Consider the following 69235-nt stretch of genomic DNA (forward strand, 5'->3'; position numbering starts at 1 on the left):
AAGGTACATTAATCGTTAACTGTTTATAGATTTTTCTACTTAGAATATATGTCCTGTGCTTTCATTTCACATGGGAATTCGAGTTCTGCTTCCATCTTGATGATGGCTTGGGAGACTTATTTCCTCTCCAGGATTTTCTTCTGTGGGCTTATTTATCAGATCCAGCATGCTAAGATCCCCATAGATCTTTGCCTCATTCAGGAGACATTTGGTGGGTGAAACCTTGGGCTTTTGGATAAGACAGAGCCGGACATCAATTCAGTCCCCAGACCTGCCACTCCACCCACGTGACCAAGCAAGTCACCAAACCTCCCTACACCATATTCTCTTCTGAAAATGAAGACCAGTGGAGTCATGTCTTACGCAGGGTTCTATGATCAGTACAACCCCATACACAGTCATAACTTTTTGAAAAGTTCTTAACTCTGCAACGACTCCTGTCTCCTCACCCCACCCCTCCATCCCTCACCCTTTTCCAATCTCCCCTCCTCTTCCAAGGGCACCTGCCTGCTCTTTCTCTGTCCACTAGGTCCGACTTTGAGGGCCACCTCCAACCCCTCCCCTCTACCCAGCACCTCTGATTAGCTCCATAAGAAGGCCCGGGGCAAAGTTCACAAAACCATGATCTTCCTTAAAAAGACAAGAAAGTGGGGAAAGTTGGGAATACACATAATTTATATGTTTTCAAATGTGTTATTACTGGACAGAAACACATTTAAGAATCTCATCAAAGTGAAAACACAAAATTGATAAAGCTTCTGTTGTCTCAAACCCTCAAGTCTCAAACACCAAGTACTCGGGCAATGATAAAAATTAAATAAATAGAAATATTGGCCACCTCTACCCAGGCACTCGCCCAATGGGTCTACTGAAAACCAAGCAAATCCCATGTGGGTTAAGAATCTGCCTACGCCTGTCTTCTATCTACAGCTTGGCAAAGGCTGCTCCTAGCTGCCCAGCTTCTCAGATAACCTGCCCTCACCTCCCACTTGAGTCCTTTTGTGGGCACGCCTCAGGGAAGGTACGCTGACGCAACCAGTAGGCAGCTAAATTATAGTGACCCTTTTCCCACCTTTGAGCAACTCTGGTATAACCTGCGAATGGCATCTCACTGAAAATTCCTTCAGTAGTTGCTTCTGACCAAAACACATTGCTGCATGGCTGTCCTGACAGGGCAAGGCGTGGAATCATGATATCTCCAGTCTTTCCATCTACCATATCTCCCGGAGTACGAAATGGCCATGGAAAGACTGAAATTAGACTGAAACTCAAAGATTGACTTCTTCGGATTTCCTACCAGCTATGCGACTATATAAGATGCTGCCTCTCAGCTGAACCAAAGCCCCGGGGGAATATACTGTGAGGTAGCTGTAACTTCACCAAAATTCCGCTGATCCCGTCATCTGGGTTGCTGGGCCTCCACTCCATAAGGTCATCAGTCTGGTACTGGACTGCCAGGTCAGGAGATGCCCAGCACAATCACCTCCCTGGCACAGCCGTGAATCTCATGTGTGGGCTTCCACCAACTAAAGGGCAATCCCCCACCCCAACGTCTGCCTGCCTCACAGAAATCACAGGATTCTGTAGGAGCCAGGCTTATTTTCCAGGACACTTTTTCCTTGCCAATAGATGTCTGTGCGGCCACAGGATTGGGAAGTTGGGACCCAAGTATCTTTGCAAAAGGATGTTAGAGAGGTGAGAGGTAGGCTAAGCTGGGGTAGATAAAGTAGGTGTTCCGTTCTTCACAGAACTGCCTGCCACGACTAACAACATCTCAGTGGGGGTCCTGGATCTGCCCACTGGCCATGTCTTCACTGTGGGCAAGATCCTTAATCCTCACCTTTTATATCACCCTTTCCAAGGTGCTCTAGCCATCCGGCAGCAACCAGGAGAGCCACCACACCACCCTGTGGCTGGAATAGCAGGAAGGCATATAAAAAAAATGACCCTCCTCCTAAAACTGGGCCCTGGCATGACTTAGTGGGAAACCCCTCAAGATGGTGCACCAATACGACTGCCCACGGGGCACCTCCCATCTTCCCAGACCCTGGGAGGCTCTGCTCTCCTTGGAGCCCTGAGCTTAGTAGCACGTTACATTGAACATTCATTCACATGAGGTAATATGTGGGATTAAGGACTGCAGATGGAGTTTATAAACACAATTTAATAAAATATACCCTGAAGTCATATCTGTGCCCAGCAGTTCCACCCCATTCTGATGGTCATTCACATGTACAGAGAGGATCGACTGGGGTTTTTGTAATCCTGGCTAAAGAAGAAAATGACTGCTCACTTCTTGATACAAAACCCTCCCTAAATGCAAAAGCAAACTACCCCAAGAAACCCTTTTCGCCTAGCAAAAATCTGACAATTTGACAACAAAATCTGTTAGCGTAGAAGCAAACACTATCATTCATTGCTTCTGGGGCGATCCTAGGGAGAGAAACGGAGCCATGTCTAGCAAAAGTTCAGTAAGTATTTGCCCTTTGACACACCAATTCCACCTCCAGGAATCCATCCACAAAATACACTCAGAAAAATATATAAAAAGACTTAACTTGTTAATTGCAAAACATTATTTGTTCCAGCAAAAGACAGGAAATAAGCCATGTGTCCATCAGGAAGGGACTGGTTCAGTAAACAATGGCACAGCCACACAATGGAGCTCTATGCCACTGTGAAGGGAAGGAAGGAGCTCTCCCTGGATCGCTGCGAGTGATCTCTAGCATGTTTTATTAAATTAAAAAGAAAAGGTATATAGTTTGCTACCATTTATCTAAGAAAGGAAAAGTATGACTATATAACACTTATATATATTTTTAATGAAAGGATAAATCCTAAAATAAAACAGACATATCCACCCATGGCAGTGTATGACACTTGTTTGGATCCTGATCCAAACAAAGTGAAAAATAAAAAGGATGAAATAAGTGAGCACTTTCTGGATATTTGATGATATTAAGGAATTAATATTATTGTTTTTTAGTTTTGACCATGGCGTTGTCTTATTTCCTTTTGGTGAGACTTTATCTTTCAGAGATACTTCTGGAAGTGTTTCCAGATGAAATGATATAATGTCTGTTATTTGCCTCAAATAATTTTGAAAGTGGGAGTGGGTAGGGATATAGAGGAAACAAGATTGGCCATGGATTAATAATTATTGAAGCTGGTGATGAATCCCTGGGACTTCAATATACAACTCTATGTTTCTCTAGGCTTAAAATTTTCTGTAATAAAATAGTTAAGGAAGAGAGAGAGAGAGAGAGAGAGAGAGAGAGAGAGGAGAGAGAAAAGGAAAAGGAAGAAAGGGAGAGAGGGAAGGAGGGAAGGAGGGTGGGGGAGCCATGGTGTGTCATTTGACATTTGCATCAAAAGAAGAGATTCCTCTGTTGGCCTTGGTACCCTCAGCCCCTGTGGCCTCGTGACAAGCCCTCTCATTCCCTGACATGGTAGACACAGGAAGGTCGCTTTATTGGGCCACTCTCGTTCTTTCAGACATTAACCTCACAGGTGGCATGGTGACAGCTCAGGAATTAGAGCAGGGTGTTTCCCCGTAACTCTAGAACATATTTGAACACTGGAAACGAGAAGATTTTACACGTTTCCAAAGGAAAATGAGCCCTTGAGAAGAGAAGCAAGGATGTGGTGTTAGGTGAGGAAGTTTTTCTTTATAAGCACAAGGCCAGAGTACAAGGCCACCTGTCCCCTGTTAGGAGACTGGAGTCTCTGGGTATGTGAGACGTCACGCAGAAGATGGGGATGAGGCTTGAAGGCACATTCCTGCCCCAGCAGCCTGTAAGGAGCATGTTGGGTGGGGGAGCCTCTGGGTTTGCACCAGGGCTCTCTGCTCCAACCCCATTGCCCTCAGGAAGCTCTGCTGGCCCAACCACTGGGGACCCTGGGCAAGGTGCTTAACCTCTCAGTGATAGAGATAGGACCGCCCACCTCAGGATGATGGGCAATTGAGAAATCATTTCATGGAGGTGGTTCCCTGAACTCTAATTTATACCCACGGAACACACTGATCCACTTAAGAATAAGCCAGCACATCTCATCAGTTCTTCTGAACTCAACCCTCGCCAGGAGCCCACCCTCGGGTCCTTGGCTGTCTCCTACCTCCCTACCCCCCAACCCAGGATTGCTCACTGTGCCTGTCGCCAGCCTCGGGGTGGTTCCCCACTAGGCTGGTTCCCCTTCTTCATAGTCTTGATGGTCCTTTGGGATTGGTTTGGGATTTCTGCTGCTTTTCTTTAAGGCTAATGAATGAAGCAAGCCCATTAGGATATACTAGAGTGTTTATCTCTCCTCCTCCTCCTCTTAATCATTAACAATCCTGCCCCCTTTTCCTCCTTTGTCTACCTATCTCTCCTCTCCTCTGGCCTATCCTCCTTCTTCCTAACCTCTCTGATCCTGGCTGTCCTCACCACCTCCAGCGAGCCCTCATTAATTGTCAACCCCACACAGATCCCCCTTTCTTCTTTACACACTCTCCTTAGTTGCTCTCTTTGCTTAACACATCCCAAATGATTACCCAGATGGACAGGAGAGGAGCTCCAAAAAAACACTGATTAATGGATTAAATCAAGCATGACAGAGTGGGCTGAGCTAGGATAATCGTGATGATACCTAATGCTTCCACAACACTTCCACAGAGAGCTTTCCACTTCAATTCATGAATTGACCTTACGGCTCCAGAAGGGGGGCAGAAGCCAGCACCCTTCTTTTCTTTGCCTTTACTCTAACTTCCAAGGCTCCTCAAACAGCAGTGTATCTAGAGCAGGACTCTGCCTGTTCTCCTTTGCTTCTCACCACCTTGAGAAGTAAGTAGTCGGAGTGTCCCCATTTTATAGATTTGGGAACTGAGGCACAGATTGAATCAACAACTTACCCAAGATCGCTCAGCTAGACAGTGACAATCGTCTTCCAACCAAGCATTCTGCCTCTAAAGCCTACCCTCACAACCAGCTCCCAGCTGCAAGTAACAGCACAGCCAGGATAGGCTACCTGGGAGAGCCCTACTGAGAGTAGGCTGAGCTGCTGGGGGACTAGACAAAGGCAGACAGGAGTGAGGCAAAACCAGGCTGAGATAAGTGCCATGTGCCCAGCTGGCCTGTTCAGCAGAAGCCGGGTCAGCAAGAGATGTCCAAAGTGGCCAGAGGAGGGAGGAGGGGCCAGATACTGGTTCTTTGGGATGGACGGGGAGAAGTGGAGGCGTGGGGAAAGGGGCAAACGTCTGCCAGAAGGCCAGAACCGACATGCTCAGGCCATCAGTTGTTCACACAGGCTCTGGCTCTGTGTCTCTCTCTAGCCAGCCCAGGGCTCATCTCAGGAGACAGCCTGTCCTGGCCCTGTCCAGCCTGGAGGTGCGAGAAGAAACCCCTGTAACTCAGGCAGGTGGCTGGGTGGGTCTTGGCCTGGTGTGGGTTCTCTAAGGCATCTGATGGAGGCCAGCACAGCGCCTGGGCTTCCCTTACTGGAATGGAGATGGAGCCACAGGCTAAAACAGTGAACTGGCCATTCCTTGGTCACCCCCAACTAGTCTAAATTCCTCTCCCTGCTCTCCTGCGCCATCCAGTGGTGATCCACTCACCAATCCTCCCAGGGCATTTCACAATGTCTGGAGACATCTTTGTGGGAGGTACCACTGGGATCCAGTGGGTCGAAGCCAGAGACAGGGCTACACATCCTACAATACATAGGACAGCTCCCCACACCCACAACAAAGAATTATGTGACCCAAGATGGCAACAGTGGCAAGGCTGAGAAACCTGGTGTAGGGCAAGGTGGGTAAGAGGGGCTGAAATCCAAGCCACTCCCTGGGATGAAGCTGCCCCGGCCCTTAGGAAGAGGCATCCTCTCCTAACTCAGCCAGGTGCAGAGTAAGGACTAACATGGTGGGGGTGGGGAGCCATGGTAGTGCTATAGGGAAAAGAGAATGTGCCTGCTGTCACCTGGGCTGTGTGATTTGTGCAAAAAAGCAATTTCAAAGAGATACTTAGTTTTTAATAGAGGGTCAAAAAGTCAACCCACACGATTGTGTCATCTCCTTGCTGGCGAAGACAGACGTTTTAAATCACTATGACTTACCCCCTAGGTGGGAAATGAGATGTGATCAAAGATTTTCATTGCAGTACTGTTTCTCATAGCAAAGGATCAGAAACAACACAAATGTCCATCAAAGGGAGAAAAGCTGGATAAACAATGGAATATCCTGCAAAAGAATGAGGATACTTTCTCTGTATGGATATGGAAAGGTCTCCAGAATATATTAAGTGGAAAAAAGCAAAACAGTGGAGTACCGCGCTGTCATTGGGTGACAGGGGAGGGGAAAAAATCAGCAGGATGTTAATAATTGCTTATATTTGCATGAAACAGTGGGTCTCGAACTTGACTGCATCAGAACTGCCCAGAGGGCCTTTTTGGCCATACTTTCAACAACATCAACCTTGCTTTTATTTGGAGAAGGGAAGTGGAGAGTGCCCAGATTTGACATGCCCAGCTTTCCCGACCCTGGGCGCCTACCAGCCTGGCCACCAGCGCAGGCTTTAGACAAAGACCTGTGAGGGCCTCTTTGCCTAATCGCTCCAGCAACCCGAGAGACTGTTTCCTCACCCTCGAGGGGCCGCTGACGGTGAGAAGTTCACGGCTTTGGAAGGAATCCGGCAGGAACAGAAGAGTTGGGGGCAACAAGGCAACGCCCACGCCTCCATCTCTTGAAAGCGAACTGAAGGTCTCAGTGCAGTGGCCGCGAGCCGGGGACAAACCTAGCCCTCGAGGTCCCCCGCCCCCGCCCCCGCCCCCCGCCCCGCCCCCGCCCCGCCCCCGCCCCCACCCCCCTGCCCCGCCCCCGCCCCGCCCCCGCCCCCGCCCCCGCCGCGGGGGGAGGGGCGATCGCTACAATGGATCCTCCCGCGGGCTTTGTGTGCGCTCGGAATCCAGCTGGCGCCGCCCGGGGGAGCCCCCTGCCCCTGGAGCGCCCACGTTTCCGGGCCGCCCACCAGCCGGGTCGCGTCAGTAGCCGCCGCCCCAGCGGAGCCAACAGCTGCTCCCTCCTGCTTCGTGGCCACCCGGCCCCATCGCCCCCCGAAATGCCGGTCGACTTCACCGGGTATTGGAAGATGCTGGCTAACGAGAATTTCGAGGAGTACCTGCGCGCGCTGGGTAAGCCGCTGCCCGCTGCTCTCGGCCGGGGGCACCGGCCGCACCCCCGAGGGCCCCTCCCCCGAGCCCGCCCGCTCAGCCCGGGCAGCAGAAGGAGCGTCCGCGGCCACACGGTTGTTAGGGTTCATTGGTGGTAAATGCCTGCTAGTTGGCTGTAGACGTGGATAATTTCATTAGGAAAGGGGGCTTTGGTTTGCTAGCCCTTGTTTATAAAGGGTTAGCATAAGAGCAGAAAACTTTGTTGCAAAATAAAAAAGAAGAAAGAAAGAAAGAAAAGAAAAAGGCACAGACTAGCTAAGCGCAGAGACAGCGCTACGTGAGAAGGGAACCCCAACTTGGGTCCAGATCGTGTTTAACAGGGAAGCAGACCCCTGAGGCCCCTCTACCTTGGGAACAGTTCTCTTGAGTTTTCTGGCCAACTGTCTGCCCCTCTCTGTCTGGGCACCTCTGCAGATGTCAATGTCGCCTTGCGCAAAATCGCCAACTTGCTGAAGCCAGACAAAGAGATCGTGCAGGAGGGCGACCATATGATCATACGCACGCTGAGCACTTTTAGGAACTACATCATGGACTTCCAGGTTGGGAAGGAGTTTGAGGAGGATCTGACCGGCATAGATGACCGCAAGTGCATGGTGAGGATTTGGGTACACCCTGGCATCGCCCACCCAGGGTGCCTAACCAAAGGCTGGGCTAGTTCGTTCATTTGAGAAGGGGATCGAGGACTGTTGTGTTCTCAGGGACCAGCGATTTGGGCACTCCCAGCCCCCAAGGTAGGCAGTACCCATTCATCAAGCATCCCTCTTTGTCGAAACCAGGTGGTAATAGTCATGAAAGCTGCGGTTTGTTGAGTCTCTACTGTGTCCTGACACTGAGCCAGGTGCTTTATACACTTGACTCCACCTAATCCCCTTACTAGCCTTTGAGGGAGGTATGAGTACGCCCATTTAACAGATGAGCAAACAGTCTCAAAGAGATGAAGGAACATGCCCAGAGTAGCACAGCTAGGGAGGGGCTGGGCTGGAATTCCAGGCATGTCTGTTGACTCTGCTGACTGCACTCTGGGCTGGTGAAGGCCAGCCTGAAGGTAGGAAGGAAGAAACCAGGGAGCTCTCTTTTGAAGTGTAAACTTCCTATCTGATCTAGCATGAAGCTACTCTAGGAAGCAAGGGACACCACAATCCCTGCCAGCAGCCTTCTGATCTGCCTCTCTTGGTCCCCAAACTGGGATTCGCTTCTGGCCACCCCTTCCCTACCCTATCCACCACTGCCAGCTGAGCTTCCTTTGAACCTTGGAGGCAGCACCTACTCAGGAGGGCAATTTCCCTGCAGCCCAAGCCAGAGGAAGTAGCAGTGGACAGGGGAGAGGAGCCAGCTCTCTCTTCCAAGGGTAGGAAGCTGATGACAGGGAGACCCCAATTAGTTCTGCAGGCCGACTCCAGAAGCTCAGCCCCAGGCCTCCATCAGCATTCTCAGGTCACGGGGAGGTCAGCATGCTCCTGCTCTCCCTTTCACTGTCTTGGGTCCAGGTCTAGTTTATGCTCATCAATGAGGCCCTTGCCCTCCCCTCCCTGTTCCGCCATTTACCAGGGGTCTGCTGTATGCCCTGCCAGTTATTTTACACCACAGCCCAGTGAGGAAGGGATTAGTCACCCCGTGTGGTGCAATAACAGGCTCCACCGGGGAAGGAACTTGCAAGAGATGGGATTTGAACCCTAGGTCTTTAGACTTTGACGCCTGTGCCCCTGCTCTCTGCTAGGCTTCTCTCTGCTGGTAGCCTTTGCAGAAGCCAGCTGGTTGAGGTTTGTTAGGACTGTGGTTGAGGAGTGCTGATGTCTGGGAATAAGAAGCCCCAGGCTCGGATGACTCATCCGTCTCTTATTGATTCATCTGAAGGCAGTCAGGAGTTAGTGTCTGAGCCTGCTCTTTGGAATGATGGCGAAAGAGGGGTAGCAGCAGGAAGTATCCTTTGAGAGGCCACTAGTGGGAGAAAACACTATTGTTGTTGGGAAATGTCAGGTTGTGACTTTAAAAGGCCCCAGGTCTCTTAATCTGCCCAGAGGCTCAGAGTGGAAAAGGTCTGCCTTGGTGAGGTGGGGACCCTGCCTTTCGGATCACTGTCCAAGATCTGCTCCCTGGCCTGCTGCATGGAATTGCCCTGTAAGAATAGACATCCCCAGCTTACTTTTGGGGTACTCACACAACACATCACACATCTCTGTTTATTTTGGGTCACCCACAACCTCTGGAATGTATTGGCTTGTACTTGACTAGTTATCTTTGCTCTTTCATTCCCTCCCTCATGCATTAATGCATAAAACATTTATTGATCACCTAGTAATACTAGCTAATAACTCATCAAGTGCTTACTATGCACCAGGTACCATTCACATTTTATTTAACTCACTTCATCTTCACAACACCATTTTCAGCCCCATGTTACAGATAAATGCAAGGTAGGACTTCATGCCCTTGGGGAAGTGCAGTAAATGGCAGAGAAAGGATTTGAATTTGGTCCATCAGCTCCAGACTACCTGCTGTAAGCATTGCACAGTACCTACCACTTTCCTCACAAGCTAGTCACTGCACCAGCGGCAGGAAAATAGTCAAGCACATCACAATCCCTGGTGTTCAGGAAGTCACAGTCTCTGGTAGAGACAGACACACAGACAGCCTGAATGCAGTGAGATCAGTGGAGACAAAGGGAAGTGCCCAGAAGAGGGGAATCCAGAAGTTCTCAAGGAGGACACTTCTGTACTTGATTATAAAAGAAAAGGGGATGGAAGGGAGCAGGTGGCCACCTTCAATTATCAACCCAGTGTTAGGACAGTGGTAGGTTAATCAGGTGTGGGAACCCAGCATCTGGCAAACTAGATGAAATCAGGCCGGACTCATGGTCACCCTTAATGTCCCACGATTCAGTACATGGCCACTCACTTACCTTGCTGTTGCTTATTGTGGGAGAGACGGCCCCTCTGCTCGGGCCTTCCCTTGACCCCCTGCCTTGCCTTTCTCTCCTGGCTGCCCATAGTGAAGAGCATGGCTGTAGGGGTGTTAGGATAACAGAATTATAGCAACTGTCCAGCCTGCAGCTTGAGTGGAGGGAGCTGCATGCCAAAATGCCATGCTGGCTGAGGTCTCTAGGCCTTCAGGGGACCTGAGCAAGTGGCTGCCAAAGACAACTTCCCCACCACCCCTTCTCTGTACGCTCTGCACCCGCCAGCCCCTGGGAGGAAGCCCGTTTGTTCTCAGCATCAGGTTGTTTCATTTTAATGTGGTTTTCCCAACACATTCCAAGAGTCTCGTTTCTCACTGGAATCATTCATTCATCTGTTTTCTGTATTCCTCTCTTGCTCCTACAAGCATTTCAAGATGCTTGCTCTCTCTTTGCAGCCTCTGTGTGTTACTGAGATGAATAGCACGAGAGTCCTGCCTTCACAAAGTTCAGCATAGTGAGGGAGACAGAACAAAGCAGCCAATCATACGGTGACGGTATGATAGGGGAAGGACAGACAGAGATGGAACCACTCCTGGGTCTGGGAGGTCAGGGCGAGTTCCCACAGGAAGTGGAGTCTGAGCTGGGACTTGAAGGATAGACAGGAAGTAGCCAGGCAAACAGGAAGGGTACAGAAAGCAGGCCAAGGGCAAGAGAACAGCATGTGGTAAATGCTATTTCGGACATGTCCCAAACCAGGCCCCGGGCTCAGAGTGGGGACACAGAGGCAGCAAGGCCTCCTGGAGCACTCAGGCCAGTGGAGGAGACAGACACATCTTCAGGCCATTACTGCGCAGTGTTGTGATGGAAGCACAGTGGGCTGAGGAGCACAGGGCTAGGGGAACAGGTGGGGGAACAGTGGTCGTGGAAGCTTCCCCAGAGGAGGTGGCATCTGAGCAGTACAAATAAGAATTAGGGCAGATGTAGGGAAAGGATAAAAGCTTTCCAGGCAGAGGGAATTGTGTGCACAAAGGCCCCGCAGTCAGAAAAGGCCTGGTTGGGAGGAGGTTTCGAGAGGTGACAGGTGCTGTCTACAAGACTTCAATGGATGGGGGCAGCCGGTTAGCTCAGTTGGTTAGAGTGCAGTGCTCTTATCAACAAGGTTGCTATTTCGATCCCCCCATGGGCCACTGTGAGCTGCGCCCTCCACAACTAGATTAAAACAACTACTTGACTTGGAGCTGATGGGTCCTGGAAAAAAAACACTTAAACTTAAAAAAAAAAAAAAAAAGCCTTCAGTGGAGTAGAGTACAAAATGTGGCCAAGGGAGAGAGAGAGAGAGGAGAGTGAAGAGGACCTGGTAGTCAGCTCCAATGTGACCCTGGCAGGCCAAAGGGAGCCCTGGCTGGGAGAGGCTTCACCAAAGCTGACATTCCTCTCTGAGGCTTCCGGGCTCAGAGATCTCTGACCCTGCCTGTCTTCCACGGGAACACAGATAAGGTTCCCAGCCAGAGGGTGAAATCCGGCCTGCAGATGTGTTTTGTTTGGCCTGTGCAATGTTTGAAAAATTTCAGAGCCAGTTGCCAAACATTGTAAGATTTCATTAAAAAAAACAACAAGAAACATATTTCTGGCTGTTCTTAAAAAAAAAAAAAATCAAGATGCTAAAAATGCTGGTTGTCTGATTCTTCTTGTGCTATGTGGCTTCCTAGGACACTGTCACAGTTGCTGTGTTTAGATGGGACATTCCCCAGTTTAACTCAGTCTTCACCCCACCCTGTTACCTGAAGTCAAGGGTCAGCTGGCCCATCATCACTGTTTACGCTGTGGTTTCTTTAGAGCAGTGGTTCCCAAAGTGGAGGCCAGCGGCAGCGGCATCGTAAGAACATATTAGAAGCACAGATCCTCCGGCCACACCCCCGCCCACTGAATCAGAAACTCTGGGAGTGAGGCCAGCAGTCTGGGTTTCAGTATGCCCGCCATGAGGCTCTGATGCAACTGAAGTTTGCGAACCACTGCTCTAGAGTAAAGAAACATCTCTCTGTACGTGCATCTCTGTAAAACCAGGTGTAGAGAGCCACATGCCACTGGCCCGTTTAGTCCATCGTCCTACCCCTCTGGACAGACATTGCATTCCGTGCCCAGAACCACCTGAAATGGGTCTGCGGTCTCTCTCCAGGCTGAGGCGTGGAGGGATTCAGGTCTGTGTAGCCCAGGATCACTCAGCTCACATTTCCAGTCTGTTCTATTCAGATTTTACATGACCCTCAAGCAGCAGGGGCTGTCATGTTGGTGGAAATGTATAGACTGGACTTGGCTTTTCTCCACTGCCTCCTGCATGCCTTTATCCGTTCAGATGAAATCTCTGGCCCCGTTTGAAACCAATATCCTTTATTGAATCTAGCAGGTGTAGATTTTGGCAGGGTGGGGGACCTAGAAAAAGGAAGGTGCTCCTCAACTTCAAAACCTGTTCCCCACTCCTGGGCCAGCGAATGCCCCGGAATGAGAAATGACTGGGTTCTTTGTTCCCAACTCCCCCTAGCATGAGCAGCTTTTGTGGGAGAAGACAGCCTCAGCTAGGAATCATAGCCGTGAGCCTGACTCTGCGTGGAGGTGGCAGAGGGGCCATTTGTCACCCCACCATGGACTCTGGGTCAGGTTTGCCCTGGAGGAGGCAGCTTTGTTCACTCAGGAGCCTGGCGTCTCCCGTCCTGGCTGAGGCCTCAGCTCTGAACTTAGGATGACCCCTTCCACAGAGCCTGCCTTCTGCTTCCAGTCCTCCGCCCCTCTGTGGAGTTCTTTGTTTTTATTGTAAAAGGGAAAAAAATTCAAATAGCAAAGGAGAGAGTGGACTAAAAAGGAAAGGACCCCTTCCCTCTCTTGGCCTGATTCCCACTTCCCAGAGGTTATTACTCTTAGTGTTTCTGGAGGATCTGTCTGAAATCTACCTCAAATATATACAAAAGCTATCGATCTATTATTGATCAGTTAACTAGTCAATATCTCTAAAGCCAGAAAGGGAGGAAGGGAAGGGAATGGGAGGGGAGGGAAGGGAAGGGAAGGGAAGGGAAGGGAAGGGAAAGGAAGGGAAGGGAAGAAGATCGACTCCTCTACATAATTTTTTTTTTTTTTTTTACTCAGTGGTATTTCTTAAGCATCTTTCCATATCAGCACTTACAGATTTTCTGAATTCTTTTTAAACCATCTATGTTTTCTTCCCTTCTCTCCCTGACTTCGTTACTCCTTCTGTCTATCCGTCCATCCATTCATATATGAAATCCATCAAACTGCTGCTAACACTTTGGTTTAAACTCTTCCCATCTTGTAGATCCCATTCTTGACTCATTAAAGATATTTTTTGGTTCTTATTTTAAAAAGTACAATGCCAATGGCAAAATTACCTCCCTGGGCTGCAGAGCTGAGAATGCCGTCAGATTTGGCAGCCTTCTGGGAGCTGTCCCTGCCCAGATCAGCCACTCAGCATTCGCCTGGGTCCTTTCCAGGATGGAAACACAGAGTCTCTTTCATGTCTTAGCTAAAGTTCTCCGACCTCTGAAATCTGTGTCAGCAGCATGCTTTTGAGGATTACTAAAAGAAGAATTAAAGCAACCCAAATACAATTCACAAAATAGCTTTCAAGAATCACACTGGTTTCTTAGATTTTGTTTTTGGTTTAGCCCGAACGAAGGAAAATAATGTACTAAATCCCTACTAAGTGCCATGTCTGCACCAAATGATTTTAGCACTTTTTCTCTTTTGGTCCCCACAACAACTGTTCTATAGGTATCGTTATACCCACTTTACAGATAAGAATCTGACGCTCAGAGAGGTTAAGAACCTTTGTAACCCAAGGTCACCCAGCCATCTGGTGACAGATTCTAGACAGTGGAGCCCACACCTTTGTATCTCCAGTGCCCAGCGGGGCTCCGGTGTGTTTATCAAATGAATCTTAGTAAAAATAAATAGCAGAACCTCAATATAAGTGGTAGCCATTCATCAAATCACTGCAAGATCTACTTGCCATTGCAATTGCCAAGTTTATTGGGTATTTCCCATGTGCTAGGAATTCTGAGCACTTTCCATGCATTCATTTTTTTATTCTTCACAATTCTATGATATCAATGCCAAAATTCTTCCTATATTATATATTAAGAAAATGAAAGGCAGAACAGATATCTCTTGTCTGAGATCAGGTAGATGGTGGAACCAGGATTTGGATCCTGGCAATCTGACTCTAGATCGTTACCAGAGAGAGATGGAATCCTTGTTAAGGTAAGGGGTTGAAGCTCTGGATTAATTTCTCTGTGAGGCTCTTGCAATCTCAAATGCAGAGTCCCGCAATGAAGTAGTGGTGTCATGGGATGGAATCGTCAAATGCAAGGGAGTGAAGTTGGTTTACGTTCCAGCTGCCCGACCTTGGAGGCTACTTTGCTGGCCAAGAACCCAGCTTTCAGGGCTGCAGACTCATTAGCCCATTTTGCAGATGAAGAAATGGAGACTCATTGCTCAGGGTCACCCAGCTAAAAAGAGGTGGGCATAGATTGGAGCTCAGGCCTGCCTCTAGGCAAGGCTGTCATTGGGTCTCTCCTGAATGCCCAGCTCAGGCAGGTGAACTGCCGTCCGGTGGCTGAACCAGACCCAGGCCCACAGCCTGCCAGGTGCTATGCCATGGTGATGGCGTCCGTGGCAGCAAGATGTTCTTGTGGGAACAGTAGGTAGACCGTGGGTTCAGAGTTAGGCAGAAGGGGGTTTAAACCATGAGTGATTTTCTCGCTGTGTGGCCCTGGGCGTGATGACTAAGCCTCCAGGCCTCAGAAAATAGGGCCAGCATCGCTCCAGTGGGTAATACAATTCAATAAGGCTAATCTATGGAAGAATAAACACCCACATTGCCTGGGATATTTTGTCTAAAAAAAAAAAAAAAAAAAGAAAAGAAAGAAAGAAAGAAAAGAAGAAATGGATGTTCATTCCCTGAAAAATTACAAGAAAATCCCTAGAATATTTTTTTGCCATTCATTCATTCACTCATTCATTCATTCAACAAATGGTAATGTGCATTTTCTCCCCATCGATTATAATGTGGGGGCTGGTATCCTGCGGTGACTAAAGGATCCCAGACCCCAAGGAGCTCTCTGTCAACAGCTCCTGACCTGCTCACTCTCCCCCGATGACTAAACTAACATCTCTTATCTCTTGGGAGTTCTCTATTTCTGTTCACCTTGAAAGATAAAAAAAACAGAGGCTAGTGGCTCCTCGGAAATGAGGAGGCCCCCAGTGGACTCTGCCTTTCAGAGCCCCCCCACCCCCAGCACTCTCTGGCAGGACAGCCACTCCCTTATCACCCCTCCCTGTGGACCTGATAATCCTTGCACTGGCCTCAGTAGCAGAGCCAGTTCTGCCTGCCAGATCAGCAAATATCTGGATTTTCCATCGCACCCGCGTTTAGCTGGTTGGAGCCACAAATTTGTGGCAAATTCCACCAGGATTCCTGGTGGAGATAATAGGATCACTGTCATCTTTAGCATCCTAACCACATGTACTGAATGCTCACTGTGTGCCAGGCAGGATAGTAAACAGAACATGGGTCATAGCACGGTGATTTCCTAAACCTCCTGGAGCAGTTACGCTTCTCCCACTTCTATAGATGTGAAGACTGAGGTCTTAAGGTCACCCAGCCATTGAGTGGGGAGATGAGATGTGACTCTAGAGCAGGGGTGTCCAAACTTCTTTCAACGTTTTTCACCAAGGGCCATATGCGGTAAAATACACAAACAGCCGGGCCACTCACTCGAGGTGATGTACGTATTGCCTCACCTGGTTTATTTAAGAAGAACTAAATATATCTTTGGAATTTGCTGCGGGCCAATAAAAAATGAATTGCGGCCTGCAGTTGGCCCGCGGGCCGCAGTTTGGACACCCCTGCTCTAGAGCCCATGTTCTTGTCTCCTGCGCTCTGCGGTTCCCTGATGTACGCTAACCCTTGAAGGAGCAGCAGGATTTTGCAGCATGGTTCTATGCAAGGAAACAATATTCAGCAATTGTGGGCTCCACACCTGCACACCGGCCTTGGGTGCTGAAAATAGGCAGGTAAGTTGAAGACCCTGCTCTCCAGAGCTCACTATGGGAAAAGACAAGGAGACAGAATTCCAGCACAACGGGGAGTGCTGGGTAGGGGGAGGTGATGGTAGTTATGCAGGTATGGGAAGGCACGTCATCAGGCTCTAAAGTGGGGACAGAGGTCCAGCGGGGCAGGCTTCCTGGAGGAGGTGATACTGGAAGTAATACTGAAATCGACACCCAAAACACCATGAGAGTGAGGTTAAGAGGTAGAAAGTGGAAAAGAGGCACGAGGGACTCCCATGCAGAGGGAACAGCCTGGAAAGATGCAGGGAGGTCAGGGCTTATGTGAGAGTGGCTTCTAAATGGGCTGAACTCTCCTGACATGATCCTGTCCATGGAGCCTGACCCTGCACCTCCAACCTCAGAATTTACTGGGGGGATCACTTTCACAGTCTTGCTTCTTCCTCAACTTCACATATTTGTGGCCCTCCGGCTGGGTGGGGTGCCCATCACACAGCCCAGCACAGAACAAGGTGGGGTGGATGCCAGTTTACATGTCCGCCTTCCCTCCAGGCTGAGTGGCAGGCAGAGCCTGGGTCCAGCCCAGCCTTGGGGCCACCATCAGTGCGGGGCCCCTCGAATGACGGGGTACAGTTCCACAGGATCCCTGGGGCCATTTCCAGCCCGTTCCCCTTTTCCCCATCCAGAACCGGGGTCTTATGGGGCCTTGAGCTCTCTGACAGTTTCTTGTTTTAAAATTGATTCTGGGCACTTTCTTAAATGTTTATGGAATTTTAAAAAATGACATGTCAAGTTGCGTCTTAGCATTTTGTCATTTTGTTTGTCTTAAGAATGTACCGTTCGCTGGCAGCCTCTTCGTGGTATTAGAGTTGCATTCTTCCATGCCCACAGAGGCCTCACTGTGGCTTTACTGGTTTGTAGTAGTTGCTTTTAACAGCTTTTATGTCCCTAATTACTCGTTCACATTTTAAGGCCTTATTAATTTAGTTTTAATCTGCTTTTAGAGTGACTTGGCTTTCGCCCCTGATTGTGCTGGTTTTAGATAATTGCCAGCCTCCTAGGAATGGATCAGAAGAAGAGGAGCCGGCCTATCCCATCACGCAGCAGCCTGGCCTTGTGGCTCGTGCACTTCTCAGCTAGAAAGAACTAGGTTTGTGTGGTGGCTCAGCTCCTAACCTCTAGGTGCCTTGGGCTAGTTACTTAACTCAGCCTCATTTTTATCAGCTCTAAAGCTTGAAGGTCAAGTGAAACATTAAGGAATCCTCCCAGCACAATACCAAGCATTTCCAGGTTCTCTGTTACCTTTCCTGCCCTTCCCATCCACTCATTTAATACAAGCACCAGAGGTTGAGGATCTCCTTATTGTCCCAGGAACCTTCCAAGGGTGAAACACACTTTAAAATCAAACTCCAGGAAGTTTGGCCAATTTGCATCATTTAGCGATTCATATCATGTTTAGAAAGTGTCCAGTCACTCTGGTTTTTCATCTCCCCCACCCCACTCCCGAGCCCCCACCCAGATGTAAAGAGCACAGGCTTTGGAGTCAGACCTGGGTCAATCCTGGCTCTGGCTTTTGCAGGCAGAATCACCATGGGCAAGACCTGCCTTCTTAAGACCTAGCTCTGGAACCACAGATGACAAGATTCAGTCCCAGCCCTCCAGGAGGTGGTCCATAAGCAGAGGGCCTCCTAGAACTGGGTGGGGCAAGGATGGAGGGATGAGTGACTGATCGGTCCCCTGCTCGCTGGAGTGGGTGTCTGGGCATGTGGGAGCTGTAACGAATGTCACAAATTTTTAGCAGCCAACTTGAATCCTACTAGTTGTAGTTTATGCCAGGTCACTGCCAAGAGATTGGTCTGTTTAGAGAGAATGGTCTATCACTCACAGTACAGGTCACCTGCCCAAAGTAGGGGGACCTTGAGATTTGCCTGGGACATACTTCCTCAGGCCATGTGCGGGAGCCAGGTTTTCTGTGTCACTGGTCCCCATACAGCAATGCCAGCTGGGCTATCTAAATGGTCAGGGGAGCTAGATAATGACTTTTATTTTATTTATTATTTTTTAACTTTTTAAGTTTACTTTAAGTGTGTTTTTCCAGGATCCATCAGCTCCAAGTCAAGCAGTTGTTTCAATCTAGTTGTGGAGGGCACAGCTCACAGTGGTCCATGGAGGGATCAAACCGGTGACCTTGTTGTTACGAGCACCACGCTCTAACCAACTGATTGTGTTTCCCCGAAAATAAGACCTAGCTGGACAGTCAGCTCTAATGCGTCTTTAGGAGCAAAAATTAATATAAGACGCAGTGTTATTCTACTATAATATACGACTGGGTCTTACATAATATAAGACTGAGTCATATAATATAATATAATATATAATATAATATAATATTATAATATAATATTATATTATATAATATACCGGGTCCTTATAGTAATTTTTGCTCCAAAAGACGCATTAGAGCTGATTGTACAAGTATTTTATGTGTCCTAGGTCTTATTTTTGGGGAAACACGGTGAGCTAACCGGTTCCCCCTAGGTAATGGCTTTTAGAATGACAGTCCCTTGTCAGAGTGACGCAAAGCTGTCTTCATCCATCTGGTGGTGCATGTTATTCTGGAAAAGCTGTCGACAAGGCCAAAGTGTTCGAGGTTATTAGTTTTTAATAGAAAAGTTAGACCGGCTTGGCTTTACAGCCAGTTGCTCTGGACTCCAGCACATTTGCAGCCTTTTAGGTGGTCTGTGTGGTAAGAATTACTGTCAGGAAGGGAGCTGAGTATGGCATATTTCCTCCTTGTCCTTGGATTTGTCTCAGCTTCATTTCCAAGGTGGAGTCCCGAGCCCACGGGGGTGGAGGCCTGGAGCAGCCCTGCCCATCCCTGTGGTGTGCAGTGTCCACTCAGCCCCCAGAACACCTGCCTCCCTGTGCCACTTGAAAAGCATCAGGAATATCCTCTTGGCTGAAATCCCTCTCTTACACACTGGTTAAATTGATTAAGCCATGGTGAGTGTCCAAGCTAGAAAACTGGATTGAATAAACTCTTAAAGACCCATTCAGATGCGACATTCACAGGACAAGCTGAACCCTGTCCAGCGGAGGTAGCTGGCTGCTGCGTAGCACAGAGAGGTCCCAGAATCACCTCTTCTTGGGGGAAGGTTGCACAGTAGGTACCGTTAATCCCTCAGATGAGGGTCCTGAGGCTCAGAGAGGTCCATTCTCTTGGCCGGGGAAGGTTGTTATCAGAAGTTGTGTTCTGTGTCACAAGAAAACAAGTGGCCGTTATTTGTTACTCATTCTCCTTGCAACGTGGTTCCTTTCCTTCTTTCCTCTCATTTGTTTTGGGTGATCATCCTGCTCCCTGACGGACTCCCTTTTCTGTGCTTAGGACAAATCTGATCCCCTGGGCAATGGCTGGTTTATTCCCACAGGGTACAAAGCTGAAAAAGGAAGTCCATACTCACCACAAATGAATGTGGGATAGCGAGGTGGGAGAACTAAATCATGTTTTCGGAGCCATAACAGCTATCAGTGGGGAGTCTCCAAATAGATCTTCTGCTTGAACAGAGACTAATTAAATTTTAGGGGAAGTGAACTTTGTTGTGCTCCTGGGCGCCCAGCTCAGCAGGCAGCCTCTGCAAGGTCTCCTCTTGGAGCCAGGTCTCCTGGAAGGGAAGGAGTTTCTCAAACATTTAACCACAATGCCGAGCACATCCATCACTTCTTCATAAATCTCTGTGTCTCAATTACCATTACCTAATGCCTCATCTGCCAGCCCTGTGCATTTGATGTGTTTTTCTCTCATTCTCAGCACAACCTGGTAAGGTCAGCCCTTTGATTATTTAATGTGACACAACAAATTACCCCAAAAGTGAATAACGTAAAACAACAACCATTTATTCTCATGATTCCGTGGGTTGACTAGGCAGTTCCTCGGCTCCATGTGACTGCATTCAGTTGAAGGCTCTGTTGGGGGTCAGTTCTCCTGCAGTAACCGCACTTTCTCCTCCTCCAAGACTTCTCCACATGGCCTTTCTCTCCAGTAGAATAATCTAGACTTCCTCAGAGCACAGCAGCTCAGTTCTAAGAGGGAAGGGTTCCGAGAGGAGATGCTCCCAGCGTTCAAGTGCTTATGAAGGCCCTGCCTGCATTGTGCTGGCTAACGTCCCACATTGCCCAAAGCAAGTCACACAGCCAAGCCCAGAGTCCGTGTGATGCGGGGATGAATATCATGAAACAGTCTGCACAGTAGGTGCCGTTAATCCCTCAGAGGAGGGTCCTGAGGCTCAGAGAGGTCCGTTCTCTTGGCCGGTCATTCCACATCGCCATGGACAGAGGCGCAGGTCTGTGGACTCCAAGGAACATGTTCTTTGCTGACAACACTGGGTCAGCTGATGAGGTGGAGGCTGTACAGTGGGAGATGGGCAGGGGCGAGGAGCCCAGTGTACATGACGTCTGAGCTTCCAGGCCTCTTTAACCCAGAGGATGGCCCAGCAGATCTCCCTGGCCCACCTGGAGAGTGCACTCCCTGATGGTCCTGCCCAGCAGCTCAGAGCCTTGGGGCTGTGTGAGGCCACACGCAGCTCTGGGAGGCGTTGAAAACACGTTCCAGGCCACGGTCCCAGTTTTTAGTCTGGCCCTGTGGCCTCTTCTTCCCCCAGCCTTGTTCCTCTCCTGCTTTCACTCCAGGATGGCTTCTGCAGCACGGGCTTGCTTGTCCTTATTCACTATTGGGAATGCCTTCCCATTTTAAAAACTGGCTGACATTTCCTATGAGAATGAGGAGCCCTCCTGGGTACTGCAGCCTCTGTGCTTCCCCTGATCCCAGCACCTACCACACTGGGCACTTCTCCATCTGCCCTGCTCCGCAGTGACCTCTACAGGGCAAGGGGCCTTCAGGACCCAGCCCTGGCTCTCAGCACCCACACCCAGCAGAGACTGGATTGAGCAGAAGAGGTCCTCCTGGGGATTGCTCCAAGGCTTAGCGCGATGCTCATGGTTTTTCTGCAGCCCCCAAAGATTTTAGCAGACATCTGCTGGGGGTCCTGTCCTGGGCTGAAAAACAAGGGCACACTGAGTCAGGCAAGGCCCATGCTCCAGCCAAATTCTTTCCCTCACTAGCTGGGTGACACTGAGAAAGTCGGTTGACCTCTCTGAGCTCAGCTTCCCTGTTTATCCAATTCAGATGAGACTAGACTGTTTTGTCCGACTCATCAGGATCTTGAGATCGAGAATGTGCCTCCTTTGGAAACTACCATAGCCTTTCTGTGTTAGGGATCCTTCTTGTTAAGAGGTCTGATTTGTAGGGCTCTAAGAAAGGATTCTCTACTCTCAAAGAACCTCCAGCTCCTTGTATCCCTTTGTCTATCATGAGGCCTGAAATTCTGCCATCCGCTGTTCTTTGGGTAAGGTATGTGTATTATTTATATCCCACAGTTGCCAGGTAATCTAGAAAGGATGACACGTGAGCCTGGGTGCAAAGCCTGCTTCACCGACAATAAACGTGTGTCGTGCTCATTCTGATATTGGTGTTGGAAAGTACATAGGGGTGAGCTTTCTGGAGATGAAGCTGACAATACTTAATCAAAAGACTTAAAAATATGCACACTCTTGAATGCAACAATTGTTCCTCTGGAAATTTATTTTAAAGAAACAATGAGTTCAAAACTGTATATACAAGGAAGTCTTACTTCTAGAAGCACAGAATGACAAATAACTGACATGTCCAAGGATAGGTAATGGGCTAAGTAACAGTATGTGTGTGTACAGTGAACTACTTCCGGGACCAGCTCTGCAGACCTGTGACCAGTGCAGACTCACAGGGCCCCACGTTCAGAGGGGCCCTGCTGTCACCGTCATAAAATTCTTAATTTTTTTCCTAAAAGGAGCCCCTTATTTTCATTTTGTGCTGGGCCCCACAAATGATGTAGCCAATTTCCTGGATATCATGTAACAAAATGATGCTTAGGGAGAATATTTATGGAAGTGGAAAATTGCTTCTATTAAACGAAAAAACCATAAATAGTGCAATCCTAATTTTTTAAAAACAGAAATATATATATGTATATATATTTTGTATATATGTATATTTTGTATATATGTATATATATATTGTATATATGTAGACAAGTGGACACTTTGGTCAACGTTGCTCAAGCAGTAGTTCACCGTAATCAGAATGTCTGGACACTGATGGTAACCACTTTGAGCACCTCTTGTAATTGCAGGAATCAAACGTGACTTGTATTCATCTTTTGTTATCAGTATATATTGAGTATTACAATTTTAATATTTTTTTCTTTCTTAAAATGTGTATACATTTTTTTGGCACCCCCAGTATATATATATATATATATATATATATATATATATATATATATACACACACACACACACACACATACGTATATATACGTATATATGTGTATGTACATACGTATATAAATACATATATATATCATTTCTATTACTAGACAGAAGTACACCAAAATGTTAAGAGTAATCTCTGAAGAAGTAAGATTACAGGTATTCTTTTTGTTACTGTGTTCTTCTTTGAGCATTTCTTGTTTTCATTGCAGACGGTGTGAATATGCTCATTGATTCTCATATTTCCGACAGAGGCAGAAGTGTGTGTATCGTGGCTGAGAAGCAGCAATTATCTCTTGGCCTCCAATTGAGTCTGGAGCCCTCAGTATGCACAGTAGACTTCTGGATAAACACATGAAGAGAAGTTTAGTTGATAATGAAGCCAAGTGTTCTTAGGAGCTCCTTGAAGTCAAGAACTGTCTGATTTCTTAGTCCCCTTTCCCCGTCACAGGCCTGGCATGTGATATCCAGTGACTGGACATCTTGTCTTATGGCCTGAAGTCATTAGTAGTCTTTACCCATAACACACCTTGTCAGATACTAACTTCATTATGTTCTGACTTGGAGGTGGGACCTTCTGTCTGGCTGGGGGCTGGACACATGCCCCGAGTGATCTCTGAACCAGGGAGAGGAGCCGCCCCCAACCCAAGTCCTCCCGTGCCCTGTCTCCTTCTGGGAACAGGCTCCAGGAGCAGAGGTCCGATTTATTCCTGTGCAAAGCTTGGAGAGACCCCAACTAGCTCCACCTGTCACTCTTGTGCTTGTGTTTCATTGCAGGCGTCATCCCAGCAGCAGAGGGCAGTAGTGATCAGCAAACCCAGGACAGAGACGGGTTGGGGAGGGAGGGGAAAGTGGTCCTCCTGTAATGAGTGTCCCCACTCACCCCACACCCATTTCCCAGATTTCTTCTTCTCTCCTACATCCTTATTTGGCTGTTGCTGACTGTCCCGACACAGCCGAGCAAGGCCGAGAACACAGGAACACAGAACATTACCTCTGTGAAGCCAGAGCCTCTGAGTGAATAGCCTCTGACAGATGGGAACACTGGGCCCAGAGAAGGGACTGGTTCAGAGTCAGACAGTGAATGAGGGGCCAACAGTGTTCTAACCACTACAGTGGGGAACCAGGGCTCATAATGTGAAATTGCCCCATATAGAAGGGCTGTTCAAAGGAAGGTGGGTGGCTACAAATAGGGGAGATACCCACTGCACCTGCACATACGTCCCATTGTAGACCAGGAACTCCGGGACTGTCTCCCATCTAAATTCCAACACTCTGAGCCCCATCTTTCTGGGTGGGCCCTTGCCGCTCCATTAAGGCCGATAGCGCCCATTGGCACAGGTGGGGCCTCCTCCGCTGTCTTCCCTCAGCACACTCAGCACCTAGCAGGGCACCCAGTGATCAGGGAAGATGTGAAGGCTCCAAGGAGGTGGGTGGGGGTGGTGGCGAGTACCAGCAGGGCAGGTGCTTCCTCCTATTTCTCTCGCAGTTCTCTGGAACCCTCCCACGTAGCTTCCTGAGCACGTCTCCTGAACGCGTCTGTGCTATCCTGTCTCTGTGCTTTATCTCATGGTGGTCCCCCGAGAACCCCTTTCCCCAGCACCACCTTTCCTCTGCTTCAGCTCCATTCTTCTGCCCTTCAAGGCCTAGCCCTGGCACCTCCTCTTCCCAGAACCTCCCTTCTCTGACTCTCTGGGCGCCTGCTGTAACTCATGACACTGAGCACCGAGGGAAATGTAGTCCAGTTAGGAGAGGGACGTCAGAGTCCCACAGCTCTGTGTTCTGACCTGGCTCTGCCATTGACCATCTGGATGAACTTGGCAAGTCCCTTAACCTGATCTTTAAAACAGAGATGCTAATCCATCCTCCCAGTGGACAGTCATGACGATTTAGAGATGGCACAAGGAGTGTCTGGAAGAGCTGCCATTCATTCCTGTAGTTGGTTATTTATATCTGAGATCATTCTCTAAGATGAACAGCTCTGTAACGGGAGGACTGGGGTCTGTTTTGTGTTAAAACCTTGCAAATGTTGAAAGAATGGATGGATGGATGGATGGATGGATGGATGGATGGATGGATGGATGATGGATGGATGGATGGATGGATGGATGGATGGATGGATGGATGAATTCTGGGGATAGGTAGAGAACTCTGTGAATTATGCCTCTCACCAGCAAGATGCAGGACAGCAGCCTTCACCCCACCCACACCCAGTGTGTGCTGAGCCCTCAAAACTCCTCCTCCCTTCCCAGCCCTATTTTCAACCATTACACTCAGAGCCCCACCCCAGTGACTTTTTCCTCTTCTGATTACCCTTTTAAATGAAATTTGTAAAGATTTCTGTAAATTGTAAAACTGATTTGCATATTTTCATGAGAGTAGTGATGGATAGGGAGTATTAGCCTGCAAATTTTCTACAATGAAATTGACGTGAGCACACCTGGATTGTCAAGGTTGGGGCTGCCCCTCCCCCAGCCTCGAGGAGCTGCTTACTCAAGACTAACAACTGTGTTTTTTTTTGCATGGCAGACCACAGTGAGCTGGGATGGGGACAAGCTCGAGTGTGTGCAGAAGGGTGAGAAGGAGGGACGTGGCTGGACCCAGTGGATTGAGGGTGATGAGCTGCATCTGGTAGGTTCCTGGGGTTAGGGGGACGTAGAGCAGGCCAGGCTGGGCCCCAGAGGCCCTGGTCACTGTTGAAGTCCCGATGGACCCTGAAAGGATGCCCCATACCTGGGCTTGGTTCCCCTCTGAAGTTTCTCTTCCAAGGGCCTGGAGAAAATGCTTGAGTGACTTTACAAACTGAGCTATGTGTTTTCAAGATCAAGACTGACCCAATCATCCATTCAGAGGGAGGAGGTGAGCAGGTGCCATGTGCTAATCCGCTAGGCACCAGCCATGGAGCTCAGTAAGCCCGTCTGCATTCCATATCTGCGTCTAGTTTCTCAGCAGGCCTATGGGTCAGTACGGTCGTGGTTCCTATTTTGAAGGTGAGGACATGAAAGTTCGCATCCAGGTCACACACATAGCTAGAGAGTGGCAGAACTAAATTTGATCCTAAATGATGTCTATTTCACCATACCAAATTGTGGCACACAAGAACTGAGGAGAATGCCCCAAGCTTCTCTACAACATGATCTCAACGATCTAGGTCCATTGAGGAGAAGCGTTTCTCAGCTTCAGTGTGGGCCCCACTCATCCGTCCTCCAGCCTGGGGCTTCTGGTCAAAGCCACTTCTACTCCATCTATTGTCTGGGGAAAGCAGGCACAAATCCAGAGTAGAGGCCTTAGCCTCTGGAAGGCCAAACTAAAGTGTGTCCCCTGAAAGGAGGCCTCCCATCACTCCTTCTGCCCCAGGTACTCCCCAACTACGTTCCTTCTGAGAAAGCAGCCTGGTCCGGGTGACCTGGGTTCTAACCCTGACTCACGGTGCCTTTGGGTAGGTGCCTTCCTTCCCTCGGCCTCATCTGCAAAATGCCATCCTACTACATAGAGGTTCTGCAAAGATCAGGGTCGGCAGGAGCTCTGGGATGGACCTGTGTGTTCTGAGAAGAGGCACAAAGGCATTATTTCAGAGGCAGCTTAGGATAACACAAAGAGCCCGGGCTGCGATGCCCGACCTTGAGCCTCTCCTCCATGGGCCTCTACTTCCTCAACTGGAGAGCAATGAGGGTAGATTATGTGATCTCCATTGGCCCTTTCAGCTCAATAGTTCTGTGGCTCTGTGCAAACCGGGGGCTGCAGGTCTCTTATTTGGCTGTCATCGGGCTTCAAATTTCTTTAGCCAACAATTTAAAAATTAGGAGATGCCACATAAATATGCTGATCTCCAGGCTCCTTAAAAAAAATAAATAAATAAAATAAAAGCTTGGAAGTTGTGACAACACTGTGCTGTCATTCCCACTGGCGGCCCTCAGCAGGGGCTGCCCTGTAGGCAGGGCAGGGGCTTTCTTGGTATATTTTATTACTACCTGGGCTCTTTCAATAATAGCAACTCCAGTACTCCACCCACTGGGGTACTGATATACTGGTCTAGCCTGGGCCCAGGAATTTTTCAAACACCCCAGGTAACTCCAACGTGCCGCTGAAGCTAGGAAACACCATACTAGTTTGCAACCCTAGTCTGCAGCGACCTATTGAGCCCTTGAGGAGTCGAGCCTGGTATCTGGATCTGATTTCTTCCCTGCCTGGGCACAGACTCTCCTGAGACCAGGCCTGAGGTTCTTAAAGCCTTTTGGCCCTTTGAGGAAGAAGGGAGACATCAGAGGGTCCTGTTGGTCAGCTCTGGGCCCCATCTGTTTCCCAACCAGCTCTGTCTGCAGGCCGTAGCAGAGACCAATCCCCACCTATCCAGTGAAGCTGACTTTCCAAGGAATAGTTATTTCAGACCAACTCTTGGGGAAAATAGCAGTCACTGGGTATTTTCAAAGTTCCTGGCCCTACATGCACTAAACCCCAAGGGTGGTCTTGCTCTAGCTAATGACAAGCATCTGTTTTGGTTTCAGGAGATGAGAGTGCAGGGAGTGGTCTGCAAGCAAGTATTCAAGAAGGTGCACTGAAGCCTGGGCAGACCTTGGTCTCGAGGAATGAGCGGCGTGAACGTGTAGGTCAGGAACCCCCTCTTTGCACAGCACGGGGCAGAAACGCCTAGCCACCCCCACGTGTCTGTCAGCAGTCTGTCTCTTGGCTTTGTCCCTTTTCCTTTTCTTAAAACGAAGCTATCCAATAAAAGTGATCACTGCTTCAGATGTCTGTTTTGGAAGCGCTTCAAAACCCCACTGTGCTCACTGGGCTTCTGAAGTCAGTTTCTCCTGATGCCACCCCTGCAGAGAAGGGAGAAATTTAGCCACTAAGTGCTCACAGATTTAGTCATGACATTATACCTGTGCAGTCTTTCCCCAGGACACAGGCTTGGACCAGGATGTGTGGCCTAACATTCAGTCACCTATGTACCTACCACATGACATGTCCAGTCAGGGCCAAAGTGCAGGGAGTGCCACAGAAGCAGAGAAGACGCCCTCCACACTGGGAAATTAGAGCCTAAGTAAAGGGATCCAACTGACAGAGATCTCCAGCTCTGCATGTACACATAGGAGATTTTCTAAAAATTACTTGTGAATGAAATGGAACTGGATCGACTCCTAAGACCAAAGCTAGAATGAGGGAACCTTAACCAGAGACAATTACCAATTGGATTTTATTTCAGAGGTGTCATGAACACAAAGTTCACCCACCCCAAAGCACCCCCACCTCATCTATGAGGTGGTGTAAAGCCTTCCTTTTCACAGTTATGGATGAGACTTAACTTGCAAATTCCTTCAGGAGAGGGAAACCTGCCTCATATCCACACTAAAATATAAATAATTGTTAGTTGTGCCTTTGCAGAAAGAAACAGGGAAACTGAAGGGTGAGTGAGCAGGTGGGAGGCCACTGGGAAAGGGAAGACTTACATCAGCATGAAGTCTGCCTGAGCTGTGCTCTGCCCCTTGGAATAATTACTGGTCTCTGCCACTAGATGATAGTAATGCCCTCCACCCAATATGTGGGCAGAGGCCAAGGATACTGCTAACCATTCTGCAGTGCACAGGGCAGCCCCCCACAACAAAGAATTATCCTGCCTAATATATCCAAAGTGACATAGTTGAGAAACCCTGCTTTAGACAAATGGAAGAAATGTTTAATATTTTTTATTATCAAATTCATTGCCCTAGCCAAACCAAGGAAATGAAAACCCAGAATTGCCTAAGATTGGGGAGACCCTCTCCCCTTTGTGGCCCTGGTCTCTGTCCCTGAGAGAACTCAAAAACAAAGGTTCTTGTAAAGACCATCCATTCATTCAGCACACAAATGTTTAATGAAGATCTATTGTGTGCCAGGCACTGAGCTAGTGTCACACCTGTTGGGCATCCAGGATGTCCCATCCCAGGTATTGAGACCCCCATCAGGCCACCGCCAATACAGAAATGCCTCTCCCAACAGTTCAGTTCTGATGGAGGACTCCAAGGTCTGGCCCTGTTAGTGTGAGTGTATGTGTGATGTAGGACTCATGGCTTCACCCGTGGGAGCCGCTGGTCCGTGGGAGACCCAACCCCACTCTGAATAGCTTGAATACCGGGACCTATTTTAGTGAGCAGTGGGGAGCCACAGGAGGTTCTTGAGCAGGAAAGTGGCCTGGTCTTTCAGCAGAACTAACCTGGCAGCCATTCTCTCAATAGTAACACAAGAAAAGGGCAATGAATACCAGTTGGAGCTTAGCTCAGGGCAATCACGTCGAATTCAAAATTCACGTCATATGAGACTAATCTTCCCAGAGAAGTATATGTAAAGTGGGAGGGATGTTTCTAATTGTGCCTAAATCTGGAACCACAGAAGCAGACCTCTGGTTTTATTGATGCTTTCCGTTTGCTCAGCACCAGCTCCAGTATTTTGCAGGGGGCCTGCTCCCGAATTTGGCAGCAGCATGTGTCAGCTTGTTCAGCCTTCTCTGTGGCTTTTAGCACCTCTCAACTCCAGTCCAAAGTCATTGGTGTTAGCTCCATTTTTGGAACACTACTGCAAACTCCACCACTTAACGGGACATTTGGATACCGTTGTTACAGGATATAGAAAAGATTTTCAATTATAGCAACAGTGTCTGATAACATGGCAACAACACTGTGATGACCCAGGACTGACCACTTCCCCTGGTGACGCTAGGCGGTGAAAACCACATTGCTGGGTTTCATGATTCCCTGGGCCTGCCAACTTGGAAAGGTTTTTTGACGTTGTTATGAACTGAAGAATTACAATATTTCAAAATACAGTCTGAGGGGAACTTACTAATATAGTTACAGCACATAATTCCAAATTTTCAAAAACCAGGACCGCCTGTGTGCTGCCACTTAGGCAGGAAGTGCTGAGGTCGAGCCGAGAGCAATGGGAGGCCCTGGCTGAGCAAAGGCAGCGGGGTGTGGTGGCTGAGTGCCGGCCCTCTGGAGCCATGCGGCCTGGGTTCAAATCCCAACTCTGCTACTTCCGAGCTCCGTGAGGTTAAGGCAAGTCATGCAGCCTCTCTGTGCCTCAGGTTGTGTACCTGTAAGTCAGGGCTAACAATTCCTCCCAGACTTTTTATGAGAATTAAATGAATCTAATACATGTAAGCAACTTAGAATAGATATACGGTATATTTTATTTGAAAGAGATTTGGACAATGCCTGGCATATAACAAGTCAATTTACATGTGGATTTAAAAAAAAACACAGATCTGAGAGGCACTTCAGGGGCGGAATCAACGTGACTTCATCGCTGCTGACACAACGGTGTGGGTTACAGAAGAGCATGAGGAGCTGAAGCTCAGGGGCTGCAGGGAAGCAACTAGCAGAAATCAGGAGGGGTGGCTCAGCTAGGGCAGGAAACACCCAGGAGCTCTGTGGCAGAGGGAGGGGCTAAAGCAGGGCCTCTCGGACCTCCTGGGTTCTCTGCCATGCCCCACAACACACCCACACAGGACACGGATTGGGACCCAGGAGTTTCTGATGTAAGGACACGGTGACCCTCCCTCACAGGGCTGGTAGGAGGATGGACTTCAGACCCGAAATCCCCAAACCCCCTGCAATGTCCTTCTCTGGGCAGCCTCCAAAACCTTCCCACAAGAAAATCCTAACAAGTTGAACCCCAAGGACCTCTCTGGAAGCCCTAATTTATAACCTCTGTCTCAACTAATTAAGATACCACTACTGTTCCTTTCAGGTGCAAATTAAACAGCTGCACACTGCACTGCAATTCAAGTCTGCTTAATTCTCCTAAGCATCTCTTATCTACACCAACACGGACAGGAACAACCCTCCCCACACACACACACTACCCACCCTCACCTGATCTGAGTCTTTTGTAACCTGAGTTCCCAAGGACTTCACAAACTCAGCCCCGGCCCTACATCCTACCCTGAGCTGGAGACATGCAAGGCTGGGTCAACATAACTGGCGGGGACCTGCTAATCACCCGGGTCGTGGGAATGGGCCTTCCTCTCAGGGAGAGTTGGGATAAGGACAGAGATGACTATCTCTTTAGCAAAAAAAAGGACTTGATTCTCTCTGGGAAAGACACTTAGCAATGAAGACATCCCCATTTCTCCTCCAAAAATCAAATCCCTACCAATCCTTCAGAGACAAGTTTGGGGTCCTCTTCTCCCCTCTCCACGGCCTCCAAAACCCACCCCCTTCTTTGAGTTCTGATCGTCTCAAAGGTGATCTGGCCATTTCCTCTTTTTGAGATGCCCCCAATAAAGAAATACCAGATCAGAATGACAAAAGTTGTGGTTTATTTTAAATAACTGCATGTAACATATACTTTAACACACACACAAAAAATGCAATGTAATATAATTATGTTGTACTGGTTTCTAGATAACTATAGGATTTATAAAATTTATGAATTTATAATGTACCTGAGGCAGTCTCATCCAATCATGGTATACAAGTTTAAAGCTGAAGAATGAACTTCGTTCCATCCCCTTACTGTCTCTCTGTGACCTTCACGTGTAACTTTATTTGGTGTTAGTGTCAAAAGTTGAAAAGCCCGTCATGAGTGTGATGTCTGGACCACATGAGTCCCTTCCCCAGCACCGCAGGCTCCCATTAGAGGCTGTCTGAACTCCTAACATTTAACTCTCTCTTACCATTGTCTTAGACACCCCTAGTGGACATTTGTTACATTTGTGGTTGTCCACCATCTTGTGAACAACTCTCCTATGTTGGCGTTTCCTTCATTAGGAATCCCACATCTCTAAGGTACTAAGAGAAGGAAAAACTAGCTTTCCAAGCCTACCTTGCATCCAGGCTCCAGGTATGAAACCAAGTTTTCCTCAACTAGATGCACTCAACTGAAGAGATTTAGAAAGAGACCCATGAAAGGAAGGTAAATAATGCTTATTTGATTCTTTGGAAATGGCAGCAGAGGAACTGGCTTTGGGATAGCACCAGTGGAAGAGCTGCTAGTTCCCAGTTTCTAATGTCATAGGCACCATCCACACTGGCAGTAGATGTAAAATAGAGAAGCAACCAGACCTGTGTGCTTCCTGTACAACACCACCTACCAAGTGGTCTTGCCAAAAAAATCAACTTTGAACCTGGTCAAGTTTCTAGAGCCAACTACATGTTAACAGAAAATGCAGGGACAGAAGGACATGTTAAAAGATATTTTAGGGATGCAATTAGGAAAACCTAGACTGTGAGAAACTACAGGACAAACAACCTGGTTTCTTCAACAAATAAATTTCAGGGAATAAAAAAGATACAGAGAGGAACTGCCTATAGTCTGAAAAACACTCAGTAGACATATCACCTAATCCTAATATATGGCCTTTATTTGAATCCTAATTCAAACAAATGAACTGTAAAAACAAACTGAAACATAAAAAGGATACGAGATAATTAAGGAAATTTATACACTGACAATATTTGATATTATCAGAAATACTGTTGAATTTTTAGGTGTGATAAAGGCATTATGGTCATATATTTTAAGAGTTCTTATCTTTTAGAGACACCCACTGAAATGTTTATTGATAAAAGGCGTAATGCCTGGGATTTGTTTCAAGAAAATTGGGTAGGGGAGAAGTAGTAGCAATGAGACAAACTAAGACTGATCATGACTTGATAACTGTTGAAGCTGGGTAATGGATATATGGAATTCATTCAACTATCCTGTCTCTGTAGATATTTGAAATATTCCATGATAAAAAAAATACAAACAACTTTCTTAAAAATGAGTTAAAGTAAATAAAATGTAAATAAATACATGACCCTGCATAAAATCAAACTCCATCTGGCTTAACTATGAATACCATTGCAGAACTGATTGGCGGGTTAGCGAGGCACTCTACATTTTAGAACAAAGCTTGGAAAGCAATTGCTTCTCCTGTGGAGGAGATGGTGGGCGAAACTGCTTGGACGTGGAGGCTGAGAAGTGGAAGTGCACTCTGGCCATCTGGTATCCCTCAACTCTGGTGTCCACTGGGGCTGCACTGGGAACTGTGGTACCTGGTACCATGGCTACCCGGCATCTCCACGCCATCCCAGCTAGCTAACTCTACTACACACCTGCAGCCAGTCTTCTCTGTCATAGACCTTTCACCTGGACCTGTAGCCAAAGGGACATTGGAAAGTGTGTGGAGATGATGTATCTTCCAGAGACAGATTTGGGTTCAGGTGCTCTGAGAGAGTTAGAGCAGGGTCAGTGAGATGGTGTTCCAACGTAGTCCAGGAGAGTGATAGTGAGAGGCCATACCAAGGCAGTAGGAGTGAGAGGAGGGGCAGTTGCAAGCAACAATGCAAAGGGAGAATCCATAGACTTATCATATTACTAAATATGGAGACGGAGGAAAAGAGAAAAATCCAGAAAAGACATTTTCCATAAAGTGTCATAAAAACATTTATCTTTTTCACTCTTTGCCATCAGCATGTGACCACTGCCAGTTTTCGCTTGTTGCAAGTCTGGTTTCCTTTCGTCTGGTAGTAACATTCAATCCATGTGGTTCAGACAGGACTTACCTCCCTTGTCCCAGCCACTTCCAGGGCTGGGCACCTGGACACACAACACAGGTCTGGCCAATCAAACCCAGAGTCAGTGGACCTGGCATAAGTACATAATCTTGGGTTTTTCATTTAAACGACTGGAAAAGGGATGCTATCCCACTGTGGGTGTTTAAGGGGTGAGTGTCAACCTGGAGCTGCTCAGAGCCATCATGAGCAGAGATCCGTTGTTTCTCAGTCTAGTTGTGTAGGACACAGCTCCCTGGCCCATGTTGGTATTATGAGCCTTGCACTCCTCCCAGGCTGAGGCAGTCGGTCATTGGTCGTGGGTCAGCCGCTTTCTCCAGCTGCCAGTCACTCCCAATGGCTGTCAGCCACTCAACGTTGGCCACCAGCACATGGTAGCCCACGGCCGCTTACGCTTGCTGCAGGCCGCTCCTGTCAGCACACAGCAGCCCGCAGCAGCTCATGCTGACCTCCAGCTGCTCACAGTAGCCCAGCTCCAGGGAGAGCCGTTGTTCACAATCTTAGCTGTGGAGGAAGCAGTTCACTGACCCATGTGGGAATGGAACTGGCGACCTGGGCGTTAGGAGCAGGGTGCACCAAGCACCTGAGCCACCTGGCCAGCCTGACTTCTGGGCCTTCTGAAGTGAGAGAATAAAACAAATCTGTTGTTTTAAGTCAAAAACAAACAAACATATCTACCAATGATATTGAATAAATACATGGGGCAATTATCAGATACAAGTTTCAACATGGCCTTAGTGGGTTGAGATGGCCCCTGTTGCATTTAATTCCTCCATAAATGTATATTAATCACCTAATCCAGCCAGGGCCGTGTCTGGGCCATTCACACAGGAAATGTCGTATTAGAGTCAAGGACCAAATGAGTGCCTAGGATGGAACTTGGCAAATAGAGATCAGTATAGGGTGCAAGAGGCTAGAAAGACCCCCTGCAGGGTGTGGACTGGGCAAGCTGAGTAGACATTTGGAACGGTAAGGGGAAATTTCTAGCAGGCATAGAGATACAGCCCCATGTGATACACTTTGTCTGGTCCATTGTGTGCGTGGAATACAATAGGGAAGAGCTATCATCAGACGTTTTGCTTCCAAAAGAAGAACCTGAGGGGGCCTTGTCTTAATCTAAAAGAGTGACCCTCAACCCTCCTTAACATCTCAGACACCAGAACAAGAACATGGGGAACTGCCTGTGCCCTCAGGGGCACTTAAATCCTGTCCTGTAGCATCTGCTCTCCTCATTTCAGGGTCCAAGGCCTCCCTAAGAAGTCCCTGCCCTGAAGCTCATGGACATATTCTCTCTGTCAGAGCCACATTTATCTCCTAAAGTGGATGCGATGGTTCCTGCACTGTACTATTGTTCTTTCCATTCCCCCTGAAAAATGCCGGATTCTTCCCTTTCTAGCAAATTCTCAGGAACTTGCTCAAAAAGTCCTTTCTCCAAGAAGCTTTTTTTGACTGATTTTTTCATAACAATTTCGCTCAATTTTGATTGGTTTGGTGGTGCTGTGATCTTGGCAGACCAGGGTCAAGTCAGGTTGCACGTTTCAGGAGGTCTTTCTTATGGATCTCCACACAGCCTTCATCAGACTTTCTCCAGCCAGATAGGACCTGGTCTCATGCCACTCTCCTCTCCCTCCTCACTTTGCCCTGTGTTCTCTGAGTTACTGGACTGTGCAAGTAAGTTAATTAATAGCCTGAACTTCACACACGGTGGTTATGAGCCCAACCTTGACCACACTTTCATTTATGGCCCTTCTAAGGAGACCTCCAGACTGTGTTACGAAATCTTCCTGCCACGCAGCAATAGGTGGGGACCTTTGGCCCACAAAATAGGCCTCCTCTGAGAGGGTGCCACTCTTCAGATGAGGCGGTCATTGCATCACCTAATATGGGGTATCAAGATAATGCCTGCAGATGTCTTAAGAAAATCTCTGCTATTTTGCACTTTGGGACTCTCACCATTTTATAGCCCCTAATTGATAACTCTCAAGGTTTCTATAATCTCTGCAGATTTTTGCCCCAAGACCTATCTATTCTTCAAGACTCAGCTAAAAGCCCTGCCTAAGCAAAGTGCCTTCCCCATAAGCCTTGGATGACCTCTCTTCTGGATGACATTGTGTTATTAAATTTCCATTCTTTTAGCGGCCCAGATATTCTCTTTAAAAACTTTTGGATCAAAAAGTAAATCAAAACTGAAATGGCGAAATAATTAGAAATTAATAAGGAAAACACTACATGAGAGAAAATATTTCCAAATCATGTATCTGACAGAGGACTCCCATACAACATATGTAAAGAACTCTCTAAACTCAACAGTTAGAAAACAAACAATCCAGTTAGAAAATGGGCAAAAGACTTGAAAAAGCACTTCACCAATGAAGATATAAGGATAGCAAATAAACATATTAAATGATGTTTAATATCATTAGCCATTGGAAAAATGCAAATTAAATCACAATAATGTACCACAGCATATTTGTTAGAATGGCTAAAACTAAAACTCTGATAATACCAAGTGTTGCCAAGGATGTAGAGATACTAGGTCACTTGTACATTTTTGGTGGGACTACAAATATTAGGGTCACTCTGGAAATGAGTCTGGCAGTTCTTAAAAAATTAAACATACACTTATCCTACAACATAGCAATTACACTTCTGGGCATTTTCCCCAGAGAAATAAAACCTTATATTCCCTCAAAAACCTGTGCATGAATGTTCATAGCTGCTTTATTTGTAATGGCCAAAGACAAAAATAAAAAATAAAAAAATTCAAATGTCTTTCAATAGATGAAAGCTTAAACAAACTGCGCGGCATCCATGCAATGGATTACTACTCAGCAATTAAAGGAACTCTAGACACTTACAATAATTTGGTGGATCTTAGGGTATTGAAAAAACCAAACTCAAAAGTTACTATATGATGCCATTTAGATGACATTATCTAAATGACAAAATCATAAAGATGGAGGACACAGCAGTGATTTCCAGAGGTGAGAGAATGGTCAGGAGGATATTACTATAAAGGGGCAACAGGAAGGCGTGCCATTTTGGGGACAGAATAGTTCCGTATCTTGAGTGTGGCTGTGGTTATATGAATTTATACATAAGACTAAATATTATAGAATTGTACACAAAGACTTACCAAAAAGGAAGGCATGCAAAATGGTGAAATCTGAGTAAGATCTCTAGTCAATTGTATTAACTGTGCCAATCAACTTCCTGGTTTTGATAATGTTCTATCATTACAGATGTTACCATTGAAGGAAGCTAGGTGGTGGGTACATGGGACCTCTCTATACTCTTTTGGCAACTTCTTGTGAGTCCATAATCACATTAAAATTAAAAGTTTTAAAAATAACACTATATATAAAATCTGAAGGGATATAATTTAAACAGGGCTCAGAGGAAATAATCACATCCTTAAATAATTAATATTACTCAACAAAGAAATTATGAAATAATTGAATTTAGAATTTAAAAGTTAGAAAAAGAATAACAAAAGAAGCGTAACATAAGAAGAAGGCCCAGAAGGGGACCAAATTGATGGCTTCACAGCCCTTGCCCAAGTCTCCAGCAAATTTAGCTGCTCCTCCTCTTTGCTGGGAGGCCAAAGTCAGCATCCTTCCCCAGATGTGGTTTCCACTGTTGATTAATAATGGTACATGTTTTTCGTCACTTTTTTTCATTTATGGAATTAGGCGCATTGCATGTTATGAGTGAAAGAAAAATACTGTATTTTTAAAAAGTCTCTTTAATGTAACAATGAGGGGCAGAAGAGGTAATATTTAAAAGAAAATATTTTTTCATAGAGATCTTGTACATTTTCGTTTCTGTTAATTCCTATACTCTGTAGATTTCTTGCCCTTGTGAAGAATCCCTTCCTTTTTATTGTATTTTCCAGTAAGTTATAGCTGGCATAAGGCAATGCTATTGATTTTCATAGTTGGCTCTTATACCTGGCAAACTTTCTGAACTCTCTTACCAGTTCTAACAGAGTGTGTGTTAATTCTGATTTTTCCTAGGTAAATGATTTTGTCCCCTCAAATAGTGACAGTTTTAAGTCTTCCAATCTATTTGTATGTTATACTTAACAGTGATAAATCAGAGAAGACAAGCTGTTTTTATTAAACCCACGTTAGTAAACTGGTCTTATTTGCCTAACATTTCTTTAATTATGCGAATTTGGATTCTTAAAAGATGTCTGAATTAGCTTCCGGAAGAACAATTTTTAGCACATTTTTATAGCACATTTAAAGTATTAGGAGTTTAATTATCTGACTTTTCAGGATTTTATGTAGGCATTTATTCTATAAACCAATCAAAACAAAGCTCTTTTAATTGAAAAGACTTTGTAACCTAATTTATACCCTCCAGAAATAGGGAAATATACACACATATTGAGAGGTAAAGCCCTTTCCAAATTAGTTATCGAGCTTATAGCTTCAATTCTACGCTTTTAGCCACAGGTCAAGTGACACAGACAGAGAGAGTTATTCTCTTTCCTAGTGGGCATGACTATATATATTTTTAATTGATTTGTATTCAAAATAAACAAACATGTTAGCAAACAAATTAAAAAATCAAATCTAAAAATCCCTAACAAACCAGATTCTCTGTCATTTCTCACCCAGCAGAGAATACACATAATCATTCAACTATGGAAATAACCAAGTGGTTAGACCATCAAGCCAAATTCCAAGTCATTGCTGTTACCAAAAAGGTGTAACCACTAAAACTGGTATGCATAGTAAACAGAACCACTGAAACTGGTATGCATAGTAAATGTATAATAAACAGAATCATTAAGGTTTGGTGGGAGATAGAGAAAGCAAAGAAAAACTTCCAAAAAGTCCCAAGCTAAATTACACTGTTAAATTGAATTACACTAGAGATTTAAATCTCAAAATAGAAACTATAGTGTCACCGTTACACAAGAATGTGATAAAACAAAAACTCTTATAAACTGGGACGACCTACTTGAAAACCACTTTGACGTTTTCTGTAATGTGCACAACAACATATGTACAAGATAAATCAGAATAGCACTGTTTCTAATTACAAGTAATAGCAAACAACCCCAATAACCTTCAACTCAGGACTGGCTAAATTAATTATAGTACTTGTAAACATTGAGATACTATGCAACAGTCAGAAAGAATGAGAAAGCTCTCTCTGTATTGCCGTGATATGAAATTTGGCCAAGATAAGTGAAAAGAAAAATGTGAATCCAAGTGTATTATATTTTCCTTTTTGGATAAAAAGGCAATAGGAAGAAAATATCTTCATATTTGACTTTATGTGCAGTCAAGAAACTCTGGAAAGATAAACAAGAAAGTCATACAAATGATATTTTGTTTGGCAGTAGTAGTGGTGGGAACTGTCCATAGGTGAACCAGAATTTTCATTGCATATTTTTTTTATACTACTTAAATTTTAAACCATGTGAATGTTACCTATTCAAAAATGCAATAAAATATGAATAAATAAATAAATAAATAAGAATGAAATAGCTCATATGTGCTGATTTGAAAAGATTTCCAAGACATATTAAATGGAAATGTCAGACATTCCTTAGGTTTGGTGGAAGGAAGGTCAGTGGGATTGGAAATCTCATCAGGTGGGACTGCCAAGGGCAGTCCAAGGATTCTTGACGGAGAGGCAGGGACAGCCCTCTTGGAAAGAGATAGTCTGAAGTGACCCCTGCCAGCTCCCCACATCCTCCTGATTGCTGGTAAGGGGATGGGAAAGGGTTGGGAGGACAGGTGATTGCAAACGGGCCCCTTCCTGGGCCAGAGCAATCTGATCCCTGTGGCCCTAGAAGGCATGAGGGTTTGTGACCTCCTGTTCTCCTGGCCTGCCTTCTGAGAGCAAAAGTGAAGAAGCACAATTTACGTAAAAACTAAAGCAAGGCCCAGTGCTTTAGTTAGTGCTTTAGTTAGTTTAGCCCAGTGGCAGCTGAAGAAACTCCCAGATCCCCTTCCTCCTGAGTCTCCAGGTGAAAGCAAAGCTGATGGCTCAGACCCCAGACTGAGTAGCACCAAACATTTACTCATGGGGGCTCTGAGTCCGGGGTCTCCCCTCCATCAGCAGTGGGAAACATATTTGCTTGGCTCCAGTGTTACTTTAGAGTAGGCAGAAAGAACAGGGCTGCAGGGAGAAAGGGGGGAGGAAGCGAAGGAGGAAGTGAGGGAAACAAAGAAGATGAGATCATTCTTCAGAAAAGGTGCGGCTCAGCTAATTGTAATAGATTATAATAGTTTAGCACTGCAGACAGGGAAAAAATCTCCACCGTTTGTGTCACCGTAACAGTTCCAACGAGGACCAGGACAAGACAAGGGAATCCCACCTCCCCACGGGAGGGAAAGAGTGGTAGAGGAGAGCAAGGACCCGCCCTGGGAACGCCTGCAACTCCACCTCTAAAACATGAATATTTTGCGCCCTCGGAATAAAATCCTAAACTTCTTTGTTCTTCGGTGCAGTTGCTCTTCTTCTGGGCCTGCCCACTCTCACGCCATCTTGATAGTGTACTATACTATTTCCTTACTCTTACTAAATCCACTGTTTGCTTGGCTTTGTTTGCATGGCTTAATTCTTTACATCCTGGAATTCCTTCCTGCCATGATACAAGAACCCTTGTTCTCTAGAAATAGCAGGAGCCTCATGGGGGTATCTGGTTGGGAAACAATGTGACTCACTAGCCAGGCTGAGGGGGGCAGTGTGGCCTGTCCAGAGCAACACACCAGATGCTCCTCACCAGCACTGGCCGCGGCCGTGCTCCCCGTGACTACCTTGAAGTGGCTGTGGGCTCATGGTCATGGCCGTTACTAATAGCAGTTCCTGAGGCCTGGCCCTCCCAAGTCCAGGGGGCAGCACCCGCAGAATGCAGAACACTGAGGGGACCCTGAAAGGCTGATGCTTTCTCTGACTCAATATCTTTGGCCACCTTCTGCTCCCTCGTCACACCTGGACCTCATGGGAATTTTGTATTTGCATGTTTGTTTTCTACTCTTCCCCCCCCCCCCCCCCCCCCATGTTTCAGTGTACGCAATGTGCTGCATCAATGGTTCTCCCACTTCAGAATCACCTGGGAGCTAATAAGGCACATAGAGGCCCAGGATCCTTAAAATAAGATAGGGCCTGACCTTCGTGTTTTTACCAAGCTCACCGGGTGATTCTGATAGGACCACAGTTGGAGAACCGCTGTGCTAAATTCTCTTCAAACATTATTCAACTTAATCCTCAATACTATTAAGAGGTAAATTTTATGTTCCTCAATTAAAAAACGAGGCCTAATAGAACAGAGAGAAGAGTGTCTGGATTCAAATCTGCCATATTTTTCCTGGCTGTGTGACCATTGGGAAAGCACCTAACCTCTCTGCACCTCATCCTCATCATTCTTATATTAGTGGGAATTCACTAACACCCCCTCCCTTGAAGAGTTGCTGAGAGACTTAAGTGAAACAAGCTTGCACATGTACTCAGCACTCAACAACAAAAGGTCACAATTGTTATTCTTGTCATCAGTCAAACCACTTATTGGAAACAAAATACTCTGTAATAAAAATTTTTGAATGGACACCTTTTCACTGATTCTAACACATAAGATGGCACTTGATAACTGGTAGGAGAGTATATGGACCAATATTTTATTAATTAACTCACCAATGTTTTCCATTAATTTGAAGTTTTGAAAAGAAAGCTTGCTGGTAGCTCATAGCATCACTGGTAGTCAAAGTCCTTTATGCAGAAAACTGGGGCTTTCTGCTGTGGCAAGGCCCTCCCCACTTACACTCAAGACAAGCAGTATTCACTCCATAAGCATTTGTTTATTCCTCACCCTGCCATGTGCTGGGCGCTGGAGATAATGGTGGGAAACAAAACAGGAAATGGCCCCTACTCTCAGGGAGAAAGACAGTAAATAAACAGATTTTGCCTAATCTGGGAAATGTCAGGCATTCCTTAGGTCTGGTAGCAACAGTTTCTAATGGTGGGACTGCCAAGAGCATCCCAAGAATCCTTGTAGAAGAGGCAGGGACAGCCCCCTTGGGAAGAGATGGTCTGGAGTGACACTTGCCAGCTCCCTACCTCCTCCAGATTGTTGGGAAGGGGGTAGGGGAAGATGAGGAAGACAGGGGATTGCCAGTGGGCCCCTTCCTGGGCCAGAGCAATCAGATCCCTGTGGCCCTGAGAGGGATGAGGGTTTGTGAACACTTGCTCTCCTGGCCTGCCTTCTGGGAGTAAAGGTAGAGAAGAAGCACAATTTACATAAAAACTAAAGCAAGGTCCAGTGCAGCCTGGGTAGCTGAAGGAACTTCAGGTCCTTTTCCTCCTGGGTCTCCAAGTGAAACAAATCTGATGGAATATCTAGTTCCCACAACAAGCACATTTAGTTGGGGCAGACATGCAAGTCACAGGAGCGTTGCTCAATGAGAGAGGAAGGAGTGGGCCCTGAGGAGAAGCTGAGTCAGCCCCCAGCTGATGTCATTTGCCTGCTGAAGATCGGCTTTCTCACCTCCTGAGAGGAAGAGAGGGCTGAGCTGGGCAGGCCTGCGCCCGAGAAGCTGCCGAGCTGCCGGCCGTCAGGGCCTCCTGAGGACTATAGGTAAATGCCTGGGGATCTCTGCTGTGCTTGCTCTTAGCTGACTGATTTACTGTGTTTCCCTGAAAATAAGACCAGGTCTTATATTAATTTTTGCTCCAAAAGACGCATTAGGGCATATGTTCAGGGGATGTCATCCTGAAAACTCATGCTAGGGCTTAATTTCCGGTTAAGTCTTATTTTCGGGGAAACATGGTACCTCAGACCCAAGCTTCTTGAGACACCCACACGTTAACTTTGTTATGTGCTCTCCAGAAAGGTTCTTACAACCTAGCAAGATTGGTTTATGGCTGATGAGTTTTCCCAGTAAGGGATTATCTGAAGGATTTCACAGATGGTTATGTAGATAAGTTCAGAACTTACCTAAATAAATTCAGGCAGCTGAGAAAATGGAACATCCAGGTATGTGATTTGTTAGTATGAGTGGGGCATTAATGGACTTTGGGACAGAACTTTTGAAATTGGGTCTCTGCTACTAATTCTAAGATAGGTAGTCCTCCTTGAATAGAAGGTGTAGGGGACAATACTTGCTTCGTTGTGGGTTGGCAGTTGCTTTCTTTCATCCACTGTCGCTCACTGTTTTCCCCCAGTACCACCCCACCTTTCTTCTACACACACAAATCTAAGACCAAAGAGCATGCTGAAGCTGTGTGTTGCTGAGGACCTATGACAAGTCAAACACTTGCTAGGAGTTTAATCTGCAATCCCATACCATAGCCACTGCCTTGGAATAAACTATGTGCCAGGGACTCCACTGAAAGCTTTATGTTTATTATCACCTTTAATTCTTACAGTACCCTGAGACTCAAAGAATGAACCTGAGACCCAAAAAAGGTAAATGGCCAGGGGTCCCACTGCTAGGAAGTAGTGAAACCTGCATTCAAAACTTGGTGTGGCCAACTCCAAAAATTTTTTAAAGATTTTATGTTTCTTCTCCATTGGTTTCCTCTCCTATTACTGTCTAATAGTAATAGGTCTTAGTAATAGGTCAAATTGTGGTCTTAGACCAGCAGCATCCGTGCCACCTGGGAACCTGTTAACACTAGAAATGTAAATTCTTGGGCCCTTCCCCAGACTCAATCAGAAATTCAAGGGTAGTGTCCAACAGTTCGTGTTTTAATAAGCCCTCAGATGAATCTGACACTTGCTAGAGTTTAAGGACCAGTGCTCTAGAGATTCCTCTTAAGTATTTAAGGTAATAATTAAGCTCATATTTCTTACAAATACCTAGACAACTGAAAAATTATAGCCTCCTTAGCACATGTTTACTCCATATCATTCAGCTAAGTTTTCATGTGGGTATAATATGGTATTTTAGTTTGGGTTGATACTAAATCATTTTTGCACAAAAAAATCATGAATGAACACATGAATCAGAAAATCATTGTATTCATTTTTTATCAAAGTATAATGTACATCCAATAAAAAGAAACAGACATCGGTTGTAGAGTTTGAGTTTTGAAAAGGGTCATACAACCACCATCTCAACTATAGAATACTGCCATCCTATCTCCCCAAGAAATTTCCCTTGTACCCTCTCCTATCCCCACCTTCTCTCTCCACACCTTCCAAATCACTGATCTATTTTATGTCACTGTAGGTCCAGTTTGGGGTTTTTTCTAGAGTTTCGTATAAATGGAACAAGGCGGTATGTGATCTTTTGTGTCAAGTTGCTTTCCCTCAGAATGTCATCCATGTTGTTATGTGTGTCAGGAGACAGTGTCTTTTCACTGTTGGGTAGGATTCCATTGGGTGAATGTACCACAACGTGTTTCTTTATTAACTTGTTGATGGATGTTTGGGTTGTTTCCAGTCTGGGGCTATTATATCTGAAAATATTTTAGTTTTGAAAACCCTCATATTTTAATGAAGTTGGCTGGGTTTAGAATTCCTACTCAACAGTATTTCCCCTCATCATTGTAAGATAGTGTTCCATCATTTTCTTCCATCAGTTGTTTAGAAATCTAACATCAATCTGATTATTGCATTGTTATTTTTTTTAAATGTCTGAGCTGTTTTGGGGGGTGGAGGGGGGAAGATAAAATAACTCAGACATTGTTATCTATAGCCATAGGTCTGTTTCTTTTTTTTTTTTTTTTTTTAGTTTGGTGCAAAAGTAATTGCGGTTTAAAAGGTTAAAAATAATTGCAAGAACCACAATTACTTTTGCACCAACCTAATGGAGTCCACATATAAGTAAAATCATACAGTATTTCTCTGTCTGACTTACTTCACTTGGTATATTTCACTGGGCTATTTTTTACTGTGTGGCTTCCTGATTCCAATATATTTACTGAAAAACAAATGTGCTGTTTTACATCCCCCAAACCACACACAGACGGAGCCATCTGCTTATGTTTCACAGCACAAGAATACATATATTAGAGCCCAAAGTGTCAGTCAAAATTAACCTTGCTATTGGGCACTTGTGATTTATCCATCTCAGCCCACACCTCCGTTCTTCAGAGTGTAGGGACCCCTGCTCAGGCGCCATCTCTCAGAACCATAGGTCAGAGCAGTAAACCGACTCACTTTCTGATCCACTGGGGCAGCCCGTTTAAAGCAGAGCCCTGAACCGAGAGTTCTTGTTCAAATGCCAGCTGTGCCCCCCACGTTGGCTGAGGTGATCTTCAGCTTGCTCCTGGGGTCTTTAAGCATAGTCCCATTGCCCCTCTGCCTGCCATCTGACCTCCCTCCAGGTCCTGCTTGCTTTCAGCAGCTTCATGCTCCTAGAATGTACTTTTCTTGAGTAACCCGACTGCTTAGATGCTCTCAGGGAAGCAAGTGAGAGTCAGGTTCTCAAGTCAAACTCCAGCCCTTCCAAGCTGACCTTAGCACACTGTTAAGGAAAGAGCTTTGGAGCTAGATGGGCCTGGGTTTGAATCCCAACTCAGCCACTTACCAGTTGTTATTAGGTATGTGATTTAACCTCCTGGAGCTGTTCTCATCCGGAAATGGAGATGGTTAAACATAACCAAGAGCTCTTGAAAGAGGAAACAATGAAACAAGATGAAGAATGTATGCTGAGCTCCATAGGAATGAGTGCTCTCTTGGCTTCATCAGCCACACCAGAAGGCCGAGCTCTATGGCTGGCTGACAGACTCCAGATTTGAGGCCTGGGAGGTGGTGGCCTGTAGTATATGTGGGGTGGCCATGTGGGATGGGCACTGGGTATGTGCCTTCCTCAAGTGCTGGATGGAGAGTTCTGTGTGGGGCCAGGGGCTCTGTGGGAGCCCAGACAGCCAAAACTGAGATGCACTGCCAGCCAAAATTGAGCTGCCCCAGGGCCCTGCGTATGGGGCGGGGGGTGGCAGGGGGCAGGGGGGCGGAGTCACCAGGACGCTCATGCCTGGCCAGGCCAGGACTTTGGGCATGGGTTGCCTGTCGTCCTTCTGAACTTTGCAAAGGAAAAGAAAGTTCTTTGTGGCTGTACTTATCACCTTTGAACCTGTCATCTTCAAAGCCATAAACCTGACCCACTAGACTATAAAAAGTGACTCATTTCAACCATTTTCTGCATCCTGCTCCCTGACAGTCACCACACTCCCACGGTAACCAGAAGCTACCACCATGACAAGGGACCAGAATGGAACCTGGGAGATGGAGAAGAATGAAAACTTTGATGGCTACATGAAGGCCCTGGGTAAGAAGGAGGCCAAGGGGAGGGGCGGGAGGGCAGGCTGCTTTGAAGGACTGTGGTCTCGCCCTCCAGACAGTGCCACTGTGGAGTTTCCACAGACCTGAGTGGAAGCCTACTCCTCGCTGACTAGCTGTGTGATATCAGGCAAGTCATACAAATTCTCCGAGACGCAGACGCCTCCTCTGAAAGTTGGGAATAATAAATGAGGTCGTGTCTAGAATGTCCTTAGTATGCTTAGCACCTGACACACAGAACAGAGAGCCTGAATGGAGGAGACACATGCACACACATGCATACATACGCGAGGAAAGCCAGCCTTGAGAGGATAGTGCAGTAACTCCCCGGCCTGGTGACCGCCATCTCTTAGATAACCAGCGGGACCTGACATTATCCAGAAATGAGCCCCGCGTTGCAATAGTGTCAGTCTTGTTGTAATGGGGAAGCAGGACAGGAGTGGCTAAAGTATCTCTTAACCTGGGGAAAATCGAGCCCCCAGAAGACTAGGAAAGGCTTTTGTCTTGCAGATCCAACAACACACTGCTTATATGATTTCTGACTTAGACTCCAGGCCAGGGGCTGGATCAGTGTGTGTCCCAAAGTGACTCTTTTATGGTATCGATTGTGGGGCTGGCAGAAAACACTGGAAACCTGAGGAACTAGACACACAGAGGGGAGATCACTTTGCTGGCAGCTGTCATGGGCCAGGCACTGGGGGAAGCACTTTGGATGCTTGTTTCATCCTGCAACAGCCTCTTGCTCCCCTTGTGCAGCTTTCACGCTCTGGCTGGAACTTCCCCACACAAAACATGAGGAAAGCAGCCGCGGGTAGGGTTGGAGGCCCAATAATTTGGATATGGTGATGGGTAGTCTCATCAAGAACAGATGTCATGAGTTTTTCTGTGCAATTAACTTCTAGCTTGATGAACATTTCTGCCATGTCACTTGAACGAGGAGAGCTGTGACATATTTGGCAGTATATAAAGACTGGAACTGTCTTCATGTATTTTTAAAGTGTTTCCAATACTAGCTAGCCCTTTTCCCCTTCCTGGCTATCAGAAATTTACCTCAATGTACACGGGAAAAGAGGGAAGAGGCAAAAATCCTCCTACCGGAGCCCTTACCCTGTTGCACCTATTTGGTACCCTGAGTGAGCAATAGTGAGCCCCACAGTGTCATGGGGCCCCAGGAAGTTGCTCCAGCTCAAGTCCATGATGCTCCATGCAGAAATGCTTCAGCTGAAGTCACCTTCCCACCACAGAGACAGGACACCCGATCCCTCTTACCTGCCCAGGAGGACACAGTGGAGGAGGAACTGGCAGTGACTGCAAATAGGTCTCAAAGGGCTCAGCTGGAAGCAGCTGAGGTGGGGCCACCTCGTCTGAACCTGCTGAAAGCAACCCAGCAGATTTGGGCAATTTCCTCCACACCCACCCGGAAGGCAAGGTTGTTTTCCCAACAATGCCAAGTCAGCGAAGCTTGCCTTCCTTGCCCTTCTGAGCATGAGGTCTCTGGCATTTGGGGAGAACACAAGTGGAGATAGATCTCAGGAAATCCCAGATATGTAAATGTCATTAAGTACAATTCCACTCCTTGCCAAAAAACGTCAGTTTCTTAAACTTCCGTCCTCAGCACTGAGCCGGCTTTCTCTGTGGGCCTGATTGCTGGTTCAGTATGGAAGGAGAGACTCCAAGGGACTCACGCCACACACCGGCCTCCCCACTTGACTCAGCTGCCAGCCTCAGCAGGGTGATATGTCATGCAGCCTTGGGGTTTGCCGCGAATCATCAAAGTCATTAACTGTTCAAACATAGCAAGTGTCAAGGGTCAATAATACCTCCTCTCCTGCCTCCTTCGATACCTGGTGTTTCCTGAGGCCCTAGACTTTTTCTTGACTGCAGGAAAGCAGCTGGTAAACTCTTTTATTCTGAGGAATGTGTTCTGTCCTGAGGTCCTCCTTCGGGCTGGATCAGGGAGCGGGAGGAATGCTCTTCAATTTAGAGGGGAGCCCAAGAAGGGCAGATCTCAAAATGAGGTCCCAGCGCTCTGACAGAATGCTGGGGGAGAGTCCATTAATAGTCCAGGAGTGTGGCCAGTACCACACGTACACAGAGGAATCATTAGACTTCTCTACCAAAGCTGTAGATGTCACCCGTGGAAGCCGGGGAATGTGCCGTCTGAGACAGAACAAAGCCCAGTCTCTGTTCTCAAGGAGCTCAAACTGGTGCAGACAGTCAAGCTATCACTGGGCACAAATGGTGCTCCAGTTTTCTATTACAGTGTGACAAATCCCCACCCCCCAATGTAGTGACTTTAAGCAACAACAATCATTTTATTACTACCTCACATAGTTATGGGGGCTGACCAGATTCACCAAGGTGGTTCTCACTGGGGACCCTCTTTCAGTGGCAGTTGGACAGTGGCTGGGGCTGGAGCCATCTGAAAGGCTTCCTCATCCCTGTGTCTGTCGGTTGGTGATGGCCGGCAGCTGAGACTCCAGCTGGGACCATTGATACCTACATGTAGTGTCCCCGCGTGGCCTGGGTTCCTTCACAGCATGCTGAGTGTGTTCAAAGACAGGAGACAGGAGCTGAATGACCTTTTATGACCCAGGCTCAGAAATCACATAGCATCACTTCTGTGGGGTCCTATTGGTTGAAGCAGACGTGAGCCCACCCACATTCAAGGGGAGAGTACACAGACCCCCACCTGTCAGTGAGAGGAATGTCAAAATCACATTCTAAGAACAGCATGTAGGATGAGAGGTAGTGTTACAGTCATTTAAGAAAATCTAATCTGCCACAGATGGGACAGAGGCAGATTTTGTCCCTTGGGCCTGAAAGGGCTATATTAACAATAGAATAAGAAGTGTGTACAGGGTGGTGGTGGTGAGAGCTACAATACACAGATCATTGACGCCTTCCTGAGTACTTCTGGGTGGGGTTTTGAAGGAAGGAGAGGAGTGTTCCACGCAGAGATGGAGTCAGGGTGGCCCTGCGGGTGTGTGCAAAGACCTAGCCAGTAAGAACGTGGTGTAGCTCGGGGGAACAGAAGGAGTTGTAATGCTAGAGGGTGATGTGAGGAGGAGGTGAAAGAAGAGCCAGGACAGCTGACAGGGAAGGATTTTGAAGGCTTTGTCCTACAAGTAGGGGAATTGTATACAGAGCGGAAAGAAGCCATCAATGCTTACCTGTACAGACAGCGGGTGAGTAGATCAGCAGAGTACATCAGAGAACTAAGGGGTGGCTGCAAGGGCTCTGAAAGATGGTGAGAGCAGTGCCAGGAAGGGGGACCAGGAGGAGTCCAGAGCAGGAAATGGACTGGATTTGGTGACTGGGTGGGGAAGACGTAGGCAGGCAGCCTAGAAAATGAAACACCATCAGGTAGCTTTAATGAGGAAAGTGGGGGCATATACTGGAAGGTGTGTATCCTACAAGTGCTCAAACAATGTTAAATTTAGACATCTTTTAGGAAATCTTTAGTCCATGAATTGTAATTATTAGGAAACATCCAATGCTTCTCTTAATTCACAGAAGAAGATGAGGATCATGTAGGATGACCATCTTTTCATTTAAATTAACATGTACAGGTTTAAAAGAGCAGTGGCCACTGCAAAAGTCCTAGTGGGCCTCTGGACAATTCCACCAGGAAGGCAGCCACGTTAGAGGCTGAAGTCAGGCAGCTCTCACCTGAGTGGCCTCCACCAGGAATTATTTCTTGAATCCCCACAATATTCACAATCCTGTCCTGATTGTTTAGGAGTGAGTGAGCGAGTGAGTGAAAAGTGAGGGTGGGAAGAAGAGAGGGAGGGAAGAAGGAAAGAAGGAAGGAAAGACTGTTTAATGACCCAAGGAGAAGTTAGCTTCACAGAATTTGGATTCCCGCTGGCGCTCATAGTCAATGAGGCCATGTACCTTGCCAAAGTCTTTACTTGAACCCCATGTACCTAGTTGTACTTTCAAATGGGGTAAGTGCTGAGGGTTGGAAAAGGCCCAGGTGAAGATAAATTTGGTCCCTTCCTTTCATGTGCTGGCAGCATCCCCACCCTGACCCCAGTGGTGAGTGCTAGACTATGGGTGAGGAGAGAGAATAGTGCAAAGGGGCCAGGGAGGCCCCTAGAGACTCCAGCTGGCCAGGGAAAGTTTTAAACCTATCTGGAGATGTCCATGAGGGCATGAAAGAACGAGGCAGGCAAGGGGCCAGGCCAGTTTCTCTAAATGTGTTATCTGGAGGAGGAAATGGCATGGAAAAACTGAGAAGATGCCTCTTCCACTCTGCTTTCTACAACTGCCCAAGAGTGCTGATGACTTGAGAATTAAGGAGTCCAGGTTTGAAGCCCATCAAAGCTGCTCTTGGAATGGGTCTCAGATTTCATAGGATGAATATGTGTGCATCTCAGCTTTTTAATTTACAAAGAGTGCCTCCCCTCTTAGTCTGTAACTTTAGCTTTGCTCACAAGCACATCGCAAAGTATTTTAATGTTGAGAAGCATACTCATATTTCAACTTTATGGCTTTCATTGTTCAAAATGCAGTTATGAAAAGTATGCTTTTAATAAAGTCACTTCAGTGCTGTTTTTTTCTTCTGTAGCAGCGACAAGCCACATATATTATTCAGAAATAGCTTGCCTTTGGACCTTTTCCTCTGAGATAGAAATTCATTTCACCTGGCTGTAAATCAGAGCTACCTTTAATCCAGAAAAGCAGATAAAACATACTTGATAACACTGGTGTTAAAATATCATATCAGGAAAATAGTTTTCTCTGCAAAGTACAAAGAGGAAGTGTTTTTGTAATCTGCCTGTGTGTGCATGTACATTCTACAGCTGCAGGTGAAACTTTCCTTTTGATTAGAAATATCACGAATCTACCAACAGGACATTTGGCTCCCTTCCCTGGGGTGAAGCATAGGTGACATGATTAACAAGCCTGTGTAAATGATAAAGTGTGGCCAAGAGGCCACACCATTTTTCAATCGGGAGAAAAAGTGATGCTTGAGGCCATTTGCATAAAGCCCCTAATAAGATTCCCCCGGCACTGATCAGAAAGATTGACTAAGGATAGTGTTTCCAGGATAAACCAATTCTCTCAGCAGTAGGCATTTTTAGCTGTGATCTACCTTTGTAAACAACCGATGACAAGCAATAATTTTTGTTAGGGAAGCCTTAGTTGTGAATGATAAACAGAATGTATTTGTAGAGAAACTGTTGGGAGCTCCGGCCTGGCTGGGTAAGATTGAACGCACCACTTAACGTCTCTGGGCCTTGACTTCCACGTCTGGGGAGGGAAAATAGACTTCTCTCTGAGGAACACTCCAGTTCTAAAGTTCTCTGTAATTTTCCATTCTTTCTTTGTTGTGTTGCCTGGAGGAGCCCTCTTCTTTGTTTCATCTGGTTAATGCTGTAAGGCTTGCGGCAAGATAATGAGGCTAAGACAGGCGGTTGAGAAAAGTGAGTGCTTTATTCTGCGCCCCCGGGGGAGGTTCACCGGTCTGCAGGCGGGGACAGTGAAGTCCCGCCCAGGGCAGAGCAAGGAAGGCATTTATGCGATTTTGGGGTGGGGGTTGGCTGAGTGAGGTGGCAGATGAGCAGGCCCCCCAGCGCAGATCAAGCACGAGCAGTGGCTGCATCTGAAGTTGTTTATTGCACCAGCAGTCTGCTGCCTCTTTGGGGAAACACCAGGGGCCCCAGTTTCCGTCATGCGAGGAGGGGTCTGACTTGGCAGAGGGGTATGACTTGGCTCGTGGCTGCTTTGACCATGCCCGTAGCTGACTTAACAAATGCCTGACCTGAGGTTCTCTTTTCCCATCTGCTAACTAGGGTTCCCAGCAGCAGGATGTAGCTTGGGCCTCAGCACGGAAGGCCAGAGCAGGAGCTAATGTTGTTTCTACCCACTGGCCAAGCTATGGAGTGACGAAGCTAATAAAACACCCGTGTGACAGGCCAGGGTCATGTGAGGGAGAGTATCAGCCACCATGCTGACCGTTTCTTCAGAATCCTTGGGTTGCATGGAGCAGCAGGTGGCTGTGGGGATAGATAAATGTGACCCAAATATTTCACTCCAGACTGAGAGCCAATCTGGTCACTGTTTTTGACCGGAACAGAAAAGGCCAAGATATAGGGACCAATGTGCATTAGATACCCACAAGCTCTGTGGCACTGTATACAACCTTTTACCACCAGTTTAAGAGAATCCTTAAATTAAATAACTCTTTGTGATGAGCCTTCTTTTCCCCATTTTACTGTGAGAAAATCAAGGCTCAAAAAGGGAATGTGACATAGCTGGGAAATCAGGGCTCTCACCCTCACCCTTTTATACCAGTGGTTCTAAACTTTAGCACACACAGAATCACTTGGAAGGCTTATGAAAACAAGACGGGCCCAACCCCCATAGGTCTAGGGTGTACCCCAGAATCTACATTTCTAAGAGGTTTCCAGGTGCTGTGTTGCTGCCAGCCCAGGACCTCACTTTGACAATCACTGTCCTAAACCATGCTGCCCCCATTAATCAATCCATAAGTATTTCTTGAGCACCTACTTTGTGCCCAGCTCAGTCTGGTTAGGTGGTGACACAGAGCGAGGTGACAGCATTGTGCTTGTCCTCGTAGAGGTGAGACTTTAGAGGGAAGAACAATCCACCCCATGAAAAGTCACAGGAAAATAGTGTCTCCTGGGGCTGTAAAACAATGTGGCCCGGATAGCAGGTGAGGAAGGAGGCAAGAAAGAGCAGAACAGGCTGGAGAAGGTAAGGCTGGGTCTGGCCTTAGGAGATTTGGAGAGCTGGGAGCACAGAGGCAGGGACTCAGAGAGCAAACATACAGGAAGTATCTGAAAAGATGCAAAGGACTCCAAGCAAACTGGCCTGTGAGATCAGGGGACATAATGATGATGCTGATGCCAGCAGCTACCATATATGGGGACATTATCACAAGTCGCCAGGCAGTAGGCAGAGCTCTTCACAAACACTATCAAATTTTATCCTCAAAAGAACCTGATGCAGTTAATAATAACTCCACTTATGGCCACTGCTCTCTGCTGCTTCTAGAACTGGACCCGAGTGTCCACCAATGAGCCTGAAGTTAGATACAAGGATGTCACCTGATGTGCTAGACTGTGTTTATGGGTAGGAGAAGAGAAACATGAGTTGGAGTGTGACACGTTAGCCCTCTGCCTGCTGCAAACATGCAGTTATACTGACTAGAATAGGGAAGACATTCCTTAGTGGCTTTTAGCAATTTTAAGGAAGAATTCATTTTTAAGTCAGAAATCCTTGACTACCTGGTCCTGTCTAGGTTTCTCCCTTCCAAATGGGCCAGCAGTTGCCTTGATGGGAGAAAAATTAAATAGACGTTTCCATAATTGCAGGGCCCAGGTGCCCGAGATAAATGCCTCAGAAGGGGTTTTGTCCGCGCTTTCCGTATTATGTTCTGTGGTACTGCTTGTCCCACCACAAAGCCATTCTATGGCTACAAAAGATTGGGAAAGGCTACCTCTTGTATCCTGCAGTTGGTGTTACAAAGCATCTTTCCTCGATTAAAGACTCCACGCAGTTCTTCAGTACAGAAACTAGCTTCTGTTGGTTTCAATTCCTCATTTTTCAAACTTAGTTGATCATGAGTGTTGTGTTTGTTTGTTTTTCGACCCCCAAATGTTGTATGGATCTGAGCCCCATGGCAAACACAGTGGAGCACCATGGGCTCTGCAGCTACTGGCCAAGATGCCTGGAAGTATTTACAGCACAAAGGGCAGCAGACAGAGCCTTGGCCTCACCCAAATCCTGTGGTCTGCAGTCTGTGTGGCTTGGACGTGCCCAGGTACAAATTCATAAGCCACAGAGCTAAAGCTAATTGAGCTCCCAGACCATACATAGGGTTAGAGTGTCACTGCTCCAACTCAGACTTCTTAGAGAGTCCTGGGCCCAGAAAACAGTTGTTGTGGGTGGGGACAGTATGCTAGAGCATGGGGGCACATCAACTGTCCCAAATAGGGGGGTTGCTTCCAGCTGGACCCAGAAGTCCTTGTGACTCCAGAGGAAACATAACGAAGAGTCAGAAGTTACTGGTATCTTGGGGAGCCATGGAAAGTGCACAAACTTGGATGGTCTGACCTGAGGAGATAGGCCAGACCAGAGCTTGGGGAGCACAGTGCTGGCTCTGGAGGCAGACCATCCTGGGCTCAAGTTCTGCCTCCATTGTTTCCTCACTTATAGCCCAAGACTAGTGACACAGCTCTCTGAGCCAGTTTCCTCTTTGGTCAAACGGAGATAATACTTATGGGTTTGTTGGGGGAATGAAATGAGGGAGGTTTCCCGAGGGAGGTTCCACCACAGGGCACCATTCCTGATTGGTTCCAAGGCGTGTCTTAATTATCACCCCAAGTATGACCCCCACATTCATCTTACCTAAAACTCAGCTCCTTATGTTCCCCCGTAAAACTAGTTCAGTCTTTGATTTCCTTGACTCTTACCTTGGTCACCCAAACTCAAAACCACCGTTTTCTCCTCCCGACTTGAGTCTTCCATATATCCATCCCATTATCAAACCCTTGGGATTGCTGCTTCAGCTGTGTATGTTTAGACAAATCAACCTCTCTAAGCCTCATGTCATCACCTATGACAGGAAGAAGTAGATGCTTAAACGGTAGCTTTCAGATTTTTTAAACCATAGAAGTCTTTCTCCAAACAGCTCCCTTTGAAGAAATCCAAGATCTAAACCCATCCAGAGATTCTAGGTGTGGGATAGGGCCCAGTCACCTGTAGTTTTCACATCTTCCCAGGTGATCCTAATGGGCAGCTAGCTTTGGGACTCATTGGTGAATCCTTAGACTTGGTAGGTTCTCAACAAATAGTGAACAACTGTTGAACAAGGCCCTGGCATTCATGCACCAGCTCATGTCAACTTGAAGATAATTTCTTTTTAATTTAGGATAAAGGTATGTGAGCCTTTTACCTCCTAGGATGCCTAATGTTACTTAAAATTATTCTCTTATCATAATAGCTGATGTTATACAATTGAGTGTCCAAAAGACCAGCCAGTGCCGTTGCCCAGCAGATGTGATTCTGCTGTCGTCCAAACAGCCAGCTTGGGCTTCTCATTTGGGGGAGAATGGGAGTGAGAGTTACCAAAGAGGAATTCAGAAGAAAATGGATCAGAAATGAAATGGGGAGAGAGGGTGAGGAGAATGATACTTGGCTGCTATGGAAGGGCAGCAGAAATGGTAAGGGGCCAGTGAGCTGAGATGTTAATTCTCCAAATTGACACGAGCTACCTGAGCTGTTTGGTAACTGCTGGTCTCTCTCTCATTAACGCAATAGTATCTATCCCCCACTAGACAGCACAGGGTGAGGTTTAATCACCTACCTATCATAGAGTTGGGGCTGGAGTTGGGGCATAGAGTTGGGCCTATTTCCCAGAAATAGCACTTAATGAATCTGAACTTCAGGACATCATTATCCTTGGTATATAATAGAATCAATTTCCTTGTTTTTGAAATTTTCCAGGTATGGAAAAAAAATTAAAGATTTAGATTGGCATCTGAAGATATCTGGAGAATTTGCAGGCATAAAAAGGGTCAAATCTGATTTGGCTAGAAACCAAGAGCTTAATGATGTTCACAGCAAGGGTAGAAATTTAGCAGTTCCAGAATTATCCTCCATTTCTAGATCTATTCCATGGGACCACGACTTTTTGTCTCTGGTGACATTTTACGCACAACCAGACATAGCAAGGAGGTCGGCTCAGCACTTAACTTCTTGCTGTAAAATGAAAAGCTTAGAAAATGAAACACTCCTTTGAACGGCATGCTCCCTTTTACTTATTAATGGTCTGTAAGAGATGAATAAGATTTCCTTTAAAATATCAAGACAAAGACAAGCTGTCGATGGAGTAAATGCAGCAAAATCTTGGTAAGTGTTGCATCTGGGTAAAGGGAGTGTGGAGTTCCTTGTACTCTCCTCTCTACTTTGATTTGTTTGAAATTTTTCAAAATAAAAACATAAGCAATTCTCTATCTTTTCCTTAAAAACAACCAAAGAAATCTCTGAGTGAGAGTTTATTTAAGTGTCTAGAATATGCTTAAAGCTGCAGTAGGAGCCAATGATTGAGGGAGAACAGCCTGGCTAAGTAAAGACCGACCTGTTTTTATTTATTTGTTTATTTATTTATTTATTTGGTTGCTACACGGACAGTCATTAATCATTTTTGGCAGTTGGGGGCAGAGTCAGCTGCTCCGTAGGCAACCAAACCTGTTATAAATGGCCTCCTTTGCCTAGGTTCTAGTTCTAGCCCTACGATGCCTTTTTTTTTTTTTTTTTTTTTTTTTTTGAGGGCGCAGCTCACTGGCTCATGCGGGCATAGAACCAGCAACCTTGGTGGTATCAGCACCAGGCTCTAACCAACTGAGCTAACTGGCCACCTCCTATTTATTTATTTTTTGTGTAAGTTTTTTTAAATTAAATTTATTGGGGTGATAATGGTTAGTAAAATTATATAGGTTTCCCAACCCGTTTTAAACATGGAAGTTTGTGCATATCCTTCCCTGCTGTGGATCTTAACAAAATTCCATCTTAACGATCTAGACTGGTTATTTGTAAGCAGTCCTTTTTCTTTTAAACCATGAAGTCTTTTGTTCAGTAAACGCTTCAGAGGAAATCCAATATATGACATAGATAGAATGGAGCTGCTGTGGTGGAGGGTGTGTGTGTGCGTATGTGTGTCTGTCTGTCTGTGCGCGTGTGTATGAGCAGGCCCTGGAGAGTTGCAGCTCAGGAAGGAGCCCTGCCTGCCCCTCCCATCGAGGCTCCCGATGAGGCCTGAGAAACCCTAGATTCCCTAACAATTGACTAAGATGCCCAAACTGGTCATGTGTAAGACAACTCTTATTTCCCACTTAAGCAAAAAAAAAAAATGTGGCCTGCCCTGATCTGTGTCTCTGGTCTTGATTGCTTGGGCTTGTTAAAGAAATGAATGAGCCTGGCTGAGCACATCAGAACCTCCACAACTCCCTTTTCCAACAGGTATTGATTTTGCCACCCGCAAGATCGCAGTATGTCTGCATCAGACAAAGATCATTGATCAAGACGGCGATAACTTCAAGACGAAAACCAACAGCACATTCCGCAACTATAACTTGGATTTCACTGTTGGAGTGGAGTTTGATGAGTTCACCAAAGGCTTGGACGACCGGCATGTTAAGGTACTAACCATGGCGGGCCTTTTTCACCTGTGTACTCTGCAGGGGCTGGCTATTTGGCTTTACAAACAAAAAATGACAGGAACAACCTGGAAAGACAGATCAGGATAGACTTAAGGATGCTGGCAAGAAGCATCATTATCTTATGTAGGAAGATGCAAGCTGGCTTCTGCACTATGCTTATAAGCAATGGACAAACTAAAGAACACCTCATTCATTGAGGCTCATTCATTTGTCCCTCTAGGATCTGGGGTAGGAGGTCAGCTCAGACTGACATGAGCCTGGCAGGCAAAGAGAAGAGGGCAAGGCAGGGACGGCGACTGTGTAGCTGGGTAACATAGATTCGTCCGAGGAACAGCCCTGCTCAGCCCCAGTCAGGCAAGGCCATGGGGGACTGGGGCCTCAGGCTGCTAGGTCTTTTTTTTTTTTTCCTCTTTTCAAGAGATGTTGAGAATTCATATGTGTTTATATGAAATATCTCAATTTTAGATGATCCCAACTGACATATCTTTTTAGAAAAATGCAAACAAAAAATTTAGTGTAATACATGAACTCAGGCTTTCTCTAGTCCTACCAGTAGTAACTTAGAGAAATCTCTGGCAAGTTTGTGGCTTCTGTGTCAGCGTCACCTTAACTCACAGGACATAATCAAAAAAATCCTCCAAGCGCCAGAAGGCCAGACGTCCAGCCGCTTGAACCATTTGGGTATCGGTAGAACCCTGAAGGAAAGCAGGCAACTCTGAGTGCGCAAATGGCGAGTTACCTCCGAGCTCCAGAACTGGAATCTACGAAAGAGGCAAGGCCTCGCCCAGAGGAGCAGTTGGTAAATAAGGCAGAGAGTGGTAGCTGGGAGAAGTGGGGTGGTGATGGGGACAGTAGGGGTGACAGCAGGTCCCCTCTCCTCCAGGGTCACTGAGTGGTATCTCAGCCTAGTGACTGACTGTTGCAGTGTTCACACCCACATTCAGGGTGCCTGTCTTTGGTTTTCCAAATCCAGTTATACCTGGTCAGTCCCCGCTAACAGGAATAGGGAGAAATCCAATCTCAGTCAAATTTAAGGATTTCGCCACCCCAGTCTTAGCATGCTGCAAGAACTCCAGGGATTACATAACCCAGGGACGGGTTCCTGGTTTGTCGTTTAGCATGCTTGCCACTGTCTGTGCCCATGAAGTTTATATGAGGGTGGGCAGTTTGAATACCCATAGTACCCACTCCCTCTGGGCCAACACAGCCACCAAGACGTCTGCCCTGGCTCCCAAACTGGGGAGGATGGAGCTGGGTGTCCTCACCCCAGGTACCCACGTGCTCACTCCTAGCAGAGGGCCAGTCCCTCGGAGTGCCAAAAGGAAGCCGGGCCCTCCACCCCACTCTTCCGCATTCACCATGAACTGCACTGTCCTCAGAGCCCCATTCTTCTCTCACGCTTCCAGGAGCTCTTTCTAAGTTGGAGGTTTCAACTCTTTCCCCATAGCAAGGAACAGGCTTCTCTCCTGGGGTTGGGAGGGAAAGCTGTCATCATTCTTTGGTATCTACGCTAAAGCGAAGAGAGAAGGACACATTTTATTTCTCAAGTTGTCCTGTAGCATTGATAATCTCAGCCATCATGTCAAGGTTGAATTATATTTAGTGTTCCTTGCTGAAGAAAAGTAGGAAATGAAAAGCACTTTGGAAATGCTTCCATCAGAGCAGTCTTGCCATGAGAGCCTAAGCTTCCGAGGCCTGGAATGGCCCTTTGTGAATCCCTCCCTGAGAGGTTGATGGATGGATGGCGATTTTCTGAACTGTGTGGCTAGAAGACCAACTCATCAGACACCAAAATGGATAGAAAAATTTGCTCAGAATTTTTGCGTCATTCTGCTGTTCTAATCAGTTCAAAACGATTCATTTCCCCGGTCTTTTCCATTTCGGGTGTAGGTTATTGAAAAACAGACCTGTTCTCTCTGACTTGTTCTTTTATCACCTGTGATGGCAGAGGACTCACTCTTCCTGAAAGAAATCATGTCTTTTCGGCCCTTTCCAACCCTTAAAGGATTCCATCTGTTAACACCCACTCTTCTGCCTTTCCACATTTCACTCTTCTTTTCCTTGGAGCCCCAGCCTCTCCCCAGGATCAGCTTTTAGCCCTGCAGACAGAGAAAATCCTCCTTCCTTCTTCTTGTCTCTGCTTCGCCCACAGCAAAAAGCTGTGGCTAAAACACACACATACACACACACACTCATACACTCACTCACACACACTCACTCACTCACACACACTCACATACTCACACACTCACACTCACACACACACTCACAAACACTCACTCACACACACTCACACACACACACACACTGGTGGGGGCTGAGAAGTACCCAGGACAGAGTTTGGTTAGTCTCCAGAAAAGAGCTGTTCCCATGAGAATCACAACACAGAGCAGGTGCTGTCAGGACTACCCACTTCCTATAACTTGATTGGAACCCTTCTGCTGGAAAGGAGCAACAGGGAGGGGGTGAGTCTATCTCTCTGATTAATTTCTGTTGTCCACACATGGTGGCACACCTGAGTGCAGACACAAGTTATGTGTCTGTGTACACGTGTGTGTGTGCATGTGTATTTGTGTCATACTCTTCATGCTCTTATTCTTTAAGGCTCCACTTCTCAACTCCTCATGAGCCCCTCTGAAAACCTCCCATTTCAGCAGTTTGGAGGCGACATATATGGGGGGCATTATAGCAGAGGCCCAATAGGACCCTAAAATGCCCAGTTCTTTGCCATCCCAGAGCAACAGCAATGAAACCACATTGATCATGGGGTCAACTCTTCTCTGAGGGACCCAGGAACCCCCTTCTTCCTTCCTGCAGGTCATATATTCCTCACTGCCTACACTGATTTGTTTCTAAGAGTATTTAAAGCCCCTTTCAAAAATATACAAGCTATGCGAAATTAAATTAAATTAAAAAGAAGTAATTGATGCAATGGAATATCATGTAGGCGTAAAAAGGAATGACGTACTAATCCATACTACAACATAGATGAACTTGGAAAACATTACGGTAAGTGAGAGAAGTCAGACACAAAAGGCCATATATTATATGATTTATACGTAATTTCCAGAACTGGCAAATGGGGTAGTGTCTGCTAACAGGTGTGGGGTTTCTGTTAGGGGCAATGAAAATGTTCTGGATTTAGATAGTGGTGATGATTTTACAACCTTGTGACTATGCTAAAAATGACTGAGTTGTATACTTTAAAGGGGTGAATTATACCTCAATTAAAAAACAATAAGTAATTGGGGCAGTCAGGGCAGAGAAAAGTAGATAAAAATGATGACATTTAGAACCAATAATGTCATTGCAATGTCCAGGGAGCACCCAGGAGAAGGCCTCCTCCAGGAGGGCCCCCCAACTCAGGGATTGCCAGAAAAGAGGGTGGGCAATGAGGAATAAGTCTTGCATGGGGCCAGGTACACTGGGGAGGGTTTAAAAGTGTTAATAGTGTCCTTCAAATGTTCTTAATATAAACAGCTATTTTCCCTTTTTATAAAAAACTTAATTGGGACTGATTCAAATTTACAGAAAAATTTCAAGAATATAACAAAGAACATTCATACACTCTTTACCAAGAGTTAACCTATTATTACCATCTTGTTCTATTTGCTTTATTTCTTGTACATGCTCTCTTTCTCTCTGATATACATATATTTTTTTCTGAGCAATCAGATGTGTTGCCCCTAAAGAAGTCAGTATATATTTCCTAAGAATTAGGATATCCTCTTATATAACAATAGTATAGTTATCAACTTCTATACATTTAACATTGATGCAGCACCTGTATCTAATTTACCATAAAGGGTTGTTTTTAATAATATTAATTTTGGCCACTATGAAGAGGAGATGGCAGTGTGGGCCCATCCAGTGTCTATATTGATGGACATGTGTACACTTCAGTGGTACATAAGTGGTACCTTAGTTTCCATGAAAACTAAGGCAAGGAGGTGGGCTGGCTGAGCTGTTGTCAAGAACTGTCATCAGAGAAGAACACACATGCTCATCTATTCCCCTACGTGGGTTCACCTCGAGATTCTATTTTAACAAAGTCCATCACGGATGCATTCAACAAGGCTTATCAAGCACTTCCTATGTGCTGGTGAATGTGAAGAGTCTGGGGTTGCAGAAATAAACAGTTGACATGGCCTCTTCTCTCATGGAGCTTTTTATCTCCTGGGGAGACAGACACTAACTCAATCAACATGTATGAGGTGTCCGTGACCGGTAAGGCTTATGGACAGGGGATTAGAAGACACAGTGCTTGTCCAAGAAGGAGGCGTGAGTCCTTTCTCATCTGTTTGGGAGGGGACTGAGTCCAAGACCAATGATGGACAACAATATATGAATATTCCTTTCTCATTTATATGGGAGGGAAGCCTGGAATACTCCAGCCAATGTTTTCCTCCCAGAAGAGCTAGCCAGAAGAGCTATCTAGGAGAGTTACCTATGAATTAAGCCTCTTCAGGACATTCAAAGGTGTGAGGCTTAGGACAGCCCTGATAAGGAAGAGACATATTTTCCTTAGAAACATGTAGAATTTTATAGTTAAATTAATTTGGGGGGTTTTCTTTTTCTTTTTCTTTTTTTTAAGGAGGGCGCAGCTCACAGTGGCCCATGCAGGGATCGAACCGACAACCTTGGTGTTATTAGCACCACGCTCTAACCAACTGAGCTAACAGGCCACCCCGATTTGGGGAATATTAATACATGCAGATGATTGAAAATAATTTAAACAGTAAAAAGTAAAATTTTCTTCCCATCCTACCCCCAGCCTCTCAGTTCCCTCCCCAGAGACAATCACTGTTAAGGGTTCTTTTATCTTCTTGCAGAGAACCTGTGCAAACACATGCATGCATACACATCCCTCCCAACCCCCAGTTTTATGCACATGGCCATGCTCCTGGCTTTTTAAACTTAAACTGTGCACTATGGAGACTGCTCTTCTCTGTAAGTCTAAAACTGCTTCCTTCCATCAAGAGCTGCGTAGCAGGTATGAACCACGCCATGTTTAACCAGCTGCCCACTGACAGAATTTATGAGGCTTCTAGTCCTTTGCTGTAACAAACAATGCCGTGATGTGTTGAGAAGTAAAATGAAGAGGAATAAAATTGTCCATAAAATATACAATATGATCAAAGTCAAATATTATTTTAGAAATAGGTAGACTTAACAATCTGTAGAAAACAGATTTGTACCAAAAGGCAGATGTGAATGTGCAAGGATGGTGAATTAAAAAACGCAGCTCGGTTTATCACCAACTGGTCATCCAGCACGAGTTCTATCTCTCCTGCCAGCCCTGTGACACTAACCAGTAGGCACTGCTGCCTAGAGGAAACCCAGGACCAGGAACGGGTCCACCCTCTTGGTGCTAGAGGATGAGGCTGGCACTGGACTGTTCGGCATGGCTCCGCTGAATTAGGGAAGTCCTCCGCCTTTGTGATTGTTTTACAGTGGGCAGTCCTAAGACTGTGACTCCTGCAGGGAACATTCCCCGAAATAGAATTTCTAGGTCAAAAAGTATAGGCAATGTTATGTTTGGAAAGGTAATATAAAACTGCCCTACAATAAGATTAATAGTGATTGATAATATCCACCAGCCATGTAGGAGGGGGCCTTCTTCTCTGCCGTGGGTTATCGCTCTTTGATCTTTAACCATATGATGAATTGTCTCTGGAGAACAAACAGCTTTTATTTGCATTTCTCTTATTATGAGTGAGGCTGAATATCTTTCCTTATGTTTAAAAGCCATCGGCTAGGGTTGTGGTTTTTTGTTTGTTTGTTTGTTTTTCCTTGTAAGCTGTTGATTCACATCCTTTGCTGAATTTCCTATTAGGTTAATGATCTTTCTCTTATTGATTTATAAGAGCCCTTTATCTATAAGGGAATTAAGTCTGTCTGATATGTGTTACAGCTATTTTTTCCGGTTTGTTATTCATCTGTTGACTTTGAGATATTTTCCCCTTCTAGAAATTTTACATCATTCTGTAGTCAAATTTATCATCTTTTCCCCCTCTGATTTGGGATGCTGTCTTTACTATATGATAAAATGGAAGGGTAGAATTCTTTAAAAGAGAACAGAACCAGCCTCGATAAGCCAGTTTGGATGAAATGGAGGGTGTGTGGGGGAAATGAGACTGGAAGGATCTCAGTTTGGCGGAGGCTGAGGGCTCTGCCCAGTGGGCAAGCAGGAGCCCAGGGATGGCTGCAGGAACTGCTGTGGCAGGTTCAGCTTTGTTCAGTCCCAATCAAAACCATGTATTTGATTTGCCCGCAAACGTGTCATTGCAGTCGCTGATCACCTGGGAAGGTGATGTCCTTGTGTGTGTGCAGAAAGGGGAGAAGGAGAACCGCGGCTGGAGGCAGTGGGTTGAGGGAGACAAGCTACACCTGGTAAGTCCTAGGGTCTGCCCAGGTCCCTTCTACTGTGCTCACACAAACTGCCTGTCCACCTACCTAGGCGCTTTGACAAGAAAAAGGGCCTTGCCCTCCTCCCCTGAGCACCAGCCAAAGGCATGTGGTGATATAGTCAGACAGCCATTCCCATCTGGCACAGGGGACTCCAGGAAGAAGTCTATATGGCTGTTTCTGTGAATGGCTGCAATTAAAATGAAAGGTCAAAAGGCGAAGTTAGGGAACCGAGATCCAAGGAGAAACGCAGGGAAACATATAAAGACCAGCAGCGGAGAACTGTGAGGCACTGAATTAAAATATCCCAGAGGAGGGTGGGACCAGGCCTCCTCACAGTTATGTGAGGCTGGAAAAAGAGGGTTTGGGGTACGAGTGGGATGGACAGGGGCAGCTGGACCTGGAAGCTACCTGTAGACTACAGGCATTGGCCTCTCATCATAAGGTATGTCCACCTGATCCCAAAATATTTTCGGTTATTTGGTAATAAAACAGAGCAGTAGAACAATTGCTGATATCCTTAAATAAATTTTATCTGTCTAGACCGCTTAGTTTTTCATTCTTCAATCTTTAAGGCAATTTATGGGTTCAGCATTCAAATAGTGAAAAATCTTTCACTCCTTCATGTATTCAGTCACTCATTTGTTAAATGAATGGCTCATTCAATGAATGGTTTTTCATTCATTCATGCATGCATGCATGCATTCACTTAGGGAGTCAGGCAGGTACCTGGTTCCAATGTCAGTATTCAGGTCACCATGATGCCCTTCAGAGCCAGACTTGCTTCTATCAGAGATCTTTATTGCAGAGGCAATGTCAACTGGTGATAAATGGGAGGCATTCACCGTGTTTTCATTGACAGTTTTCCCTACCTGCTCTGGTTTGGATGATGGATTTTTATAATTGTAGTACAATCCTCAAGAGTCCTGGTGGCTAAGACAATGGATTCATCATCAACTGCACTGATTTCATGGTGGTCCCCGCACTCATGTTTTTCTCTCCTCTCTCAATGGGTCATGAGGTACAGATAAGGCCAGGGGGCTCCCTCTGTCTGAATGAAAAGCAGCATCTTGTCTGAACAGGCAGGCCTGGGGGAGCCCTTCTGCAGCCCACACCCTGTCATGCCCTGTGCCACCACTAACCAACGTTTTAATCACCAGAGGCCATACAGCCCACACAGTGGAGGAACAGCTCACCAGCCAGCATCTTCCCAGGCCCTTGCTTTCCGAACATTTGTCCCCACTACATCCTTCTCTTCTTCATGGCTTCATTGCCTTTTGTAAATTAGGCAATCTTGCTTTAATCACGAAAATTGGAGAAATCCCACCCAAGAGGGTAATTTCTTTGCATTTTTCATTTTTATAGTTGTTCAAGCTCAATTCAAGTGCCAGCATCAAACGGCTGCTACTTGCAGGGCATGCCAGCTGATTGGATTTGTGGCATGCACTTTGCCCAGAATGACCACGTGTCCTCTTTATTCCAGCTGCCCACCCAGATCAAAGACACCAAGGGGACTGAGGGCTGGGCAGAAAGAAGGTCAGTCATCATTCACCCATTTTTTTGATATTGCAGAAGCTGACATGCGGTGACCAGGTGTGCCTTCAAGTGTTCAAAAAGAAGTGATGGCCACGAGCAGACCTGCCAAGCATGTGCTCCACACTCCCAGTGAAGAGTTCTTTCCTGGCTTTGGGAAGCAGCCATGGGGAACCTCTGAGTCCTGACCCAGAGCCCAGTAAGGCATCTGGATGGATTTTAAACTAAATGAGTATGTAACAGTGACACATGTATTCTTCCTTCTTTGAAACCTGGCATTCAATTAAAAAGCGAAAATTATTCCCCTAACTTTGAAACCTTTTATATCTCTCTCTCTTTATTTCTAAAACTGTCGGTTTTATCCACAAAGAGGTGATTGCCTGCATGGTGTTTTTCTGTATGGCTTTTGTTGTTGTCTATTTTTTAATTCAGTTTAGCTCTGTTTGTTTGTTTTGTTTGTTTATTTGTTTGTGGGGTTGTTTTTTACTTACAAACTTTCTCTGGCCAACACAACACCCCCTACTAATTTTTAAACATTGTCTATTTGAGATTCATTCCTTTGGATAGCACATTCGTTTCTCCAAGATTCTGTTTTAAGATGCACATGCCTTTCAGTTTGTACTTTGCCTCAGCAGCATGGGCCGAGCTACTTCTAAAGGCCTCTGCAGGACTGCAGTACCAGCTGCTCTTGGTCCAGCCCTCTGCCCTTCAGCTCTGGGCAGACTGGAATCTCTGTGGAGGAGTCACCAAGTATTGCCAGATGTCCTGAGTTCAAGTCCTGCCTCACCACTTCTTCGCTGGTTAACCATAAGCACATCATTTGGCCTCGCCTTGTTTTCTTCTTCTATAAAGTGGAGGAGACAAAATAGCATGTCCTCCATTGGGTCATTATGAGGATTAAGCAAGTTAATACATACAAAGTGCTTGGAACGGGACCTCGTACATGGTAAGGGCTCAGTTCCTGCTAGCTCTGGTCATCACGTGGAATTACCCACAGTTCCATGGGTCCAGATAATTAGATGCTAACTAACAATAGATCAGTACCTCCAAAGCCTCCTGGTGCTTCCAGAACATTAGGTTCATAACTGAGTAGCACTGTATTTTCCTGCTGGACACACAAATGCAATAGCGTGCCTGGAAGAGCAAAGTAGTTAATGGGGATGGATTTGTGGTGTATCACTCATGGGGTCCTGGGAAGGTACTGCAGGTCAAAGCTATCGCCTTCATCCCTTTGCAGCATGGTCTAGAATCTTACCATTAGGCAAACATTGCCTTCAAAAGCAATTTTTTCCCAGGAGGGGTAGCACGTGGTATTAGCATACTCTGGTGTGATTTGAATGATCAGATCATTTATTGATCCTGAGCATCCTAACTGGGATTGGGGGTGGAGAGGAAGGCTGTAATCTGGTCATGTGTCCCAAGATCAGCCTTTGCTCAAGCCCTCGCAAGCTGTGTTCCCCAATACCATGCCATGTTCCTATGGCAAGAAAGCCAGAGAAGTACCTGGCTGGGGCCTCAAGATGGCTGGGGACCTGGGGAATCTTCTCATGGGCCCTGGGAAGAGGGGAGCCTCCTGAGGAGGTACAGGTCCATGCCCTGGGGCAGACTGGGGACCAACTGCAGGGACTGGTGAAGTGGGACCTTTGTCCCCAACTTCCCTGGAACTTCTCCAGGAATCCCATGTCCCTCTATTGATGGCCCCCCAGTCTTGCTCTTGCCCACCACAATCTCAAATGCCCCTCTGTTTTGTCCCTTGAGAAAACCTTATTGAATGAGATTCTGTCTGAAAGCCTGCTGGGGACTGGCTATAAAGTATTCTGCACACGTAAGGGTTATATTCACCAGTAATTTTTGATCCTAGTTTTTGCAAAATGTATTCTAGGAGCTGTTAGCCCCCCAAGATTATGTGAAACAGTTCATAGTCAGATGAACTTGGGAAATACTGAGAACTATATCCTCTTCTTAGAAATTCACAGTGAGACTATCTTTATAGCTCTGAAAAGCGCTGCAGCAAAGCCCAGCCTTAAAACCCGGGACCCCCTTTACCCAACAGCGTTTCACATCCACAGGGTGTTTGGGGAACACTGTGCTTATTCCTCACGTGTACATAGCACTTTTTCAATTACAGAGAACAAACAATATAATTTAAAACTCCCACTTTCCACATGGGATTTTCTCAGTGTATTTTTTTCCACAGATGAAGAGTATCTGAATGTCTTCATTTACATACAGTGTGAAAGACTGATAGTGGGTGTGCACGCTACTGATCATTCTTTTCCAACAAAGACCATCTGATCTTAGAAGCAGTCAATTTGAGGCACCCATTTTAAAGCCTGGGCAGATATTTTGGACCAGGGCCTGCCTTCTAGTCCTGCACTCACTGTTGCTAAGACAGGGCAAGTCACCTGCCTCATATTTCTGTTCCTTCAGCTGATTACAAAACCAAACCATGACAGGAATGCTTCAGCCTAGCACTGACCAGGCTGTTTGGGAACAGAGTGAAAGGGGTCACATTTTAAAACCCATCTGAGGCTTACTTATCCTTATCCCCAGAGGGGGCTTATCCTGACGAGGGGTGGCGCTGGTGGGTAAGACTCTCGGAACCTCAGAACACCAGCCTCCAGGGAGTGTCAGGAGAGAGGTTGGGGTTAGCTATAAACCAGCGACCTGATCTTGAAAATTAAAGAAAAACTTGCCATGAAAATCCCAGCTCACAAATGGGTAGCATTGAAGACAGGCTCAAGCACAAACTTCAGAGTCAGCACCTTGTTCAAAACACTCCCAGCTGTGACTTTGTGACAGTCATTTCCCCTCTCGGAGCCCCCATTTCTCCATCTGTAAAATGAGTAATATAGAACCTGCTTCAGAGAGGGTAATAAGGCTTGAACAAGATCTTAACATGGTGACCAAAACAACAGCTGATACCATATGTATGCATGTATATATATATAACGTGTACATATGTACATATACATATACAGTAAGTCCTCAAATAATGTTTCAGTATAACACTGATGAGAGAAAAAAAAAAATCAATTCCCTGCCTGGACCACTGTCTGTGTGGAATTTTCACGTTCTCCCCACGTTTGCGAGGTTTCCTCCGGGGACTCTGGATTCCTTCCACGTCCCACAGCTGTGCACATGAGGTGAAGTGGCGTGTCCACATGACCCCAGTCTAAGGTGGGTGGGTGTGTGTGACAGCGCCCTGCCGTGGAAAGGCGTCCTGTCCAGGGTGGGTTCCTGCCTGGTGCCCTGAGCTGTCAGGATAGGTAGGCTCTGGCCACCTGAGACTCTGAACTGGAATGAATGAGCAGGTCAGAAAAGAATGATCTTACTTGCTTTTATTAATCTTTATTAAATGTATGGATAGCTCACATTTATTTTAATGTTTAATATTAGCAGTGTTAGAAGTGTTTTGAGTATTTAGCAGTTTGGTGATGTTTTTGTGACCAGACGTATACCATGGAATCTTAACTCTTGTTTATATCCCTTAGCCTGTGGTAAAATTGCTTTACTTATATGTCATTTCACTTAAAGTCACTGTCTCCAAGAACCTATTGAGGACGTCGTGAGAACTTACTGTACATACCGGTTGTCCACCCCAATCCCATATGTTTATACATAAACGACGAGTTAGTGATCCCTTTTATTAAAACTCTCCTCTTTCTAAAAGCTTTCACACTGACAGCCCTTTCTACCAGCCTCAAATTTGAAGATCACCAGTAGGACTTATTAAAAACATAGATTCTTGTACCCTTCCCTTTCAAGTTTCTGGCTCTGAGGTCATGGGCAGGGTCCAGAAATCCATGTAGTTACAAGCTCCCCAGGTGAGTGGCAGGTGCTGGGCAAGCACACTGACAAACCCTACGTTGTTCTGCTAAAGCGTGATTCATTTTAAATGCGCATTCCCCCACATAGCCACACACACTCTCAAGCAAAAGCCCCACTCATCTCCACAGGTAACCAAACGTCACATGAACTGCCCACACATCTTTCTGATGCTGTATCAGAGCCTTTGCCAGTATGTGCCCTGTAAGAGAAGCTACTCTTTGGAACAGCTTTGAGACAGGAAGCATTCGGGCCCTGTAGGATGGCCGTGGAGGATGGGGACAGGCACAGTTGAAAAGGCACAGGGCAGAAAAGAGTGGTGGGCAAAGGTGAGAGTATAGGCCGGTGATGGAAGATAGGAAGCCAGGCGCTGGGAAGGTTGATGCATTGCTGGGCCTCAGTGGGAGAGTCATGAGAGCCAGTGCAGGCTTCTGAGCATAGAGGGATGTGATCCAACACATGCACCAAGAAAAATGCTCCAGCCATTGTTGGCAGGACAGATGAAGGTGGGGAAAGGGACTCGGGTTCACCTGTTGAGAGGCTGTTATGATAAGTGTTCAGGGGAGAAGCAGTGAGAGACCCATGTCAGGGCTGAGGAGTGGCCGTGGGAAGGAAGGGAGAACATGGGAAGCATTTGAAGGAGCCCTGCAGGAGGCAATGGTTGCACGAAGCTCACAGAGGAGGTGGGGCGATAAAGATGGTTGTGCGTTTGGAGAAGACAGAGAAGGATGATCCTCAACGTGACTTAGCACAGGAAGGGGAGAGGGGGATGCCAGAGGAAAGATCGTGGGTTTGGGTTGGGCCTGTTGTGCACATGGTGACAGAGCAATGACTGCAAAGGCCGGCATGCCCTCTCTGCATCACCCACCGCCACCCTCCAATGGCTAAACGTTACCCTCGTTATGTTACCTCCCCTGGCTGGGGAGGGATGGAGGCTGGGGCTGGGGCT

The 69235-nt window shown here is 46.3% G+C and overlaps 2 protein-coding genes across 2 annotated transcripts; both read left to right on the plus strand.

Moving 5' to 3' along the window:
- Positions 1–6880: 6880 nt before the first annotated feature.
- RBP1 (retinol binding protein 1) lies at positions 6881–27283 on the plus strand. Its single transcript, XM_081072177.1, has 4 exons — positions 6881–7161; positions 7615–7793; positions 25067–25168; positions 27043–27283. The coding sequence occupies exons 1-4, from the start codon at positions 6900–6902 to the stop codon at positions 27094–27096; spliced, it is 597 nt and encodes a 198-aa protein (XP_080928303.1). The 5' UTR covers positions 6881–6899; the 3' UTR covers positions 27097–27283.
- Positions 27284–41586: 14303 nt separating this feature from the next.
- RBP2 (retinol binding protein 2) lies at positions 41587–64780 on the plus strand. Its single transcript, XM_081072178.1, has 5 exons — positions 41587–41671; positions 45204–45311; positions 56318–56496; positions 62809–62910; positions 64498–64780. Exons 2-5 carry the CDS (start codon positions 45239–45241, stop codon positions 64546–64548), a joined length of 405 nt encoding a protein of 134 aa, XP_080928304.1. The 5' UTR covers positions 41587–41671; positions 45204–45238; the 3' UTR covers positions 64549–64780.
- Positions 64781–69235: the final 4455 nt, after the last annotated feature.

Source organism: Rhinolophus hipposideros (genome assembly GCF_964194185.1).
Source record: "Rhinolophus hipposideros genome assembly, chromosome: 14".
In the NCBI taxonomy this organism is placed as follows: Eukaryota; Metazoa; Chordata; class Mammalia; order Chiroptera; family Rhinolophidae; genus Rhinolophus; species Rhinolophus hipposideros.

Excerpts from the sequence above, each read along its gene's own strand:
- RBP1 (XM_081072177.1), top strand. The coding sequence starts at position 6,900 with ATGGATCCTCCCGCGGGCTTTGTGTGCGCTCGGAATCCAGCTGGCGCC. Across the intron at positions 7,162-7,614 it reads GGAGTACCTGCGCGCGCTGG|ATGTCAATGTCGCCTTGCGC; the intron begins GTAAGCCGCTGC and ends GCACCTCTGCAG. Across the intron at positions 25,169-27,042 it reads AGGGTGATGAGCTGCATCTG|GAGATGAGAGTGCAGGGAGT; the intron begins GTAGGTTCCTGG and ends TTTTGGTTTCAG.
- RBP2 (XM_081072178.1), top strand. The coding sequence starts at position 45,239 with ATGACAAGGGACCAGAATGGAACCTGGGAGATGGAGAAGAATGAAAAC. Across the intron at positions 45,312-56,317 it reads TGGCTACATGAAGGCCCTGG|GTATTGATTTTGCCACCCGC; the intron begins GTAAGAAGGAGG and ends CTTTTCCAACAG. Across the intron at positions 56,497-62,808 it reads TGGACGACCGGCATGTTAAG|TCGCTGATCACCTGGGAAGG; the intron begins GTACTAACCATG and ends GTGTCATTGCAG.